Source organism: Equus asinus, chromosome 6 (genome assembly GCF_041296235.1).
Source record: "Equus asinus isolate D_3611 breed Donkey chromosome 6, EquAss-T2T_v2, whole genome shotgun sequence".
NCBI lineage: Eukaryota > Metazoa > Chordata > Mammalia > Perissodactyla > Equidae > Equus > Equus asinus.
In genome coordinates, this window is record NC_091795.1 from 94,529,590 (window position 1) to 94,599,870 (window position 70,281).

The window sequence follows — 70,281 nt, forward strand, 5'->3', positions numbered from 1 at the left end:
GGTTTCAAGTCAGCTGTGGGGTTTTGTAGGTGCTCTTTATCAGACTGTGGAAGCTCCCGTCTCTCCCTAATTTGTATTTATCACGAATTATTGAATTCAATATCATGAGTATTGAATTCTGCCAAATATTTCTTATGGATCTATTGAAAAATCATATGGTTTTCTTCTTTAGTCTGCTGACATGATAAATTACATTAATCTATTTTCAGAATGATATTGAGAAAACACAAATATAATCACGTCATGGCCCTCTTCAAGAGTTCAAACCATTTAATAGTTTCCCATTGCTCCTAGGATAAAATCAAAGTCCTTAAAGTGATGGATCAATTAGGAAAGTGTTTACCTATGAGAAGCACCATATCTAACTAATTGCTTAAATGATAAAGCCATTTAATAATAGCACATAACAGGTCTGCAGTTCCAGGGCTGGTTCAGTCACTCAACAGCATCAGGTCACTAGGTTGACAACTCTTCCTTGCCCTCATGCTTGCAAGATGGCTGCAGCAGCTCCAGGCATCATTTTCTAGAACAACTGTGTCCAAAACTGGAAGGGAGGGTGGGAACAAAGAGATTATCCTCATATGATTCTCTGTTTTGATCAAGGAAGAAAATCCTTTCCCAGAACGTCCTTAGCAGATTTTTCCTCACATCTCACAAATGAGACCAGGTCACCTACTTATCTCTAAACCAATCACCTGGCACAGGACTGCCATGACAGCCTTAGACCAATCACAGTTCACCCCTGGACCTAAGCACATTGCTGCTGGACCAAATCAGGGAAAAAGGTGTACGGCTGTTGGGGAGTGGCCAATGTGTCCACTGTACTGGTCCACCCAAGCTCCTACACGCCCCGGCTTCTCCCTCACTTCCCATCCTCCATCTCGGGGGTAAATACAATTCCTTTCTCTTGGAATTCTCCTCCCTTCCTTCTGCCCCCCATTCACCCAGCTGACCATGCTCCTACTCCGGGTCTTACCTAAGGTGTCTCTGCTGCCCTTGACTCTCCCCTGGGTCAAGTTCTCTCCCCAACTTGCCTCTACTGTACCTCCTGGGCTTCTGGTACCATCATAGCCGGGCCCCAGCATTCCCCCTCGGAGCACTGCTCGCTCTCTTCCTCCCCCTACACTCAGCCTCCTGCCTCCAAACCCCACCCATCATTCTGGGGCCACCTGCACCACTCCCTGCAGACCTCCTTGACCCTCACCTCCACCTCCTCTCTTCCTCCCTCTTGTATATTGCAGCTACACACCTGTCACACCTGGTAAGCTCCCTAGGAGCCCAAACCATGTCTCATTCTTCTCTGCAGCCCCCGCCATAGCCACCGGTGCCTTTCCCATCTCAGGCCTCGGTGAGCCTTCACAGGTTGAAGGATTAGAAATAGATTGCAGATTGAAACCATGACCACGACTGCCGTTGCCCTGCGAGGGTTTCTGGCGGGCTGCATGCCTTAGACATCAGCTCTAACCCTCCCCACGGACAATAGTGTGAGGAACAATATCACCCCCATTCCACCACTGAAAACTGAGACGCTGAGAGTTAAATAAGTAACTCGCCCAAAGCCACACACAGGGTAGAACCAGAACTTGAACTCGGGATTTTTTCTGACTCCAAATCCAGGGTTTCTCCCACCACACCAGGGAGGCAGGGAGGAAAGCGAGGCTGATGAATGAGAACACAGGGCTGGACGAGGACCAGAGTCTGGACACCAGCCCCAGCCCCGGAGCAGCAGCCCCTGCTGACCCTGCTCCAGGTGGAGGCGATGGGAAGAGAGAAAGCACCCGGGCCACAAGTCTTACGCTGGGCGCGGGATAAAGCCGAGGTCCTCACCCACAGGGCCGTGGCTGGTCAGGGAAATGGACGTGTCCATCAAAACCTATAAAACGATGAAGCAGGACGAAGAAGTGGTGCTTGCTCCAGGAGCTGCAGGTGGATGTGGCCATCTGGGATGTCACTAACCCTGACCGCTCCATGTGTGCCAGTGTCCACCATCATCCACACATCGTGCCACTCCAGCCTCACAGCAACCAGGGAGCAGGAGTCGTTTCTGTTCCGCAGATGAGCAAGCAGAGGCCCAGGTGGGACAAGGACTTTGCCCCAAGACCACAGGGGTTGGACTCAGCTCTACCATTCCCTGGGAGACCCCTGAGCACCCTACCTGGGCAGACTTCCTCTGGGACTGATTCTAAAACTGGTCCTGGGCCCTGTCCATCCAGGGAGCTGGCAGCCTCCTCTTCCCACACAGCTTTTCCAGCCTCTTGGTTACAATCCCGTTATTTGCCACCACATGTCCCTCTTCTCCTTTCGAAGATGACTCATAAGATGAAACGAGGTGTTTGGAGTAAACGACGATGGGGCTGAATTATCCAAATTCCTCCAGATTCTGAAATGACTTTAATGTGTTTATGTTCTGCATTAAGCATTGAAATGGGCTGAGGGTTCACAGGATTTACCTTAATTTGTGAAATGCCTTTTGGTTTCACGCTCCAGCCCAGGACCAGCAGTGATACGAATGTCTGGGGACATCAGTCTTGGCCCACTTCCCTGCCAAGTCCCTGCGTGTCCTTCTTCCTGATCTACCTGACGACGCCGGTCTTGTTGTCGCCATCTCCTGCTTGCTCTTGGGGAACCCAGCCCTGTCCCTGGAGGGTGGGCAGGGGTTGCGTTGTGACTCTTGCCAGATCCGCTGAGACATCCCGAGTCCCCAGTCTGCTGTTCCCAAGGGCAGAAGTGCCCAGGTGGGGCCTGTGACTTGTGTCACCTGAACGTGGGCTGTGAAGAGACATCAGAAGCCCCACTGTGCCCGGACTCCACGCGTCCTCGAGGTCCCCTGGCACGCAGTATGCCCTCAGCAACGTTTGCGGGAGGGTAGTCTCTGTGCTGTGCCCACGCACGCTCCTCTCGGAGTCCACTCAGCCGGCGTCTTGAGCACGCAATGAGGGGAGTGGCAGAATGGAAGGAACAAGGTGGGATTTTGAAGCACCTGGTGTCCAGCCCCGTGGGAAGCTGGCACCACCCCGAGGCCAACGGGAGGGAGAAGCCCCTGCCAGACGGCAGCTCTGAGGGCAGCCAGGAGGAGCATGAGGAACATTCCAGCCTTCCTCTCCTGCTCTTGCGTCTCCAGCTGGGGCGCCCCACCAGCCAAACCCAATGGGCGTTGGGGGACAGGTGCATGATTGTCCAGCCCCTGGGACCCAGATAGGGCAGAGAGGAGCGGAGAACGGACAGGGGAGGGCTGGCTGAAGAAGAATGCAGCCTTGGCCAGTCCACCACATGAGACCTCTGGCTGGTCCCCTAAGCTCTTCCTGGAGAAGGGCCTCTGCTGGAGGGAGCCCCTGTGAGCAGAGAGGGGGGCCTGGGGCACATCTGTGTGAGAGGGACAGCACAGCAGGAGGGGCACGGGGGCAGAGGCCAAGAGGCCCATTCGGCCTCACACTGGAGGATGCAGGCTGTCGGTGGGAGGTGATGTTGAGTTGGAACTCAAGCCACGGAGAGAAAGGGCCCGGAACCATGAAGTGGGGGCTTTAGGGTCCGAATACACCACCTCTGGATGCTTCCTGCCAGGGTGGAGGCAGTTCCCGCTCAACTGACCCCAGACAGGCATCATCACCCTCTCAGGCTTCCCCAGCTGAGTGGGTGGAACGGGGTTCCTCCCAGATCCTTTATCATCTTGGAGCCTTTAACTTACAGGGTCTGGCCCCGCTTGGCTTTGCTACGAGGTTTGTGAGGAGGAGCTGAGCCTCTGGTCTGTGTGCAGGCTAACGGGATGCCGAGGCCAGGCTGCAGGCCCGAGGGGAGGCCCAGCCTCCAGGAGAACGATTACGGCTGAGACGAGAACCAGCCGCCCCTCCCGCGTGGGCAGTCTCCCTCCTCAGACACCCAGGGGTCGGGGGTTACTGTTATTGCAGAAGGCAGCTGTCATCCTGGAGGGTGATGTGGGGGTCCTGCTGGAGGGAGTGTAGCTCTGGATTCTTCTACGGTCCTGTTCCCCCCACCATTTTCATCAAGGAGTCCACCCGGACTGGCCCAGCGTCCTGGGCCTGGGTAGGGCCATGGGGGAAGGGACAAGGGCTAGGAGAGGCCACAGCTGCCCCCGTGTGTCCAGGCCCTGTCTGCATCTAGCATGGCCCTTAAGCACTTATCCTCACCCAAATCCTAGAAGTGGAGTCAACACTGGAGGAACGTGACCGGAGCCTGGTGCCACCCTGAGCGACCAACCTGGTCACGGAGGTTGATGGCACCTCTGAGACACGGGGTGTAGGGGTGCGGTGGGGGACCGAGGAGGGGTGGGGCGGGGGAGCAACCCCCTGAGCAGCCCAGTCGAGTCCCTCAGAGACAGGGACCCTGAAGCCCCCTCGAGAAGGTTCTGCCTCTTAGCCCCCTGGACAGCAGGCCGGGGTAGGATGAGGAGCAGCCTCTGACCTCTCGTCCTGGGAAGCCGCAGTGACTTGGGGCCTGGGGCAGAAGCCAAATTTGCAGAGGGAGATTGCAGAGGGAGGCGGTGCTGTCCCCCTGCCTGGAACACCTGGCCTGGGACCCCTGGCCTGGAACCCCTGCCTGGAACCCCTGGCCTGGAACCCCTGGCCTGGAACCCCTGGCTGGAACCCCTGGCCTGGAACCCCTGCCTGGAACCCCTGGCCTGGAACCCCTGGCCTGGAACCCTGGCCTGGAACCCCAGCCTGGAACCCCTGGCCTGGAACCCCCGGCCTGGAACCCCTGCCTGGAACCCCTGGCCTGGAACCCCTGGCCTGGGACCCCTGCCTGGAACCCCTGCCTGGAACCCCTGCCTGGGACCCCTGCCTGGAACCCCTGCCTGGAACCCCTGCCTGGGACCCCTGCCTGGAACCCCTGCCTGGGACCCCTGGCCTGGAACCCCTGCCTGGGACCCCTGCCTGGGGCCCCTGCCTGGAACCCCTGGCCTGGGACCCCTGGCCTGGGACCCCTGCCTGGAACCCCTCGCCTGGGACCCCTGGCCTGGGACCCCTGCCTGGAACCCACCCCTGGCCTGGGACCCCTGCCTGGAACCCCTGCCTGGAACCTGCCTGGGACCCCTGCCTGGAACCCCTGCCTGGGGCCCCTGCCTAGAACCCCTGCCTGGGACCCCTGGCCTGGGACCCCTGCCTGGAACCCCTGCCTGGAACCCCTGCCTGGAACCCCTGGCCTGGAACCCCTGCCTGGGACCCCTGCCTGGAACCCCTGCCTGGAACCCCTGCCTGGAACCCCTGGCCTGGAACCCCTGCCTGGGACCCCTGCCTGGAACCCCTGCCTGGAACCCCTGCCTGGGTCCCCTGCCTGGAACCCCTGGCCTGGGACCCCTGCCTGGAACCCCTGCCTGGGACCCCTGCCTGGAACCCCTGCCTGGAACCCCTGCCTGGGTCCCCTGCCTGGAACCCCTGCCTGGGACCCCTGCCTGGGAGGCCCGGCTGAGGGGCAGTAAAAATGCCCCTAGTTCGTGTTCTCCCTCCTTCCTCACCACGACCTCCGCTACAGACGACATGCTGGGCTCCAGCTCCAGGACACACAGCTCTAGAGGCGGGGCTTCCTCCACGGCACCCCTCGCATGGCCAAGGCTCCTTCAGTGCCCCCCCCAATCCGCTCTGTGCCTGGGGCATTCACAGGACGGGAGAAAATGAGGGACCCTCAGCTCACGGCTTCACTGCAGTCTCCTACCCTCCCCTCCTCGAGCGACTGTGGAGAGCTGTGACCAGACAGTGGCACACAGAGGCCCACCCGCCTCCGTCCTCACAGGTCCACCTCCAGGTGTGTCCACTCTGGCCTCAATGAGACCCTCCAAGGACGTGGTTTGCAGGCCTGACACCAGATAGCAAGAGAGCCGAAAGTGGCAGGCAGATTCCTCCGGCGTCGTGGAGTCATGAAAGATCATTTCCGCCATCCTCCTGCCTCTGTGATGCAGGGCCTCCGTGCTAAGGGTGTGCTGCCTGTGCCCCTGGCAGACGGCACCCCTTCCCGCTCTGCCCAGCCCCTCACGGGCCCTGCCTCTCTGGGTCTAGCTCACTGTCCACTCATTGCCACTGTGTGCCACAGGCCACAGGCTAGACCCCCCAACTGTGATGCTGATTGCTATGGCACTATGACCTCTCACAGACATAATCTCATTAATCTTTCATAGCAGCATAGGAGGTTCAGAGAGGCTAAGGAACACATCTGAGGTCACACAGCTCATAAATGGCAGAGCCCTGGGCTTGGCTTTGATCAAGGCCACTCTGCCCCTGGAGAGTCTCAGTGCTCTATTGAGAGCCTGCCCCACAGGGGCTGCCAGGCACAGGCAGCATCTGAGCTGGCTGAAAGCAAGCCAGGTTACCGCCTTCTTTGCCCTGAAGCATAGCTGGGAAGGAGCTCAGTGGTCAATGCCAGAGTCCTGTGGGGCAAAGGGCTCTTCTCCCCATGCCTTTGTGTACCAGGGACAGTGGTATGTCTTGTGTAAGGAAATGTCAGAATTGCTTTCCCTCCACGGTTAGAAACAGCCCTCATGGTCACGAGTGGGTGATCAGTGTTGCTTTGACAAGAGCAGGAGAGAGACTGACAGAGAACAGGAAGCGTGCGTGGAGATTTGTATCATCGTCATCATCACCAACATCATCATCGTCATAACCACCATTATCACCATCACCATCATCATCACCACCATCACCACCAACATCACCATCATTGCCATCACCACCCTTATCACCATCACCATCATCACCAACATCATCACTATTGCCATCACCATCCTCACCATCACCGTCCTCACCAGCTCCATCAGCATCAGCATCAGCATCAGCATCACCATCGTTAGGCTGCAAAACCAAGTCAAGGCAGAGCAAGAGCAGAATGCAGGCCCCTGGTCTGAGCCCAGGCTCTTTCTACAGCCCCACATTTCCTCAGAAACACAGTTCCCTCTGCCACTGGCCTTCAGCTCTCGCTGTGAATCCACTGAATCCCTCTGGCACCATCATTCACGAAAGACCAGAGCCGGGAGGACGTATGGAGCTTAGGTCCAGACGTCGAGGTAGAGTTCCAGAAGAACAAGGGCTTTTTGTCCTTCTGACCCCACAGCCTTCCACGGCCACAGGCTTCCTGTGAGCTCAATAAATAGAACTCCACAAGTCCTGCAAGGGGGGAGAGAAAAGCCAGCCTCTGCCCCGCCTGCCTGGTCCTTCTCCCCGATGTCCCCGACAACTGGCTCTACTTCTGTGAGCTAACTACCTACAAGGCCAGTGCAGGGCCCCTCTCCTGGGCATGAGTTCAGCCCTGCAGAGCATCAGCCCTGTTTTACATAGGGACATGGGCTCAGAGATTCTGGGTGAAGCATCCGGGCCACTCCTCCAGTGAGTGGTGCAGTCACAGCCCTGTCACGGTACCCCCCCCCGCCCCGCCCCACAACTGTTCCTGCCGTCACCGTTGTGGCTCAGCCGGGCCCTCCTCGCTCCCGCTTCACCAGCTGTCCCTGCTGAGGCTCTGTCTGAGGCTGTAGGGGGGCTGCTCTCCCTGAAGCCTCTCTCGGGGGAGGGCAACAGATGCTTCCTGAGGGCCCACGATGGACCAGGCTCTGGGCAGGGGCTGGGGGTGTGCAGACGAATCAGACCTGCCCTGCCTTCAGGAAGCCCGTCTGGGGTTACCAAGCCTCAAGCCAGACGTTTCAAACACATCATCTCATTTAATCCCCACCTTGTGAAGTCAGTACTTGTGTTCCCTTGACACAAATGGGAAAACAGAACCTGAGAGGTTAAGTGCCCTGCCCAGGATCACACAGCCTGGAGCTGCTCTTCATACACTGCTGCCTCCCAGGGCTGTGTGGAGACTCACCAGCTCCCTACACCCCACCCTCTCTCACCCCACACCAGCCTGAGCCCCCCAGGCTGGTTGTCACCAGCCACTGAGGGATCTGCCTGCAGGCTCCTGCGCCAGTCAGGGTCATCGGCCAGCAGCCAAGGCAGAGCTGACACCCAAGACCTGGAATACCATAAATTCAAAGTGTGCTCGGTCACCCCTTCCGGCCCCGCACGGCACTGTCGCCTTCGGCTTCCGGTCTGCGATCTGCTCTGGTTGATGGTGATGAGTCACCTGTCCCTGCTCCAGGCAGCTCCTCAAACTCCTCTTCCCTCGCAGACTGCTTCCGCGTGAACTTTTCAGCCTGTGGAATCGGTCAGTCTGGCCGCCCGGAGTGGGCGCTGCCGCAGAGGGAGGGGCCACCCATTTGCACCCGCCCCGAGGCACCCCTGACAGCAGCTCCTCTCCTTCCAGCTGTGGACGGGCGGCTGTGGCGCGAGGAGCTGTCGGTGCCCGGGGTTGGGTCACAGCCCCCGACTCGGGCGCTGCCTGGTCCTTGTCTGCCGCCGTCCCCATCTGAGGGATGGGAGTGTTGCCTGTGGATCCCCGGAGCGCTGAGGTGTGAAGGCGCTCAGCACAGCCCCAGGACAGGAAATGCCCAACAGGTGTTCGGTATCCAAGGGACCAGAGTGTCCGTGTCAGGACAGAGCCTCCTGACGAGGCCGGGACTGGGATCTTTCGACTCCTGACTCCTCACACAGAAGGTTCCAGAAGGATTCACCTCTAGGGAGACCTTCCTGCTGGGGCAGATGCCACGCTCCCAGCAGCCTGCCTGCCATCTTCCGGCCCCAGCCCTGCCTCACTCCTCAGGGATTTGGCGTGTTGGGATGGTGCTAGAGGATCCACAACAGCCTCCCCACACCCACCGCCTGGCCGGAGGTCCGGGCTGAGACCAGCTGCCCCTTGGCATCCCAGCAGGGAGGTGCCATGAGCTCACAGGGCCTGGGGAGGCCAGGGCTGTGCACTGAACGTTTGTGTCCCTGTAAAATTCACGTGTTGAAGGCCCAAGCCTCAGTGTGATCGTATTTGGAGATGGGCCCTTTAAGGAGGTGGTCAAGGTTAACTGAGGTCATAAGGGTGGGGCCCTGATCCAGTAGGACTGGCATCCTTATGAGAAGAGGGAGAGAGAAAACCATGTGAGGACACAGTGGGAAGGCCGCTGTCTGCAAGCCAGGCGGGGAGCTCTCCCCGGAAACGGAACCTGCTGGCACTGTGATCTTGGCCTCCAGCCTCCAGCACCCCGAGAGATGAGTGCTGTGGTGTGTTCTGTGTGGCGGCCTGAGCTGAGACGCTGAGGGAGCATCAGACCCCAGGCAGGACCCCTGGGTGGCCCTGGCCCAGCCCATCATGCCCCCGACAACCTGGACCCAGCTCAGACGGGCCCAAAGTGGAGGGGAAGAGCTGGGGGTTGCCGATCCGGAGGAAGGCAGACTAGCGGAGGCCGTTCCTCGGGGAAAGGGCACAGAGGGTATCACCCATGAACGTCACAGCAGGGGTTCTCACACGTGAGGGGCATCAGGGTCCCAGCGGACACCTCAAAACAGACTACTGGGCCCCACTCTGGAGTCTCTGACTCGGTGGGTCTGGGGTGGGGCCTGCAAATTTTCATTTCTAACAAGCTCCCAGGTGCTGAAATGCTGCTGCTCCAGGGACCACTTTTGAGAATCACTGCACCCAAGAGTGTGAGTCCAAAGTTCAAAGGTAGAGCAGGGAGCCGAGGGCCCCCCTCCACCTCCTCTGTCCCAGAATGCCATTGTGGGGCCAGGATAGCAATGACGTAGGAAGAGGGCTGACATTTGACAGACCCAGTGATGTGGCTGGCCCGTGCATCAACCCATTTTACCTTCCGGACAAAGTGAGGAGGTGGGCTTTACCATCCCCATTTTACAGACAGGAACCCCAGCTCAGAGAGGTGAAGTGACTTGCCTCAGGTCACACAGATATGCACAGGGCCAAAGCCCCTGCTTCTCTCGTTCTCTTGGTGACCTGCCATCGCTGGACCTGGGGCCCACAGGGACGGCCAGGCCTCAGAGCACTCATGTCTCCCCAGAAACTGCTGCCGGGAACAAGAGAGCAGACTCATATGCAGACGCAGAGGAAGCCTTTCTCGCTGGTCACCTGGGCTTGGGGTTTCCTGCTAGTTTCAAACGGCTGGGAGTAGCGAAATCTATGGTTGCGTTTTACCATCTCCTCCCAAACTCTCCCTGAGGATTGTTGAAATGCAGCCCAGGTAGGAAGGAGGCGTGTGTCCCCGGCTGTGGCTGCCAGGTCGCGAAGCTGCAGTCCCACAGACAGAGCCATGAGCCGGGGTTTCTATGACAACCCAGGCTGCAGTTGTCTGTAATTATAATTAACTTCAGAGCTGATCATTCTCCGGGACCCTTCTGGTGGGGAAAGAGGAGGCAGCGCACGACAGCAGTGAAAAGCCAGGGGGATGGACGACCCGAGCCTCTGGGTCACCCCTGTCTGGGAGCCTTCAGGGAACGGGAGTCGAGAGGGACATGCCATACAAGGTTGGGGGCACCACCAGGCTGGGCAAACACCCCCCAGAGGCTGGCTGCATGGGGACCTTGTCAAGAGCCCTGCCACCCAGTACATTTACCTCCTCCGAGCTCCCTCTTGGGGGGTATGGGAGCCAGGGGCAGAGTTGTGGGCACCAGAGAGCCTGGGTCCTTGTCCTGGCCCTGCCTGACTTGGGTGGTTCAGAGCACAGCTCACTGGGACCTGAGAACACGGAGCACAGAACACTGGTGTCCCCGAGCCCAGTGGAGGGTGAGGGCTGGCCCAAGATGAGGAGAGGGGCAGTGTCCAAGGCCCAGCCAGTCCCCAGACCCCATCCGACCCCAGACAGGGTGCAAGAAATGCTAAGGATGGCAGGGATTCCCGAGCATTGACTGTGTACCAGGCCCCGGGCTGAGCCCCTCAGATGTATCTGATCCGAGGAAAACTCAGACCCATTTGGCAGATGAGCAACCGAGGCATGGGGGTGGGGGTGGGGTTGGTCCAGGCAGCCTGCTCTCAGCACCTGCTCCCGTGGGCCCTGGCCTCACTTTTAACTGTCATACACAGCAAGGTTCACTGACGCTTTGTTTGGGGGAAAAAAGGACTCTGCTTCCAAAGTGGTTTGAAAACCACTGTTATGGTCCAACCTCCTTTACAGAGACGGAGACTGAGGCTCTGGGAGGTGAGGCGACCTGTGCAAGATCACACAGCTCGTCAACACATCAAAAGGCCACTTCAGTCAACACAGTCAGGATTCTGACGACCTCCTGCTTTACGTGATTCATATGGATGGGATTTTTTTTTAATATGTCGAAGATTTCTACCAAGTTTGGGCTAATTCTTCTCCACTTCACTTCGTAACAACATTCAAGCTACGCTGCACTTGTCTCTGTCCAGCTCCCTACTGCTTCAGCCAGAGGAAACTGAGTCCGAGAGAGACGATGGGGAGAGCCAGCGCAGCACAGGCTGGGCTGCCCACCCCCTAGAAGGTGAAACTGAGGGTCAGAGTGGAGCTCTGGAGGTTAGGGAAGACTAGGGAGGGCAGAGATGGGAGGTTGAGGGATCAGGGAGAGGGGACAGAGGGACAGAGAGAGGAAGTTGAAAGGCACGGAAGGGGACACTCACGGACATAAGCATGTACATTTGTAAGAATTCCTCACCCTCAAGAATACATTCAGGGGTATTTTCAAGAAGATATTCGGTATACTCGAGAATATAGTCAATCATATTTACAGATGAAATGCTATGGCTGGAATTACTTCAAAATAATCCAGATTTGGGAGAGGAGAGAATGGATGGGGACAAAGATCAGACACGACTGGTCACACACTGATCCCTGTTGACATTGCACACGGTGCTCCTTACATTATTCTGTTTGCATATGTTTGAAACTTCCCATCATAAAAAAGCTTTTTTAAAGTATATAGTATAATATGTTTCAGAATTTCTTAATGAATAGTTTTTTAATATACAGTCGTGCATCGCTTAACGACGGGGCTGTGTTCTGAGAAATGCATCATTAGGCAGTTTCACCATGTGAATACGGTAGAGTGCACTTACACAAACCTAGATGGGCTAGCCTGCTACACACCCGCGCTGTACCATACGAACCCTGTGGGACCACCGTCATACGTGTGATCCGTTGCCAACTGAGACATCTGTTATGCGACGCATGGCTGTAGTTGTCTTTATAAGAAGAGATTAATGAATTAATGCCCTCAGCCTCTCCCTTCTCTGCCCCCGACTCTCTCCCTGTCTCTCCTTTTCCTCTCTCTCCCTCACTACCTCAGCCCATCTCTCTGTGTCTCTCTCTCTCCTCCCACCATCTCAGTCTCTGTCTCTCTGTCTCTCTCTCTCTCACCCGGGAGTCAGCAGCCAAGCTTAGCAGCTGCATACTGATTCTCCTCTGTCTTTCCTCCAGAACGTTTGTTAAAATACTGGTACAAGAGAAAAATAAATATTAGTCAAACAAAACATCACAGAAATCTTCCAAATCCATCCCATCCTGCACGATTTGCTGTAAATGTTAGAAGCCAGACGACTTGGCGCTTTGTCCCTGGGCTTTGGGTGAGCCCACTCTGGGCACACTGGCTGCTGCCATGTGGCTGGTTCTCAGGGCGGAGACGGAGCTCACACCTGAGCTCCTGTGCAGACCTGTGCTATCCTATCACCCACAATGCAAAGTCGAGTTGCCACTATTATTACTTGGGAATGTCTCCTCCCTTTCCGGGATCAGTTTCCCCATCTATAAAAGAAGTGGAGGACAAGATGGTTACTAAGCCCCTCCCAGGCCCGGGATGTGACACGGCTCAGCGCTACACTTCCTGCAAGGACAGTTGGCATTACTGGGCTGGGGATCCATTCTGGGAGGCAGAGAGAGCTCAGGTCTCCCACTCCTCCCCTCCCAGCTCATGGCACGGAGACATGGAGAGAAAGAGGAGGTCAAGGGGCAGGCAGGGGCTGCATGGAGTCCCAGCCCTGAACCAGGCTGGTGCCCCAAGACCAAACCTTTCAATTCAGCCCTTCTGCCCGGGTTCTCTCACTCCATCTGCCAAGAACCACAGGAGAAGCCGAACATTCCCGAGTGTGAGCCCCCCAGGTGGGATGACCAGCTGTCCCACTTTGCCTAGTCTGAGGGGCTCCCACAAAGCTGGACTTACAGCGCTACAACCAGGATGGTCCCCATCAACCTGGGTGACCTGGTCGCCCTACTCCCAGGCAAGTTGGCTGCATAAATTATTAGCAAAGAGGAATATGGGAGGGGAAGGAAGTTTAAGTTTAGCTGTGATTACCCAGCTTTGGGAGATGAGGGAAGCAGAGGCTGTTTATGAACTGCAAGTCCTGTGATTAAAATAGCAAAACACCAGGCCAGCGCTGGTCAGGGAGACCCAGCCGCAAGAGCGTTTGCATTCCTGATGTTACGAGACTTTGTCGCCCTCATCCAGAAAAGGCAGTGAGCCAATATGAAGCATCCTGCTTCTTTGAGCCAATCAGCCAATGAGACCCAGAGCCCTGCTCAGCAGGAGGAACAAGAAAAGTGACTTACTGAGGGAGGGGTGGGGCTAGGAGATGCTGGCCCAGAGGTGCTGCCACCTGATGCTGCCTCCGAGCCTCCAGCTGCCAGAGGCTGCATCAGCCCCATACGTCCCGAGGGCGCCTGCCAGGACCTGATCCTTGGGCGCAGACGTGGAATGAGAAGGTGATGGGTTGCTGGTACCACCTCCTTCTCTGCCCACCACACTCAAAACACAGACCTACCCCTTCTGAAAGAGGCTGAGTCTGAGTGGGATATGTCAAAGCGGATCTTATCATAAAGTCAAGATCAGTTAATTCATTCAGCTCCCCTCTACTTTGTTAGCACCACTGCCTTTTCCCCTTGGAATGCATAGGCAGTGGGCTGCTTGATCTTCTCAAATTAAGTGGCCCATGGTCAAAATGTATGACCAATAATGGCTAAAGCACCCAAGTTATAAATTGCTTATTTTTGTGGTAAATTAGAACAGAGCCTGTGGTATCCCTGTAGTGACACTGCCCTCACCCAGTAGTGGTTGTGACGTCTGGGTGGGAAAGCAGTTACAGGTGGTACAGAGACATGTAACCTGAGCCCACCTAACAGGACTGGCCTCAAACTTGGCTGAACCTACAGGGGAAAGGCCAGGCAATGGGGAGTCACCCTGCTTTGGGACTGGGGGAAAATCTGCATGATTGATCCCAGGAAGAGACGGATGGGAAGATGAGTTGCTCAGTGCCAAGTACATACACAATGAAAAGCAAGCCACGGAGTTAGTCAAATGTGAGTGCCATCCAAGCTTGAGATCACAATGAAAATTCAAAAATATTTTGTATGGAATAATAAACTCCTACAGAGCAAAATGTGTGGGATGCAACCACAGCTGTGGTTAGAGGGAAATTCCTAGCCTTAAATGCAGAAAGGAAGAAGGATAGAAAAGTAATGAACTCGGATCCATCTGCAGAAGTTACAAAGGGGCAGCAAAATAAATCCAAAGAAAGTAGAAGGAAAGAATAAAAGTAAGAACACAAATTAATGCACTAAGAGACAGAATCAACAAAACCTAAAGTTGGTTTCTTGAAAAGACTAAACAAACTTCTGTTTCAAATGATCAAGAAGAAAAGAGATGACAGCTACTAAATTCTGGCAGGTAAACAGCACCTCCGCCTATTACTAGCTCTGTGTCTTTGAATTAATCAACCTCTCTAAGCCTGCTCCTTCATCTTAAAGTTAAGAACTATATTACCCGCCTCATGAGCTGTCACGAGGTTCAATGTGAGAATGTGTGCTAAGTGTCTGGCAGATAATAGAAATTAAATAAGTCATAACAGTTAAGTCATGGCGGTGGCAGTGCTTGAGAACATTCTACCAGAGCCCAAAGTGCTGCAGGGGGACGGGCGAGGGGGGACCCCTTCCTCTCCTGGGAGGAGTCAGGGAGGAGCCATTTCCAGGCTAAGCCTTGGAGGATGAGTAGAATTTAGTAGAAGAGGGAGCACAACCCAGGCTGGGAGCAGAGTGAGCAGGACGCAGGAGGCCTGGGGCCAGAGGTCCGTCCCTTCCCCATAAAACACAGCTTAAGGGGAGGAAGGGCCAACCGAGGGGTCGAGGCCTCTGCGGGCAGCTGCACAAAGCAGTGGGCTGACAGTTGAGGCCAACGCTGAAAATACAAATGGGCCTGGCTCACGGCCTTGTGCATTATGCGGCAAGGGTAAATAATGGATGACTTGGAATTTTTTTTTTAACCATTTGGTTACCAGTTTCTGTCTAGGATGCTGAAAACACAGTGGTCTTACCCAGTCTGTCTCTATAGTTAAGAGAATGATTTAATTCTCATTATCTCCAGGCTAATCGAGATGGTATTTTCTGCTGGAAGCAAGTAAGCAAGTTTCCCGCAAACCAAGCCAGATTCTGCCAGAAGACAGGCGTTCTCGCCGGCTCTGTGCGCTGTCTCAAAGATCTCGGTCTGCACAGTGGGCGACACTGAGGTGAAGAGACCTATGCCTCTGAAGCTGGGGGCGTTGGCTTGTAAACCTCCTGGATCCTGCCTCTGGGGAGAAAAGAGAATAAACCCAGGATATCCTCTGCCCACCTGTGGGGCTCTGCCACCCCACAGGAGGGTCGTGAGTGGGGACCCTCTCAGAGGGAGCCTGATCGGGGTGAGGTGCTGCCCTCCCCAGAGGAAATGTGTCTAGACCCGGGTTAGAGAGAGGGAAGTTCTAATCCTCCCAACCGCGGGATGGAGGGGTCCCCCAAGGGGTCATAATAAGGACTTCGGGGTCACAGAATGTATTATCAGCAGAGTGACCCATGACCTTGGGCTCCTCTAGAAACAGCGATCGCTATCTGATCCAGCAATTGCACTCTTTTGTGAACTTATGTTCACACAAAGATCTGTACACGAGTGTTCACAGCAGCTTTATCTGTAACAGGCAAAAACTGGAAACAGCCAGAAGTCCTTCAAAGAGTGAGCGGTAAACACGCTGGCCCGGGCCTGCCGTGGAACACGTGCCGCAACAAAGAACAAACTCTTGACCCGAGAGACAACCCGGGCTGCTTCAGAGAACGACGCTGAGTGCAAAAAGCCAATCCCAAAAGCTGCCACACTGTTTGAGCTCACTTACAGGACTCTCCCGTGATGACAGAAGTATGGAGATGGACAACAGACCAGTGGTTGCCAGAGGGTGGCGGGCACAGTGGGAGGGAGGTGGGTGTGGCCACAGGAGAACAGCTGGAGGGATCCCTGACACGTGGGGACTGTCCAGGGTCTTGACTGTGGCGGTGGATCCGCAAACCGACATGGGTGATAAAGTGCAGAGAACACCAGGGAATGAGTACAAATGACACCAGGGACATCTGAGGGAGATGGGTGGGTCTCCCTCCCAGGATCTCTCTGGCTTATTTCTTAGAACTGCAGGTGAATCTACAACTATCTCAAAATAAAAGATTTCACTTAAAAAGTAGTTATCATATGACGCTGAGTGAAAAGAGCTGACCACAAAATTTAACGTGTGTTATGATCAGTTCTCTTTTAAGACCCCCAAATTTACACGCCTCTACTAAAACTGGGCAGTGGCTTATCCCCTGACCCTGCACTCCTACAGCTAAATATATTCCCCAGAGAAATGGGGGCATGTGACCACAGACACGTGTGCAAGGTGAATAGCAGCTTTATTCACAATAGCCAATAGTCAGGGACAATCCCGATGTCCCTCAACGGCAGAACTAACAGACAGTGTTGTGTTCGTCCAACGGAATCGTTAACGCGGCGATTAGAAACACAGTCCAGCGCTCTGCGCACGCTGACGAGTCTCCCTGACGTGATAATGAGCAAAAGAAGCCAGACGCAAAGGCCACAGACTGGCTTCATTCACAGGAAGTTCAGGCACAGGCAAGACCATCCCAGGTGGTGGTCAGATCGTGGTTCCCAGAGCAAGAGGTGGGATGGCCAGGAGGGGCCTGCGGGAGCCCGGGGGAGCTGTGACCTTCTCTGTCCTGATCCCGGTGGGGGTGCACGGGCGTGTATATGTGTGAAACTTAATCTAACCACACACCTAAGATTTGTGCATCCTGCTTTGTGTGTTGTATCTCGATAAACATTTTTAAATGAGAGAAAAAGCACTTACGTCTCAATTAAAGAGCAGAAGCCGGCCCAACAGCGTGTTAGCAGGGCTCTCTGTTTATATGTGGGTTATGGGCGTATTTTCCTCTTGCTTCTCTCTCTATTTTCAAATTTTCTCTAAAGTGAAGATGCATCACATAGGAGAAAGTTTACAGAAGCAGCAAGTGTTTTTGTTTCAGGAGAGTATTCAGCAGTCTCTGTCATTGAGGTCTTCTGGAAAGGGTGACCCTTTGGGAAGGGTTTCTTCCTCGCTTCGCCCCCAGGCTATTGTGGGACATGCTTTCGTTGGGGACACAGAGCTGGATGAGCCTTGGTCCCCACCTGCCAAGGAGCTCATAGAGGGCTGGGTCTGCAAGGAGGCAGCTCGCAGACAGGCGATGCCCTCTGCAGACGTCAGCGCTGCAGCAGGGCCACCGTGAGGGCATCTGGAACACAGCTTTCCCCAAGTGCCACGGTCTTAGCCGGCCCCAGCAGCCATCATAAAACGCCACAGATGGGGGTTTAAACAGCAGACATTTATTTCTCACAGTTCCGGAGGCTGGAAGTCCAACATTGCGGTTCTGATAGGGTTTGGTTTCCGGTGAGAGCTGTCTTCCCGGCTTGCAGACAGCTGGCCACCTTCTCTCTGTGTCCTCACAAACCTCCCTCCTCCCACAGGGGGGCACTTGGGGGGCCTCCCTCATTTCCCTCCTACCTAAGGGGGGCCTCCATCACCTCCCTCCTACCTAAGGGGGGCCTCCATCACCTCCCTCCTCCCACAGAGGGGCCTCCATCACCTCCCTCCTCCCACAGCAGGGCACTCAGAGGTCCTCCGTTGTCTCCCTCCTGGCTCTCTTTCTCTGCCTGAGGCATGAGAGCCAACTCTGGGTGAGGCTCCAAGGTGCCCCAGAGGCCTGAGCCTAGGGGTGGTGAGCAGGGCTGCTCCTATCCACTGAGGGGCCTGCCCTGGGGGAGGAGGCGTAGGTGGGGGCTTCAGAGTGGAGAGCTGGAGCTGGGCCTCCCCTTGCACCTGCCCACGCTGCTCCCCGGCGACTTGCTGAGCCCGGGCATTAGATTTTCAGTAGCAAGAGCAGGTCAGCATTAGCCACTATCGTGCATGTTGGGGGTGGGGGCTGTGGTGGGGGAGGAAGGGGACCGAGAAAAGGGGAACAAAATCAAGGAAGGAGATGAAAGGAGAGAGAGAAGAGAGAGGAGAAAGAACACGAACCATAGGCAGCACCTCTAGATGCTTCTGTGACCCAGGCCGTCCAGGGAGCCCCCGCTGCCCCAAAGGGGAGGGGCTGCTGCTGTCGCTGTCCGGTTCTGCAGACGAGGAAACTGAGCATAGACAGTCTCAGTCACTTGACTCAGGACTTAACAGCAGCAAGTAGCACAGCAGGGCTTGAAGCAGCCAGCGGCCATGCCAGCGAGTGCCATGAGGAGGAGGGAGACAGCAGGATGGGGGGACCAGAGGGGCAGGCAAGGGAGAGGGGCAAGGAGACTCAGTCCTTCATTCACCAGGCGTTTCCCGAATGAAACCTGCCAGGCACTACGGGAGGCCCGTCGCCAGGGCCCAGGCTTGGTTTCACGCTGTGCTGTCGCCATGTTGAAATTCTTGATAACAGTTTCGAGCAAGGGTCCCCACATTTTATTTCACAAACTATGTCTCCAGCGCTGAGTGCAATAATGAAGTGCACACCCCAAGCCCCTCTCTTTCAGGGGATCATAGTCTAGAGGCCTTGTCAGAAGGAAGAGGGGAAGGGGCCTGAGCAAGCACAGGAAGTGAGCGTCTGCTGGAGACACAGGGCGGACTGGGGAAGGGCCTGGACTGTCCTTTAGAGCCAGAGAGGCATAACTCAATTCTTTTTACAATTTCATTACTGGGAAAAATCTATCAGCCCCAGGAGCATTCTGCTCACAAAATTGAGCTAAAAACAAAAGGGCATTCACTGTGCCTTCCCCGAGCTCTGAGCTGAGCCGGATTCCCATAAATCTTTGATAAGTAGAGAATGGTGAGCCTCGCTCAGCCTTGTCGTCGCAGCCTGCCCCGGGTCCTCCAGCTGGAGATGGTGAAAGGGAGAGGGAAGCAGCACGGAGGAGGGCCGCATGGCGCCAGCACAGTGCTGCCCTCACCTCCATCACCCCCTTAGCCCTCCCCAGAATGGCGTGAGGGAGGGATAAGCACTCCCTGTTTAGAGAAACTGTGAGTAACTTGTCTGGTGTCATGTGGCCAGTGAGGGGTTGGGTCAAGACCCAACCTAGGTTTGTCTGACTCCCAAACCCATGCCCTGTGAACTCGCCACGTCCCCCCCACTCGGTATATTCATGTGAAAACACATTTAGCTAAATTCACGCTAAAATCCCTCAAAGGAGCCGTGGTACCTCTCATCTTTGGGCCTTGGCCAATGGGGGTGCCTCAGCCTGGAGAAGCATCCCCCTGCACTCCCCACCAGGTTTTCTTCCCAAGTCTTTAGACATCCCTGAAGCGGACCTTTCTCCTGAGCCCTCCCAGACCCCGGCCCCCGGGGCGCAGGTGCCCCCACAGCCGGCTCCCTGTGCTCTCCTTTCCTCCTAACGCCACAAGACCGGGTTTCTGTCCAGACAGCGTCTGACACACAGCTGACACTCAATATTTCTTATTGAAAAACTATTTGAGGGATGTTGGCCCTGGGGAAGTGTCCGTGACTGTTCCTTTCTCTGCCCAGCTGACAGGCTGACCTGCTCTGTCCCTCATGAAAGGAGAATGTCATCCAGGGACGTCTCCAGTCCCTGGTCCTGACCCAACGCCCAGGACAGCTCCTCTGCGACTCCCCGAATCATAACTTCACTAAAGCCCTTTCAGCTTTGCAGGTCACCTTGAGAGCCTTGGCGCCCACTGGACGGCACACCCCGCCAGCGCCTGCCTCTTTCACGCTCAGGCCTCTGTTTATGAGCAAGTGCAGGAAGGCCAGGAGAGGCCTTGGCTAGACTGGAGGCGAGACTCTGGAGGCCCGACGGCTGTCAGGAGACGGGACGGAGCAGACGGACCACGGCTTCTCGGTGCAGAGTTGCCCGCACGGCTGGCCCCTCTCCCGCTTCGGTGCCTCTTCCCCGTGACTGCGTGAAGGTCGTTACTGGGGGGCTGTTTTTCCCTTTCCCGAACTCTATTCCATATTGTCTCATTTAGTCCCTTCAACAGCCCCGGGGAGGGATAGGACAAAGGTCACCTGGGAGGACGCTGGGTCAGGCTGCACAGAAGCAGCAGAGCGGGTATGGGTTGATGCCAGGCGGCCCCGCAGCAGACTCGCTGCCTGGGGTCTGCGCGGGCCCTGCCACCCATCAAAAGAGTCTCCACCTGTGTCTGCTCAGGGTGGTGGGGCCTCTAGATGACCTCTTTTCGCCTGATGAGGCCTGGCCCCGGATCTCCGAGCTGCCTGCAGCCCCGAGGTGCTGGCCCCTGCCTAGGGGACTCTTTAGCAGAGGCTACCTTTCCTGGCCCCTCCTTTGCACTGGTTTTTTAGAACAACCCTCCTTCTGGCGTCTGACTTCTAATCAGGCGTTCATCTCCTGTGCTGTTAAGGGGCTGTGGCTGGGAGGGAGCAGTCTCTGCTCTCTCTGCTGCTCGGAGGCAGGTGGGAGCCTCAGGATTTCTTCCAGGAGGAAGGCTGTTGGAGCGAAGGAGCAGGGAGGGGACAGAGAGAAACCCAGGCCTCACATGACCCACCTGGCAGCCGGGGCCTGTGTCTGTCCCCATTACAGGCCCAAAATGACTGCAGCCACCAAGGGCAGCCGAGCCAATGAGCGAGGCAGGCATCTCCTTGGCATCAACCTCTCTCTCTCCCTCACTCCCTCTCTCTCTCACACACACACTCACACTAGACAGGAAAACAAGACTGACTACACAGCCAATCCAGCTCCCCCTTCCAGCATCAGTGACTCATCCTGAAACCCCCTGGTTCCAGCGCCCACAGTCTGGGCTGGGGGCCGCCTAGTTCCCCCACCTGTGGAGATCCAAGCCAGCGAAGGGATTATTCAGCAATCTGGCCCAGAGACCCCTTCTCAGGAGAGAGGATATTTGTTTCCATGATAAGCAAGCCAATTCCCACATCATGATATATTTATGTTCTGTGTCTCCAGCCACCTGCTCAGACTCAAAAACAAATTCCAGGTTCCAGCCAAGGAGGAAATGTGACAGTTAATTGGGGAAATTGCAAATAGGTCATTCTAGAAGGTGGAAAGAGTGACAAGGGTTCCTGGCAGGCACAGGAGCTCACAGCTGGGGAGTCTGGGGGTTTCCTTAGAGCCGGGGAGCCTGCAGAGAAAGGCAGCTGGCATCCCTTCCCTCCGGAAAGTTCGGCTAAGCCCGGGTCTCAGGGCGCTCCCCTGAGCTGGCCTTCGTGGCAGGAGCCAGGGTGGAGCTCCCTGTCAGAGTAGGGAAGAGCTGGACAGAGCCTCAGGGCAGGGCTGGGGCCGCTCCTCTGGTCTGGCTCGCTTGGGTACCAGAATTTGAATTACAGTTAGCAGGTGGGACCCCCTCAGTCTCTGTAAACTGGATGTCAGCCAAGGCCTCCTGGGACTCAGGAGCTGGGACAAACTGCCTCCCGTCTCCCTACCTCCTCGTTCACAGCCTCTCCAGGACTCCTTCAGATCCCCGGGGCTGCATCCTCCCGGGCCTCAGCTTTTGGGCTCCTGCTTCCACCCTCAGAAATCCAGGTGTGAAACTCAGCTGTCCTTCGAGCTCAGAAAGCTTGAACTTCAAGTTCATTCACACAGAGCGTTCAGGAGCTGGTGGACGTCCAGGGGACTATGAAAGGGAAGCTGGCACTGGGGCCGTGCCAGCCCACTTAAAAGCAGCAGCAGGCCCCGCCAGTGTCAGAATGCCCTCTCCTGGGAGCACCCTGGCCTCCACCCACAGCCCAGAGCCCACAGCCGGGCCCACCCCCATCACACTGGCCTTTTCATCTTTTACTGTCTGTGCTGCAAAAACCAGAACTCGTCTCCTGCAGAGCGTTTCTCAGTCTTCTCTGCTGAGGCCTCCGCGTCATGTATGAGGGCACTTCCTGGAACAAAGACAGTCACCTTCTTAGGAACAGTTCTGGACCCAGTAGCTAATCTAATACATCTTCCCTCTTTTTGGACATCTATAATTATACTCAAAAAGGGTGCTTCGGGGGCTGGCCCAGCGGTGCAGAGGTTAAGTTCGCACGTTCTGCTTTAGCGGCCTAGGGTCTGCTGGTTCGGATCCTGGGTGTGGATCTATCCACTGCTTCTCAAGCCGTGCTGTGGCAGGCGTCCCACATATAAACTGGAGGAAGATGGGAGTGGACGTGAGCTCAGGGCCAGTCTTCCTCAGCGAAAAGAGGAGGATTGGCAGCAGATGTTAGCTCAGGGCTAATCTTCCTCAGAAAAAAAAAAAGTGTGCTTCAACTCGAGAATTTATAAAGAGAAGTGAGGCACTGGGGCCTGGAAGGCTGAGTGCTGACTAATGAATGAAGTTGCGGCCTGTGTGGAGCGCCTGCTTTGCGCCTGCGCTGGGCCTGGTGCTGGGAGCTCTTGCCTAAGGAGCCCAGGTGCAGTTGCACACGTCAGCTACTGGGGAAAGGTGGGATTGAAGGATGGAAGAGGTGGGCGAGTGGGTAGAAGGAAGGGGACAAGAGGAGAGAAGGGAGCAGGGAATGGATAAACAGGAAACGGGCTGGAAGGTGAACCCCCGGGCCAGCTCAGAGGTCACCGACCTTTATAGTTGTTTGAAGGGGGGTGGGGTATAGTTGTTGAGAGTGGTGTGGGGACCCACTCTGACGCCCAGAGTTGGTGCGAAGATTATTTTAAACCAAAGACATTTGAGATTCAACAGGTACCCAAGGAAGCCTTTCGGGAGCTTCCCTTATCTGATTCAAGGCAGACACTTCTGGCAATGAAACTGCCATAAACGCCTCCCCAGGAGGTTCCACCGGGAAGGAAAGGAGAAGACCATCTGCATAAACACCACCACCACGGTCTGAGCTCCCGGTTGTCCCCTGAAAGCCCATAGTCCTTCCTAAAGAAACCCAGTGTTCTTCCTGCCCTTCCCTTTTCCCTATGAATCTAGGTGTGTAAACCCCTACGTCTACTTGTTGAGCCATTTCTTTCGTGCACTTCATATGCATATAAACTGTATCTTTTTCTCCTTTATCCTTTCTCCTGTTAATCTGTCCATGGTCAGTTAAATTTGCAGGCCCCAAATGCTGAACCCAAATGCATAGAGGAAGAGTTTTCCTTCTGACAGTTTGCTGTGTTGCTTTGAGACATGTCTCTGAGAAAGCCCTGGGGACAGTTCCTCCGGGCAAGCAGGCACGTTGACTAACGGGTTTATTAACCACGCAGAGGCAGCAGGCCGCCACGGCCTGGCGTGGGAAGAGAGCTGGAAACAGCCATGATCATCTTCGATTTAGAAAACGGGAATGGGCAGGCCATAAACACTTGCCATGAGGAACTCCAGCTGGGAAACTGTGATCCAAGTACACGGCTTCCAGGGCTGGGGGCGCTGCTCCTGATCCCACATCTCGCACCTCCGTCCAGGCTCACCTGACAGCCAGACAACCCGCCTCCTCTCACCCTGGCCAGCACGGCCAATCCCCACCCCCCATAACCCACAACCCACGCCCTGGTCTGGGGACCCTGTCCCTGGGCTGTTACCAAAGCAAGAGCAGGTCCACTTCCTGGCGAGTTAAAATCAGACTCTGGACCAGAAGCAGTTGTCACACAAAGTAAACTGACTTGAGCAAATAGAAGCCCACACGGAATCATTTGCAAAGTCATGGTGTCCGTCCGCAAACACGGGAAAGCAGGGGTCTTTTATTTCGGATGGGGAACGAGTATCACAAAGGGAGAGGTGGGCATTCGCTTGTGCAGGCTCAACTGCACCACAGGCTTCCACGTCCACTGCAGGTTCTGGTCACAAGGCGTGAGCTCCTCCTGGAGAGATCTTAGCACTAAAACGAGGCCAAGGCCACAGGCGTTGCCCTTATGGTGGGGCTTGTCTGTTCAGGGTGGTTGGTGACTGCTTCCCAAACAGTTAAATGCTTCCGAACCCACCCTCGGGTCCCTCCGGGCGGTTAGTGACAGGGTCACAGGTCTCAGCTCCATCGGGAGAACTTTGGCTGCAGCCACTTCCCCCATGAGAACTGGCCTACCCTATCACGCTCCCCAAGCCTTCCACCCAGGCTCTTGGCTTCCGTGCTGCCTCCACTTCCTGCTGGCCCGGGGAGGAGAGCGGAGAGGGGCAGAGCTAGGAGGCAGGAAAGCCGAGGGAAGAGGACCTTCACGTTGGTGTGTTTTGTGTCGGCACCCAGCAGGGCTATGCACTGCCCGTGGGTGTAGAAGACCAGCAAGGCAGGACCTCGGCCTTCGCGCCCCTGATGCACCCGTGCACCGCCCCCCAAACACAGACCCACCCAGACCCACACCCACGGCCCCCAGGCCAGGAGGGTGCTCCGCCTTCAGGGGAATTCCAGACCCTGCCCTTCCCCATCTTGCCACCAGCTGTGTCAGGCCTGCTCAAGGGCACTGCTGGCATTTACCACCTGGGTCTGGGTAGGGAGGAGGGTGTGTCAGCCCCCTGCGGCCTCAGGGCCAGAAGGTGTCTCGGGCTGAGCAGAGAAGTCCAGGAGCAGGGACCTGCCCGGAGAAGACTCTTCCCAAGTCCATCTAGGGGGTCCATTCCAAGTCCAGTCACTCATTTCTCCTACGTCCATTCTTTTATCTGACAATCATTTCCTGAGCACTTACTGTGGGGCAGTGCTGTGCTAGACCCAGGGAGGCCCAGTGGAGATGGGCACAGGGGAGGGACCTCCCCATAATCAAGTCCACGGCAGGGGAGATGCTCCAGGGGAGGCCAAACACAAGGCCGGAGAGCTGGGGACTTCCCAGAGGAGGTGGCGTCTGAGCCCCATCTTGAAACAGGCTGGGACAGGCCCCTTTGGCAGGTGTCAAAGTGTGCACCACAGAGAATTTTACAGAATCCAGCCAAAGGAGGCATAGGCTCACGTTCCTGTTCTTAAGGAATTTGACATCATGCCGACATCAGCCCCACACAGTGCGGGGCAGTCCCTGCGCAGGCACACCCATTCCCTACAGGCTGAGTCGCCCTCTCCCACGCCCCCAGCCCTCACAGGACATAAAGCTTCCCCGGGGGGAGAGTATGCACAAACTGGCACCCTCTTAACCAGGTTCACATGGGGGGGGCGCTTGGAGCATTGCAGGGTGCGGGGCACACACCCCATCAGGGTTCAGTGGGAAGCACACATGGGCAAGGCACTGTCCCAGCCCTGGGGCCTCTGCATGGCTGGAGGGGGCAGTGGACAGGCTGGGGCTCCAGAGTCCACCGAGTGAGCCTTGGTCCCCAGCACCATCTAGCAGGCCTTGGCTTCTTCAGCTGTAAAATGGGATCATAATTATCTACCTCCTGGGGGAGTTTGGAAGATTAAAGGAGACCCTGGACGCCAAATACCTTGCCTGCCGCCTCACTGTGCGCGGTGAGCAGCTGTCGTGTCCCTGACCCACCCCGACCCGGAAAGGGAGGCACCGTTTAGTTACACTGGCATCTGGGGAGGTTACAGAGCCTGTTAGGAGCCAGTTGGCTGACAGGTTGCAGGTTATCAGGAGGCTGGGGTGGGGGCAGTTGGGCTGAGGAGAAGGGGCTCTGACAGGCCCCTGCTGCCCAGCTCCCACAGCATCTCTCCTGGACAGGCTGCCCCGGCTCCAGGCCTTGCTGCCCTTGGGGCTCTGCAAGGCCTGGTTAATTTAGAGGAGTAATTTTAATCAATTAGATGAAGTGTAAAATAACTGTTCTGCTCAGCTCGGAAATGGGGCTTGTCGTCTTTAAGGCTTTATTGAAAAGGTATTAAGATGGAATTGTGTGCTCCCGGCAGGTGGGCAGTGGGGAGGGGCTGTGGGGGGAGGCTGGGCCTGGAGACAGCACCACTGAGCAGGGCTCCATCTGCTCCACGCGGCCCCCACCACACTCAGCTGAACCCGGGGTGGACAGACCTCCAGACACCCCATGATGCCCAGCAAACTGCCACCAGCTGCTGTATTCCCGCTGACTGCTGGAAGGGCTTCTTCACGCGGAGCCCAAATCCGCCCCCACCCCCCGCCCCACCCAGCAGCACAGGAATGAGACACGACGTGGAGTCCGAACACGTGCACACGGCACATGGCTCCAACTAAACCCTTACTGGAGAAGGTCAAATGCATCTTTCCAGGTCTCTTTGGGGAAGAAGTCCCCCTGATTTCTTCACCGTTCCTCACGGGTCGTGTTTTCTGCTCCTTCTCCACCCCGTCGCCCCAGAGAGGATTCTAGTCATGATAACATGAGCACCTGGCAGCTTGGTGCCGTTTACAGAGTTTGTTTAATGCCATTATTTCATTTAGCATTCCAATATTTACCTCCCTCGTGCCCAGAATGAGGAGCTGGTCCCCTGCATCGTGTTGGCACCCCCAGTTAGCTTCACACGCCTTTCTTCCTGCACGGAGCAGAGTCCTGGGGCAGTCACTTCGGGGGCCCACTAATTGGGAGGTCCCACGTTTGGTCTCTGCCCTGCTCCCAGCCGGAAATTTCATCCCACGGGATTCGGCGAAGGTGCCCACTGAGAAACTTAGATGCCGGATCTCCAACACGTCCTGCAGAGTGTGGAGATGAGGAAAACTAACGAGTGCAGTGGGTTGCCCTCTGAGTGGACGGGATGCAAAGCCTCTCATTCTAGGAGCAGCCAAAGGATAAAGGAATAAATGGAGGAAGCTTACTCTCTCCGCCGTGGCAGCCCGAGGCAGCCTGTCCCCATGTGACTGACTGAAAAATCTGAGGCTGGCTTAGCAGCTTCACACCCAGGTGCACCGCCAGGGACCAGAGGACTGGCTGTGGGGCCAGCTTCAAAGAGGAGCGGCCTCGCAGCGCCCTGGGCTCCCACAGCAGAACTGGGCACCTCCAGGGCCAGCACCTCTGGCCAAACCCACGTCTGTCTCCCAATGCCCTGCATTTGGAAGCAGCCCTGAGAGTTCTCTCTCCTCCATCCAGGGATGGTGTCCAAAATATTTAACGACTGTCATGGTCCAAGAACTGACCAGTACGGGTGGATGCCAGCCTGCCAGCCTTGCCAGTGAACGCTGGCTGAACTTGAGCCCCCATTCTCTCGTTTCAGCCACACGCGAATGGATTTATCCCCACCTCACCTGCTGGCACATGTGGACTTTACAGTGTGACTCTGAGCTATCAAATAATAATGATGTTGCTAAAAGTAACTGAGACTTACGAAGTGCCAGTCCTGGTTCTGAGCCTATTAACGAGTTTAATCCCCATAACACACCTATGAAGTGGGTGTGGTCATGATCTCTACTGAGAAACCAGGAAACCAGAGATGGAAGCGATTGTCACACACACCTGCTGAGGGGGGGGAGCCCAGATGCAGACTCAGCTCAGACTCTAACACCCTCTACCCCTCTTTGAAAGAAAAAGATGGAATGTGCTCGCTGGGCTCCAGTCAAAAAACATAGAAAAAGCACATACTCCGTTTAGAAACACTTCTGTCCAAATAGCCACACAGACACGCACACGCATGAGCACACACATACACACTTTGGTCATGGGGGAAAGGAACTTACATGGACCCTACTTTCGTGATGCTGAAGCAACGCCAACGAGCATTTCTCACCCACTGGGTGTCACCACTCGGCACTATCACCCATTTAGTTAGGAAATGGTGACTCAGAGAGGTTGAGGAACGTCCCCAACATCACCGAGCTAAGAGGCCAAGCTGGGATTTGAACTGCCCCCTCTCTGGAAGCCCACAAGGTGCTTGCATTAGAACGAGAAACTTTCCTCTGATCCAGGCTGGAAACGGAGCGGGAGCACGGCGCAGAGGGGCGGCCAGGGAGCAGGGTTTGCACTGGCCACAGGAGCGCTCTCTGCAGGCCCTTCCGCACCATCTGCTCAGACCCACAGCTCCCACCTGTCATTCCGTGAAGAATGGGCTCCATCTGCTTGCTCTGCACAGCCTCAGCGTGCAGCCTCAGGGAATGGAGCCCCCAGGGGTGGGTGGCTTGCCCAAGGTCATGGAGCCCAAGGAGAGCCCTCCGGAGCCCTCCCTGTCCCGGCTGGGCCTCTGCTCCTGCCTGCCGATGCGGCTCCTTTCTCCCGTTTCTTCTCCCAACTCTGTGCCCCCCTGGCTCCCCGGGGAACAGGCTGACATTCACCACGATTAGCTCGCTTCCCCCTCTCCCCGCAGCCAAGAGCTAATTGTCCTGATTTCCTTCCAAGAACGGTCTCTCTGAATAGCCTTCGCAGGCACAATTAGGCAGGTTCAGCCTGGCTTTCACACTCCAGCTCTGAAGAAATCAAATCAGCGAGGGAGGAAGCGGAGCCTCTGGGAGGTTCTCTGAGAGCTCCTTTGTGCGGGAACAAAGCACACGCATAATTACCTGCTGAGCTGATGAGCACTGGACTCTGGGGCCCTGCCTGCGGGGGGGTGTGTGGGGGGGCCATGGGGCACCCCCCCACCAAGACCTCATCTCTCGCCCACTGAAGGCTGAGCCGGCTGCACCTGTCTCCTGGCACATGCTGTGGGGTGGAGATATCCTGCAGTCCCCTCCCTTGTCAGGCCTGGCCAGCTGCAACCACAAGACATTAGCCACTACCTAGAGAACCCCAGTCATGAGACGCTGGTGGAGCCCTGAGAGCAGCAAGTCCAATCGCCTCATTGTGAAGATAGAGTGGAGTGCCTGAGGCCAGAGAGGGGAGATACCCTGCCCAAGGTCACACAGCAAGTTCAGGCAGAGCCCCAACCAGAATCCAAGTCTTCCTGCAGGTACTCTGGCCTCATGCTGACCATACAGTTAGTTTAAGATACATGGGCATCTTGGCCAGAAAAAAGCAGGGGCTTCCAGGCAAATAAAGAAAACGGTTTTTCCCGACTATACTGGTGCATGCATCAAGTTGTCTACAGGCTGAGGAATCGGTTGCCAGTAGCTTTCCTGGGGATGGAGAGGTTTCCTTTATCTCCAAGTGGAGAAACCGAGGCCCAGAAGGAACCGGTCCAACTCACACAGCCAATAAATGGCAGAGCTGGACTCATTACACAGCCCCTGATTCCTGGGCCAGAGCTCACGACTGACGTCAATTACCCCCAGCCCCCAAAATGCTCTATATGCAACCCTACTGAGGCAGCATCCCCATCGACTCAGGGCGCCCAGGCCACGACACGGCAGCTCTGGACCATTCCATGAACCAACAACTTTGTAGGGCCTCACAGCCCGAGAGGGGCCCGTCCAAGTGAGGGATCCGTCTGTAATCGAGCTCCTCCCCTCTGAGCTCTGTGCACCCCGGCAAGTCCCTCACCTCTTGGCAGCTCTGTCCCTCTTCTGTAAAATGGAGATGCTGCCCACCTCCTAGGGCTGGGGAAGGGTCTGGTCCAGGCTGCCGTGTGGCTCACATGCAGTGAAGGTGATGCATGTGTATGTTTGAGAAGTGCCCCCTTCTACACCGCCCAGCAGCCATAAAGGCTCTGAGCAGTCCTGCGGGAAGGCAGCCTGCTGAACTGCTTCAGTCCACCCACCCCCAGGCCTCCTCTTCCTTCTGGAGCTGTTTTTTTGTGGTCGCACTGTTACAATCCAGCTTTGGAAAACATCCCTCTAAGACCTGCCTCTCTGCGAGGTCCTCACGGAAAGACCCTGAGTCTGATCTCAGTGTCACCAGTGCAGAGGCTGGCCCAGGGCTGTTGGTGGAACTGAATGGAAGGAGAAACCCGAGCAGGGTTGGCCTCAGTCTCCTGAGAATTAGATACAGGAGTAGACCCGAGGTGAACACTGTTAGCCAAGGGGAGCAGTCTCTGGAAGAAACAAGGAATTCAGTGAGGAAATCAATGAGGAGTGAACGTGGACGCAACCTCCTGGGATCCTCCGGGAGTCTGAGATGCCCAGGGAGCTTTGCTCATTGTCTCAGCCCCCAGAGCACATGGTAACTACTGTTCACAGCTCTTCAACCACTCAAGCTTGAACTAAGGATGGCTCCACTCACTAGGGATGTGGTTCTTGTCCTGCTTGGGGCCATGACTCTTTTGAAAATGTCACCCACCCCCACCTCACCTCTCAGGACCAGATGTAAATAAAAAGTAAGGCCAGACTTGGTCCCCATTCAAAACTGACATCCATCTCTTGGCCCAAGAGTGTGATATAAATGACTAATTCATGGAAGAAGCCCAGAGACTGTCCCATCCAAAAGGCTAAGCCCCCACCAGGCCTCCAGGCATGGCTCTTCATGGGTCACTGTTCTAATTACTACTTGGTTCTCTGAAGGTGAAGGCACTGAGAGGGGCTCTCCTGGGCCTGCCCCGGTTGAGTCAGTGTGGCCTCAGCTTGGTCACAGCTGACCGATCGGCTGATTGACCCCGTGCTCCTGGGGAAGGAGGCTGCTCCTTGGAACCACGGAGCCATTCTCTCTGCTGGGAGCAGCCAGGCCTCGCTCAGGGCAGAGCCCCAGCCTGAGCTCCAGAGGCACTCGCTAAGCTGGTTATTATTTGAATTTAAATTCGCATAATGAGTTCAAGAGGCCCTATTACTCCAGACACAGAAAATGAAATTAGTGAGCAGAGACCATGCAATTGTACACTAATCTCCTCCTCTGGACAAGGAAGGTTAGCGAGGGAGGGCGCCAGATCCCAGGGCTGCGTCCAAACCCATCTGTGTCATCACTGCCCCGACTCCAGGCAGGAGAGGACAGAGGCAACTCGGGGACCAGCCCTTCACGCCCTGCTGCTCAGAGAGACGAAGATGTGCTGGGGTTGGAAAGATTCAGCCACGACCCCTTCAGTCTCCCAAAGCCCCCAAAGGCAGGCGGTGTGGAGTGGGGGAAATGGTGCAGTGGGATGACCCAAGGTTCCTGGGTTCAAATCCTGGCTCTGCCACTTACAAGCCATGTGACCTCGAACCATGAAGATGACTCAGTCTCTCACTCATTTTCTCAGCAACAGGCGGAGACCTACTGTTGCCAATTTACAGATGGGGAAACTGAGCCCAGAGAAGTTAAATGACCTGGATCCCTGAGCCTTGAGGGTTTTTTCATCCATAAAATCAAGGTAATCAATCCCATCTCAAAGGACTGTGACAAGGATTAGATACGGTAGCGTTTATGAAAATGACCAGCACGGTATTGGACACAAAGCGGCATGCAATGGCATTCTTCTCAGAATGCATTCATTCATTCACTTACCACTCCTTTCATTCATTCATTTATTTATTTATCCCTTCATTAATTCATGCACTCTTTTATTTAAAATATGAAGGCCAGCTCTGGTGCCTGAGAGCCCAACAGTAGGCACTCTATTGTGGCCCAGGCCTGGCAGGTCCCCGTTCAAACACAGGTGCCACCTTCACCCTCCCCCGCCACGTCAAGCTCAGCCCTGCAGGACAGGACGTTTGCAGATAAGAAGTAAAACTGAGCCCTTAGCCCCTCCACCAGGATTACTCATTATCCTAAAAATGGAAACCACACAAATGCCCATCAGGAGTGGAAGGAATAAACCGAGGTATATTCGTACAACGGAATACCCCCAGAGCAACGGAAAGGATGGACTGCAGCTACACGGCAACGCAGACGAGTCCCACCAGCATGGCGTGGAGCCAAAGAAGCCAGACGCTGGAGCAGATGTCCTATGATTCCACTTACATGTGGTACCAGACCCGGCAAGACCCTCCCAGGTGACAGTCGGGTCATGGCCACACCGAGCAGTGAGGCACAGAGGGGCCAGGAGGGGCATCCTCGTGCTGTACTTATGCTGCAGCCTTCTCTTTCCTGATCTAGGGGCCGATGCCCCAAGTGCATTCACTTTATGAAGCATCCAGCTCTGCTCTTACGATGTGTGCATTTTTCTGTATTGTGAAATCTGGTTTTAAAAAATATTAGACATCCAGGGAGGCAGCATGTAGGCAGTGAGACACCTGGGTGTGGCTGCTGGGAGGGCCAGGCCTGGACTGAGTGTGCGGGTCATCAGTGGGAGTCAGCGAGTCGGGAGAGAGGAGGGGAGGGCTGGGCCCTGGAGCCCACAGGTTCACAAGTTGCGGGGGTGGGGGGCGAGGTCCAGCAGAGGAGACGAGAAGGGGAGCTGGTGAAGCCCATGGGAGCCCCAGAGGCCATGGAAGCTTCCAGGAGTACGGGCTGCCAGGAGTCAGGGAGGATGAGGACCGAGGACCCACCAGCGGATCTGGCAACAGGAAGGTCACTTGATAAGAGCATTTCAGAAGTGGAAAGGGGACAAGAGCCAGACTGTAGCTGGCTGCAGAGAAAAGCAAGGCGAGCAGGGCAGACGAGACCCCATGAATCCTACTCATCTCTCCAGGCTCAGCTCAGTGCCCCCGCCTCCAGGAAGCCTTCCCTATGGCACTCTTCCTCTCAAGGCCACTTCACCTTAGTCACTGAAGGCTGTCCCCACCAGGTGAACTGGCATGCCCTGGGAGGAGGGACTGTCTCTTTGTCGCCCCCTGCATCCTCCCACACAGTAGGCACTTCAGAAATCTTAGCTCCTCTGCCTTCTCAGATCACAGCAGCAAATTCTGAGACTTTCCCCAAACTCTGATTCCCCATGAAATGAATCATTCCTCCCCAAACAACTGTTGTTTCTATTTTGCTGTGCGAAGATTATTAGTATAATGATGAGACCTAATATTGCATTAATTTGGTTGTGAATTATCTGTATTGTCACAGTCATTAACTCAGCGATTGCAATTTTGTTTTAATTTAATCTAGCTCTTTGTGTGCATTCGGTCAAAACTTCCAAAAACAATGTAAGCCAGAACTGCTTTTCAGAACAGACTGATTATCACATTTATGGAATTTATGGAAATCCAGCCTGCGGGGACCGCCCTCGGAGTGAGAAAAGCCAGAAGCAGCAGGTGCAGCCAGGTGAGTCCAGGGCAGGGCCAACGCTCCCTCACCACTGTCCCCACCCCCAACAGGGCCGGTTCTCCTGCCCCCTCAGCCCCTCTAGACAAACCGCCCCCAGGGCCTCAAGGTCAAGAACTGGATGGGATCCATCTCTCTGTCCCTTGCAGGGCTCTGGGCAAGTCCCGCACACAGCATGGCTGTGCTGAAAATGTGGCCGGTAGGAAGGAGGAATGAGCAGGCCCCTAGCAGCACTTCCCCCACACACAGGAGGGACGGCCTGGATAAGGTGGGTCTCTCCGAGCTCGCATCACAACCCCAGTCCCAGCCGTGGCTGCAAAGGCTGGCGAAAAGCCTGGGTCGACTGGAATTCATCTGCCTTTTCATCATGGGGCTTCACAATCTTTGTGCTTGAACTAAACATGACCAGCTATGTGGCTGGTGTCTGAAACTGGCTGGTTGTCCTCCAAGAGACTCCCGAGGCAGCGTTTACCCCTCAGCTGACCCCACCCAGAAACCTCACTGCTGTGCAGGAACCAGAGCACAGATTAGCTTGCTGGGAAAACTCACATTAGCCAAGCTCGCATGGCTGATGTATAAACTAGAAGCCAGGTTTTTCACTGACAATGAACAACTGAGCTGTGACAAGGATGGGACTACTTTCTCCCAGAGATGCAGTCTTACCTTCACCTGCCACCCCAGACCCTTCTCTGTCACAGGGCCTGGGGGTCCTGAGGCATCAGGCACAGTGCTCTCACCTGGCCTCTCTGTGGCTCTCCTCTCCTGCTCCTGGTGTGGGCGGTCCTGGCCCTCCAGGATGCTGAAGCTCAGCCTCCCCCTCCTCCAAGTCCACTGTCCATACTCTTTGTCCTTCTATTGCAGCCCCTCGCCCTGGGGCTTTGGGGGAAATCCCAGTACAGTCAAAGGGCTGAGCTCAGGACCAGCCCCTCCCCACTGTTTATCATTGCATTCCAGAATCCAACACAGGGCCTCCTCTTGCACCTCCATTCTCTCTTCCTTGCACCTCTCCGTGAGCACTCCTCTAGGAGGCACACTGCCCTGGGGGCTGTCCCCAGCTCTCCACATGGCTCAGAGGGGCCTAATCCCAGAGGAACCATGGCGGGGACCCCCACCAAGGACCCTGCCTCTCTCTTTGCTCACAGCATTTATTCAGCTCCCTTTAGATCTTATAGGCTTGGGAGCTGTTCTCCCTCTAAGAAGATTGTGCATATCCCTCTTCAATTACAAACTGGCTTATATTTCCAAAGTGTAGACCGGCTCCTTGGGGTACCTTCCCATAGACCCAAGCAGACCCCGGCCAGAGGAACCAAGTCCACGGAGAGCAGCGTGGGGTGGGGGCTTGGAGTCAGACGACCTGGTTTGGAAGACTGCCTGTGTGACTTTGGACAAGTTGAACAACCTCTCTGGGCTTCTTCTACTTAAAGCAGAGCCAATGTTGTTGGGAGAAACTCACAACATAATTACACCTCCCTGGAGGTACCATGGGAGTCATGTAACCCTGGCTCAGTGTCACTTCCTCAGTTGGGGGATTCCGGCTCTGGGAGAACTCTGCTGTGTCCTGGAGGAAACCCATGTGCTGGAGAAGACTGGAAAGAGGGGGGCTGGCATCACTCAGGCTAGGCCCAGTGGTTCATGGCTCAGCGGCTGCGGCCAGCCAAACGAGGATCAGAAGTACTGAGGCGGAAAGGAAACACTTTCCCTGAAATAGAAGAGGGGAAGGAATTAGAAAAGGTGGAGGAAAACCCGAGAACCCGGCCATAGTGTGGGGTGGGAGATCAGCTATTGCGTCCACCAGCGCTTCTAGAAGAAAGGGTGGCCTAGCACTGAGGGCCTGAATGGGGACACACCCAGCTCCCTCTGCTCCCAGCCTGCGCTCCACTGCTCTGAGCCATCCGGGCTGCCTCCTCTGCGAGCGGCCAGAGGGATGGAGGAACTGAGTTCCTTCCTTCGTCTGCAGAACAAGCACGCAGAGAGAAGAAACCAAGCGCAGAGTCTCACGCAGCCAGGCTGCAACTTAACACATGACACTCAGATATGCAAAATATGTAGCTTATTTATTTCTTGGTAATTTATCTTCCCATTTTCACAAGACTCCACCCCACTGGAGAATGTAAACTTGCCTATTAAAGAAACCCCAGGGCAACGGGGCCTTGTAGCTTGAACACAGCAGAGAAGCTGGCACATCCTCCTTCTTTCGAAACCACCTCAAAGATAGCCATCTGCAAAGATAAACCACAACGCTTACCTTACACCACACACAAAAGTGAACCAGAAAGTGGATCAGAAGCCTAAACGCAGGAGCTAAAACTACAAAGCTTCTAGAAGAAAACATAGGAGAAAATCCTCATGATCTTAAAGTTGGGAAAGATTTTTTAAACAGGACGCACAAAAACTATAAAAGAAAACTATAAACAGGAGACACACAAACTATAAAAGAAAAAAACCCAGTAAATTGGACTTCATCAAAATTAAAAATCTCTGATTTTCAAGACACTGTGAAGAAAACGAAAAGGGAAGGCCCAGACTGGAGCAAATATTTACAAACCATGTATCTAACACAGCACTTGTATCCAGACTATACAAAGAACCCTTACAACCTAATAAGACGACGGATTCGAATAGACAATTAACCAAAGAAGATCCATGTCTGGAAAATAAGCACATAAAAAGATGCTGTGTCATCAGTCATTAGCAAAATGCAAATTAAAGCCACAGAGGGAGCACCTGACACCCACTGGGATGGCTGAAATTAAAAAGACTGGCCACACGAGGCTGTGAAGCAACTAGAACTCTCTCACGCACCTGGGGACGGGGTGGAGCCATGGGCACACACCTGGGGGTTGGGGGGGGCGGGATGTGATCACAGCTGGGAGCAGGGGGGTGTTAAGAACACAACTAGGGGCGGGGGGGGGGTGAGCACCCTGGGAGCAAGGGTACACACCTGGGGGCAGGGATGGGGGGGTGAGCATACCCCCAGGGGCAGGGGTTGGGGGGATGAGTACACACCTGGGAGCAGGGGTTGGGGGATGAGCTCAGGGCTGGGGGCAGGAGTTGGGGGTAAGAACTCACAGGGCTGCAGGGTCTGGGTTACCAGGCTGCAGAAGAGGTACTGCTCAGGCACTGGCTGAACGGCCGGACCACCCCGCGGAGGCTGGGGCAGATGGCAGACTCAAAGCCCACTCGCATCCCTTCCCAACCTTGTAGAGCAGTGGTTCCCAGCCCCCGCTGCACATTAGGATTGCCTGGGAGCTTTAAACATGCCCAGAGGTCCATCCCCTCCCCTAGACAGTGGGATTTAACTGGTACATGCCTCTTGACTTCGGCCATCTAGTTGCAAAACCCAGGAGCAATGGAGGAGAGGGAGCTCAGAGGCAGAAAGGAAGACGGGTGTGGAAGCGGCCTGGAATTCAAACCCCATTTATTTATTTATTTTTAAACATTTTTATTTTTCCTTTTTCTCCCCAAAGCCCCCCCGGTACACAGTTGTGTATTTTTAGTTCTGGGTCATTCTAGTTGTGGCACGTGGGACGCCACTTCAGCATGGCTTCATGAGCGGTGCCATGTCCGTGCCCAGGATTCGAACCAGCGAAACCCTGGGCCGCCAAAGCGGAGTGCGCGAACTTAGCCACTTGGCCACGGGGCCGGCCCCTCAAATCCCATCTCTGCCTCTCACCAGCTGTGTGATCTCAGGCCAATATGGTGACCTCTCAGCCTCAGCGTCCTCACCTAGACATCCCTCCCAGAAGGTGGATGAGGGTCAGCAACAATATATGTAACTATTCGGTTTGGTGCAGGTACCTTGAAGTGTAACAAAGCGGGGCTCTTGTCACCGTTCCCCCCTCAGCTGCCTCTGATTCCTGCAAGTGGACTGGGCTCCCGGACCACCTGCACTGCTGGGAATTCAGATGTGAGCCAGGGGAGAGGCTGGCCGCATAGACAGGGCTGCCTTGGATCCACAGTTCCAGCTTCCATGAGACTATTCTGGTTCCAATTCAGAATGCCTGGCTCCTGGCTGAATGGCTTTGTCCCAAAGATGTAATTTCTATTTTGATTCCACGCGATATTTAATGAAACGACTTTCAGACACCATGCAGCGTGTCTGAGTTATGAAACCACAGCTTCTGACTCCCCAACACGACACAATCACAGGCCCCCTCTTGTTGCTACGGGAGCTCCCCCATGTCAGATTGGAGGCACCGAGCACAGCCCCGGGGGCCGACGCCCACCATAATGGCACCTTCATGCTGTCTGCCCCGGGGGCCCGGCGCCCCATGCCCCTGCTGCTTCTGGCTGGACAGTGACAGCACCCTCCGCCCAGGCTGCCTCCTGTCTCCCTCTCTCCAATCCAGCGCTGTTCAAACTGCCATTAAAAACATTCAGGAGACAGGAAATCAATGGAGAGGGTTGCAAACAGCATTTTTAGAAAAACAAATGAAACAGGATTAGAATAGAAAACACTGGAATGCACTGCACATAGTAAGAGTGATTGCAGCTTCGTGGCACTGGCTGTGAGGGTGTAGCCCGGGTCTCTGCAAAACGAAAGACTGAAAGCACACAGCCGTAATCCACCACGCTCTGACCTCTCTGAAATGCACAAATGACCATGTCACTTTTAGCTAGAACTCAGTGAGGGTTTGGGACAGAGCTCAGATCCCTCGGTGCTCAGCGTACCGTGAGTACACCTGCGTGCGCAGTGCATGATGTCACTGCAGCTGTCTCCTAGGCGATCCCACTCCACCTGCTGACCTCCTCTGGGCTAAGATGACTTCCTGGATCTATAGAAGCAAAGATATAAATATTTCTAGAAGTCTTCCATTCAAAAGGAAGTAGATGCCCTACAATTTCTCAAGAGCTTGGCTATTAACAACAGGCATTGCACCCACAGGCAGGAACAGTTTGTTGGTGGTCACTGAAGGGCCGGAGTCATGAGGTCACTCCCACGTTTAGGGTCGAGGATGCTGCCGGGCTCAAAAGCTAAACGCTGGGAGAAGGCAGGCAGCTGACTGCAGCTGGAGCCCAGCCCCAGGGCCCCAGAAATCTCTAGAACCACAGGGATGCCAAATGGTACTCTGCCAGCAGCTTCATAAAACTCATTTCCCACCACGTCATGTGAACATCTGGACAAGCACAGGTTCCAAAGAAAACTGAAAAAGAAATAAACTGTGCACTGGCCAGTAGATGTGAGACTTCTCTGACCTTGCAGGAACCCAAGGAGACGCCTCGGGCACCGGCTGCCGTCTGTGTCCTCTCTCAGTCCTGGGCAGGGAGCACAGCCTGGCCCAGAGCTTGGGGACACTTGTGCAAGGAAGAGCCGGCATGCCCTGAGGACTCCGACTTCGGCTCGGGTTCCAGGCCCCAAAGGCCTGACGCTCCTGGCTACAGGACAGTCTCCAGAAGGGCCTGTGCATGAGCAGGGCGGCGGGACGGACCTAACAGTCAACTCAGCAGCTACAGCCATCCACCAGTTAGCCAGGACGTCAGGAGAGAGCAGAGGGAAGAAAGTGGGCAGAGGCAGTGAGCCCTATTTACCGACCAGCCCCTCAGGGGCCTGGGCTCCACAACCATCATCTCTTAATCCCCACCAGCAAGACCCTCTTGCTACTGTGTCAGAGACCCACTACCCCCAGGTCAACCATTCATTCATTCATTCACTCATTCATTCATTTAACAAACGTTTACTGAGAGAATCCAGAGTGCCTGCCCCTTGCCAGATACTGGCTGAAGATACCCAGGGAGCAGTAGACCCTGTCCCCGCCCTGAGGAGACTTACAACCCAGGGGAGGGGTCAGAAAAGTGACAGGTACGATTCTGCTTGATAAACGCTCAGAAGAGGGGACCCCTGATCCAGCTTCGCGGGGTCTGGGGAGGCTCCGGGGGAAAGTGACCTCGAGGCTGAGACGCGACAGAGCAGAGCTGGACAGGGGGTGAGGGGCAGGCAAGGTGGGGAGCAGAGGCAGCGCGTGCGAGCCCTGGAGCCCAGGGAGGGGCAGGCAGCGCGGGCGCGGGGAAGCCGGGAGGCCCTGGGGCTCCTGCAGGACGAGCAGTGGCAACACAGGGGCAGCACCCGATGTGCTTTCTACAGGATCATCCCGGATGCTCTGTGGATAGAACAGTGGAGGAGGGCAAGGCGGGGACGCGCGGCCTGACCACGAGCGCGGCCATAATCCGAGGGAGACTGCCGTGCCCCGCGCCGGGACGGGGCAAGGGTGGGCTGGGAGCGCGCGCGGTAGGGGACGGACGGCTGCAGGACGCGCGGAAGGTGCGGTGCATAGACAGGAGGGCGGGACTCCCCCGCCTGGCCGCGCGCGGAATAACAGAGGCCCAGCCTGGACGTCTGACCGGCGCCCGGACCGAGGACAGCGCACCAGGAGCCTGGCTGGCGTGCAGTTGGGGCAGTGCCGGGGAACAGCCAGGGGGAGGTGTCCAGCTGAACGTGAGGTCTGGAACTCAACACCTGCATTGCGGAGAGGGATGCGATTCCACAGCCAGTCTTGAAGAGGCTCCAGGAAAAACGGTGCGGGAGCAGAGAGGAGGAGGTGCGGGGGGACGGCCAAGGAGACCGAGCGGGGCCCGCCGGGCTCAGGGAGCCAAGCGGACGCAGTGAGAACCGAAGCGGGCCACTGGCCACAGGGGGGCGGCACAACCGACATCCAGGTTCAGAGCGACTCGGGAACCAGGTTGACCCCAACTCAGGAACCAGGCTGCCCCAGTTCCTCCCCTTACTGGCTTTGTGACCTTGGGAAAATCACTTAACCTCTCTGTGCCTCTGGTCCTTCACCTGTAAAGGGATATTGTGAGCAGTGAATGAGTCAGTATATGAAAAGTGCTTAGAATAGTGCATGGTGAGCACTATATAAATTTTGGGGAAAAGGAAAGCAAAGGTCCCGGAGGAGGAAGCCAGACAGCAGGAACTGAGGCATGAGGGACATGAAGGTGGCAGTAACTGCAGAGACCTCTTTCAAGAGGGCTGGGTGGGCGGTGCAGCAGAGAGGTGGGCTGACTCAATGGAAAGGATGTCGCTTTCCAAGGACGCGACCCAGGAGGGATAAAGAAGCCTAGAGCTAGGCTCAGGAAACCTTGAGGGGCCACCCCCCACCCCCACCCCCGCCTGGCATTCCCGCAGTGCTGGCTGCCACACCGAATCCTGACCCCACCCCGCCCTCCCCTCCTGTCTGGACTCACCCCGTGGGCTCACCCGCCCCAGACTCCAAACGCCCCGTGTGGATCAGACTCCACACCGCCGCCCCGGCCCAGCCCCTGCCCTGAGCTCCGGCCCCACGTGCGCACCGCCCGTCCAGCTTGAGCCTGCGGACCAGGACTGGCCTCTGCGGCTCCGGCCGCGTCTCCATCCCCACAGCGCTCCTGCCGGGTGCGCAGCCAGCCCCCGGAGCCTCCTGACTCCCCTCTCATGCGCATGAAACCACCTGCTAGTCCGGCCAGCTGCCTTTCCAATCGGGCATAAGGCCACCCTGCCCGCCGCCTCCCCCTCAGCCCCTTCCCACCCCGGCCAGTCGCCACCACCTCTTACCTGCACGGTGAGTCGCAACAGCCTCTGAGCAAGACTGCTTCCACCGCATCCCGACTGACACCTGACAGACAGAAACAAAAGTGCTGCTTTTCAAATGGGAGGCCCATCCAACACCCCCATATTTATCATCCCACTCCGAGCAAAAGCCAAACTCTTTACTTGAGCCTACAAGCCCCCACAAGACCCTACACACACACATACACATTGTGACCCAACTCTTGCCCCCACCCCTCACTGTGCTCTGACCACACAAAGGACAAAAACATTCCAGCCTCAGGGCCTTTGCACTGGCCCTGCTGCTGCCTGAAACACAATTTCCTCTGCTAACTACGCGTCTGTCCCCCACTTCCTCCTCCTCCAGTTCCCTCCTCTCCTCAGAGACCCCTTCCTTGGCCACCTCGTGAAAGAGCCCACGCCATCACCCGCCCTCCTCCTGCATCATTTTCTTCATTGCACTGTCACCCTGACTTACCGCACACTGGTTAGTTGGTTTGCCGTCTCCCTGTCAGTGCGCAGTCTCCACAGGCCCTGGCTTCATCGGCCCTGTGCTTCCCCGGCTCCAGCACCTGAGCGGATGGATGCACAGTAGGGCTCTCATACACACAGTGAGTCCTGGCCCCCCAGCCCCATGCCCCTGCTCCTCCCAGCTGGTACGCCTGCCTCAAGGGTACTACTGTTTCCGGCCCCGATCACCCCCACCCCTGCTCTGTCCTTCCCAACAAAAACAGGTGGGGGTCCTTCCCTGCCCCCCACCCCCTCCTGCGTGTGACCTGGGAATGTATGACCTTTAACTGCCTGCACCCTTGACTCCAAGACCCGGCGTCAGACGCCAGGCTCCCTCCGTTCTGTCAGTCACAGTATTTACCCTCTACCCACCGTGTGCCGAGGCCTCTGCTGGCAGCCACCTGGTATGCGAAAGGAGGGGGGGAGGGGTCCCGCCACAGGGGTCTGCAGCCTCCCCAGGGGAGTCTCCCACGTGAACACAGGGACACATCCCAGCACAGCGTGTTACTGGGCGTGGCCGGGTGGCACAACTCTCTGAAGCTCCGAGGGGGACCCATGGGGGTGGGAGGGACAGATGGCCCAACACCGCCAGACAAAGTGCCGGCTCTGCCACCTGCAGACTTAAGCCCCGAGCCCGGGGCACGGCAGGCTCCCAGTTGGGGGGACGCGGCTGGCGTCAGCTCTCGGAACTGAGAGGGGCGGCAGCACTGGCCTCCCGGCCACCCTCTTGGACAGAAGTGACTGGTCCCCGGTTCCCAGCAAGATCCCGAGGCAGCTGCAGGGGGTGGGTGCACGGGAGGGCCAGGCCGCCGCCCTGCAGCCGAGCCCAGGCTCCTGTGGCCAGCGGCCCCCAGACCCTGCCCGGTCCCTCTGCCTCCAGCTCCCCCAGCCGGCCGGGGACGGCCGTCTGCCCGCAGGGGTCCTGCCCAGAGTCGCAGCACCTGCTGTTTATTACAGGGAAATTAGAACAGAAAAACAGAACAGAAAGAAAAACTGCTCTCCCTCCTGCCAGTGAGACAATCGCCTGCACTTCTCACTGGGGATGCTGCCCGTCTCACCCACACACACGCGCTGTTACACCTTCGCAGCCACACTGCACGTATAATGCTATGTTGTACTACTTTCGTTCATCATGATTCTGTAAGCAGCAGTCCGTGCTGCTGTTGACCCTTCGTATTTACCATCTGTAATGACTGGTTAGCATCCTGGGTATAGATACCCCATAACTTATTTCACCATGCCCCCTCGGCTCCACATTCACACTATTTCCACTTCCAACGCTGACTGGAGAAGGGGGTAAGTCTCCCGTCAAAGATTTCAGCTTGAACGGGATGATTCAACCATTCCCCGAGCATGCACGGAGAACCTTCACCAGCAGGCGACACAGAGAAGCAAGTCACAGCGCCTGGCACACACACTCACACACAGGCATAACCACAAACCCACTGACAGCCAGGGCTCCCCTCCCCGCCCCGGCCCCTCCCTCTCTGGCTCCAAGACCCTCTGTGGCTCCCCATTACGGCCAGATCAAGTGGAACCTCCTTAGCTGGGCGCTCCAGGTCCTACCCGACCTCCCTTCGCAGCTCCCCACTTCTTCTCCCAGCAGGTGGCTCAGGCACCACCCCTGCCATCACCCACATCCCCAGGTGCAGGGTGCCCTCTCCTACCTCAGGGCTTTGCAAACCCATGTCACCCTTCTTCCCCCATGCCTGGACAACCCCGCTTACGCTCCGGGTTCACTTGGCATCCCCCAGTCTGTGAAGCCTTTCCGACTCCCCGAGGCCTGGCCTTCTCCTGGTGCCCATGGCGCCCAGGCTGACTTCTGTCTCGGCACTCAGGGCCCTGCATCCGTGGTGTGCTGGTAAATGTCGGACGCCCAGCTCCACCGGAGGGGACCCTGCATTGAGCATTAGCAATTTCCATGGTGCCTAGACTCCCACCAAAGCTGATTCTGAGCTACTGAACTGACGTTACTAATCACGGAACTGGAGAGAGATGCTCAGTAACACACCGTCATCCAGCTGTTTCCACTGCACAGAGACGACAGCCATAAATGGCCTCAGGAACGTGGATATTAGTAACGTGGTAAGATAGACTTTTTGAATATTTATTATGTTGCTCTTTAACATAATTTATCTAATTGCAAGTTTATGTAATTTAATTTTAATAATGGCTGTATCTAATAACTAGCTCAGTGCTACGGGTTGAACTGAGACCCCCCCCCAAAATCCATATGCTTAAGTCCCAACCCAATACCTAAGAATGTGACTATATTTGGAGACAGGATCTTTAAAGAGGTGATTAAGGGTAAATGAGGTCATATGGGTGGGCCTAACCCAATCTGACTGTGGCCTTATAAGAAGAGGAGAGTAGGGCCCGGCCCTGGGGCCAAGGGGTTAAGTTTGTGCGCTCTGCTTCGGTGGCCTAGGGTTTTGCAGGTTCGGATCCCAGGTGCGGACATGGCATCACTCATCAGGCCGTGCTGAGGGGGCGTCCCACATGCCACAACCAGAGGCGCTCACAACTAGAACATACAACTACGGACCAGGGGGCTTTGGGGAGAAGAAGAAGGCAAAAAGAAGAGGAAATTAGGATGCACATGTAGACACAGGGGAGAGCATGTGAGGACACAGGGAGAAGGCGGCCATTTGCAAGCCCAGGAGAGGCCTCAGGAGAAACCAGCCCTGCCCACACCTTGATCTTGGACTTCTGGCCTCCAGAACTGTGAGGAAATAACTGTCCGTTGTGTAAGTCGCCCAATCTGCAGCACTTTGTTATGGCAACTCCAGCAAACTAATGTACTCAGAAAATTCCTGACAATTTAGCAGTCGGCTCCTGACCAGAGATCAGGTACTTGCTGGCTCCAGCCCACCCTTACTGACCGTCTACCACTTTCCGGTTTCCTGACTCGACTTGTGGGCCCCTCCAGAGCAAGGTCATGCCTCACACAGAGGTCACCAAAAGCTAGAAAATATTTTAGATAGAAAATATTTTAGCTCTACATAAAATACAGCCTCTGTCGCAACGATTCGACTCTGCCGTGTAGCGTGAAAGCAGCCACAGACAGTATGCAAACACCTGAGCGAGGCTGTGGGCCGAGGAAGCCATTGATGGGCGCGGAATGTGGATTTCACGTAATCTTCATGGGTCATGAAATATCGTTCTTTTGATATATTTTTAAGCATTCTTAGCTTGAGTCTGCAGATTTGGCCCCACAGCCTAGTTTCCTGACCCCTGGCCTTTGCCACGCCCTTCCCCCCAGCACAGGGCTGGGCACAGAGGGAGGAGGGCTCAGCTCATGTTGGGCGACCCAGGGTGAGGGACTGAAGGTCTGCCAGCCGGCTCACAGGCTCCCTGATTCAGTCGACAAGGTCCCTTTCCAGGCAATGTCACCCATCTTTTTTTAATGTAAAATATTTTTCTGATATGCCAAGGGAAGAAAGAGCTTTCTGAAATGTAAATCAAATCTCTGTTCATGGCAGAACCATCGCCCTCCGCTGCCTCTGACGTGCTAAACGATCTCTTGGAAATAAAATCCAGTGCCTCTTCCATTAATAGCTTTTCCTCAGTGAGCAGCTCAGGAAGGTGCAAAATCGAATCTACAGACAGAACCACTGACCAGAGGCTGCCGGGGGCGGGGGCGACCGGGACGTGGAGGGACTGCTGGGTACAGAGTGACCACGTTCTAAAGCTGACTGTGGGTGATGGTTACGTGACTCTGAATACACTCAAACCCACTGAATCCTGCACTTTAAATGGCTGAAGTGGACAGTCTGTAAGTTATCTCTCAATAAAGCTGTTAGAAACTATGCCAGGCACTAGTCACCGAATTCTACGATGACCATTTCTTTTTTTTTTTTTTTGAGGAAGATTAGCCCTAAGCTAACATCTGCTGCCAATCCTTCTCTTTTTGCTGAGGAAGATTGGCCCTGAGCTAACATCCGTGCCCATCTTCCTCTACTTTGTATGTGGGACGCCTGCCACAGCATGGCTTGACAAGCGGTGCCGTGTCCGCGCTGGGGATCTGAATCAGCGAACTCTTGCCCACCAAAGCGGAACGTGCGAACTTAACCACCGCTGCGCCACCTGGCCGGCCACAACGATGACCATTTCTAAAGCCAGGCTTTTTGCCGCTGTCCCTGCACCGACGGAAACAAAGGGGCCCCCTGTGCGGTGGAAACACGGTTCAGCGCCTGCATCAGCCGAGGAGGCTGACTGGCCCCATGCGCCTGTTCACACCACGCACACCCTTCTTGGCTCAGTCCTGGCAGGGCCTGGCTGGGGGCCGCAGGAGAGGCTGCCGCACCAAGAGGAGGGGAGGCTCAGAGAGGCACCGTGCAAGACCTCACCCAGGCACCTGCTGCTCCAAGTGCTTTCTAGAAACAGCTGGAACCTTCCTGTTTCCCACCCCCCAGGTCAGTTACTGCTCCCCACTCTCCTGTTTCTAAGCCTGGGACTCCAATCAGTTGTGAGTGTCTGGCTCTCTCCCCAGCCTTCCAGTGTGGTGCACCACCCGTCACAGCCTGCCACCTTATTTGGGAGCTCGAGGCAGAAGCAAGTGGGCAGCAGGTCCCAGGTCAACCCCTGGGCCAGTGAGGATGTTCTCTGACTTACAGGCAACAGAGAGGCTCCTGCCCAGACAGGCCACATGGTCATGGTGGCGGGGACAAAGCAGAGCACAGCCTCCCCACCATGCCAGGCACAGGGAAAGCAGGACGAGGGGAGCGAGGCAGCAGCAGATCCAGAAGCAGTTTCCGCAGGACCAGCATGAAGGAAGGCTGGGGTACCCATCCCCTCATGAAGGGAGGTGTGTAGTAAAGGGACAGGAGTGTGGCCATGGGGCCAGTACACCCGTGTCCTACTCCTGGTCGGCCCCGGTTTCTCTATGTAGGGTCCTCAGCAAGGCACCGACATCCCTGAGCCTCTTGGCCACATCTGTAAAGTCACTGCCATGGTGACTGTGGCTCAGATGAATTCAGGGCTGTGGGTTCTGTTCACCTGTAACTCTTTGTTGCCTGCGGCAAGAACGCCAACCTGATTCTATTGGGAATTTATTGGCTTACTTAAGTGAAAAGTCTAGGGTGTGGGATTCAGGCATGGCTGGATCCAGAAAACAAACAGTCATGAGGACCCCATTTCTCTGTAGATCAGCTTTCCTTTCCCATGTGTGGGCCCCACTCTCAAGACAGGCCTGCCTTCATGGCTGCAAGGTGGCTGCAGCAGCCCAACCCTCTGTTCCCTGAACTCCAAGGTCAGGGGGGGAAACAGGGCCACTCCCATCCCCAAACCAGACGCTCAAGTCCTAGGCCTGGCTGGCTGGCAGGAACCTGGTCCTTGTTGCATGGAGTCTGGAACCCCAGTGGCTGTGGTCAGGGGACTTTTGAGAGTGGGCACAGTGGTCAGTTAGTGGCCTCTTGGAGAAGAGCGAGCCTTTCTAGGCCCTACCCACTCTTGAGGCAGATTCATTCTCCTGCCAAAGCCAGGAGGGACAGCAGCTGCCCCCACCATCTCTGCCAAATTCAGAGGGGTGCAGAGCGAGGCCTTCTCTGGTCACTGGTAACCTCCAGCCGGTCTTTAAACTCTCACATTGGGCCACACCCGGCGAGGCTCAGCCTGCCCCAGACGAGAGGGGCCCGACATCTCCACGTCAGCGTGTCTAGAACCAGCTCCCACAAGTCTTTTCACCTGCTATCATCCAGCCCCAAAGCCTTGCCTGTCTGCCCCCAGGTTAGCGTGGCCACACTGTGAACGGCCATTAGATCACAGCTGCCCAGTCCATGCTGGCCCCTGGACCTCGCCTGGTGGTCCTGCCTGGACACGAGAGGACTGGGTGGCCTCGAACATCTGGGGTCTTCGGACTTCCTGACCGTGAGGACGAGCCACTTCTGGAAAATCACCACTTTCTCAACATCGCCTACCCATCCTGTCCATTAAAGCTCCCTTTAGAAAGGAGGTGCCTCCCCTTCCATCCTTTGCATCTCTCCTGTCCTTTCCTATTTTCCATCTACTTCTGGATAATTCCTTCAGATAATATCCTTTCTGGTCACTCACTCCTCAGCTGTGTCTCATCTCACTGGAGCTTTAATTCCAGCATGGGCTGCATTCCCAGCAATCCTAACTGGTCCTTTTCACCGTCTGCCTAGTGCTTCTTCAGAGCACTGTTCTTTGGGTTTGATTCATTTTCCCCTTTGATCACAATAGTATCTATGGTCTTACAACGTCAAGTTCTTGGGATTTTTAAACCCACTATTCCTACGATCGTGTAGTTTGTTACCTCACGTTTTGTAGTTTCTGGCTGTGAGCTCCACCTGTGGGAAGCACGTGCAGCTGGGCTGGGGTTGCGCCCCTCCCGCGAGTTCCCAGAGTGCCAATCTGAGGTGCAGGCCTGGGGTTTTGATTTGGGGTCCAGCAAGACCAACACCGTGATCCTCTCCCCTGGGCCGGTAGGATTACTTCTTGACCCCCATTTCCCTGGGGGTCCTGGCTCGATGTGGAGGTCTCGGTTCCAGCTCCTCTCCTAGTGCAGGCGAATCCCCCTCTCCAAACCCAACGGGCTAAGAACCCCGCTCCCCCCAGGGCTGCTGCAAGCACAGGCTCCCATGGCCGGTGTCTTCGTTCCCAGTGCCTGGGAGTTTCCCCTTCTTGGGAATTCATCGCCCATTTGACTTTTGCTGTTGGTTATCACTGGCCGGTGTCAGAGCAGAATGGTTTTTAGGGTACCTTAGTCCGGCCAAGCTAAGGTGCTGTGATTACCGGACCTTACATACAGCAGTGGATCCAGCCATTCTCATCAACATCCCGATGTGGGGAAGCCCCTCTAGGGAAGGACAAGGAGACACCACTAATTACGTTCTTTCTCCCGTGCCCAGAGCACACCAGGAGGGTAGCCCCTCTGCAGAAAGGGGCAGGGGTCCTATGGAAGTCTTCTCTGGTTTGAATGGGTCAAGCCATGCAATCCTGTTGCCTCAAAGCTGCAGCCACTCACTGAGGGGCTGGGACTATCTCGCTATGTCAGGATCCCCAGATAACAATGACAGGGCCATAGATCCTCAGTAACATGAAAAAAACCAGTCAGCTCCCTGGCCGGAGGGCAACAAATGACCCATCTAGTGCCGGCTTTGTAAGGAGCCAGTGCTGACTGGACCACAGGCCACAGCAGCGCCCAGCAGGCAGAGGGAGGCCCTCACAGGTCTGCTGTCAGCAGCCAGGCTTGGCCCCGTGTCCACATGCAGTAAACGTGCCTCTTACCTAAGTGCGGGGCTCAGTGCATCTGGAGTGCAAATCAGAGCACAGCCAGTTAAAACTGAACAGGGCTCTTTCCAGGAGTGGTATTAAGAGCCCACGGGCAATTGTAATGGACACTCAGACTTGAAAACCACTGGCCTGAACTGTATATAAGGAGTTCATCCTATCCAGCTCTCAAATACCCGAGTCTCCCAAGGTGAACTTGTTACAATCGCAGGCTCCCTGGTGTCCCCCTAAGACTGATTCAGTAGGTTTGGGATGGGGCCCATTGAGTCTTTATCCATCAAATCCATTGGTAATTCTGACAGTGGTCTGACCACACGAACTGACGCAGGTCTTCCCAATGAGGCATGGGGGGCGGGGTGGGGCGGGGGTTCCAGGGAGAGCATGTGAGGCTGGCATAAGTGAACAGAGGAAACCCAACTGTGGGCTGCCCACAGGGAGGCTGTTCCAGTAGGTCATGGCTGCCTGATGGTGCCACCCAGCTGACATTATGAATCAAATGACATTCATGGAGTGCCTTTGGGGTGCAAAGGCAAAGCTCTGTGCTGGGTTCCTCCAGGACACAGAACACCTTTACTCAAGACCTTACCCACCCCAAAGTACTCAGCTCAAATTAATTTCCTCATTCATCAGCCACTCACTGAAGGCCTGATCCCCGAGGCCACGTGCTAAGATAGGGAGATGGATAAAACCTGCGTATTCTAAGTGAGCATCCTCCTTCATAGGAGAAACACAGTGAGAATTTTGATGCAAACAAAGCAGGAAGGCAAGAGCAGTACTGTCAGGAAGACTGGCCGCCAATCCCCGCCTCTGCCCCAGAAAACATCACTATCAGTAAGACTCGCCCCCAGTCCCTACCTCTGCCCCAGAGAAACAGTGTCACCGTCCCCACGCCTCCTAATGCTCCCACCCAGCTTGAATTCTCTGCTGCTCCTTCCCTGTTCTGGCCCCAAAGCCACATCCCCACCCGACACCCAAATTCACTATGCACCAGTTTCCTCCTCTGCTGCACTTCCAACGCCCAGAACAGTGCCTGACAAGGTAGCTGCTGTTGGTTAAACGAACAGCTGCAGACCAAAAGTGGTGACACACAATTTGGCATTTGGGAACGGACAGGTGTGATTTCTAAAAGGTTTTACTAAGGTGGGTGGGACTGAGTCAGGAAGGGCATTTATAGAGAGGGACTGATCTGAGCCCACGCGGAAGTCCACACAGGTCAATCTGATGGGAGAACAAAGCAAAACCCCACCGGGAAGCTTCAGCCCCATCTGTTCCCACCCCCACTGCTTTACAGATGGGAAAACCAAGGCCCAGATTAGCGGCTCCCCCAGGGTGGTTAGGAAGGCGGACTCACTGGCTCCTGGCCTCACACCGCCCACGTGCAGTGTGGCAGGTGATGCTTTTGGGCCCCACCTTTCAGGTGCACCTCTTCCTATATACCTTGTGCCAGAACAGGCATGAGGAAAACCCCACGCATGAGATACTTCCTGATTTTTTTCTTCCTGAATTGAAATGCAAGATTTATCAAGGAACTGACATAAGAGCAGTTCTATTTTAATCATTTAACACTTGTGCAGTATTCAATTTTAAGAGATTTTGAAACGCTTTAGACAAAATCTGTTTCCATTTAAACAGATGAAGAAATTGACTCCTACTTGGCAGAAGTTAATTCTTACATCACACAGCTAACGGGAAGGGAATCCGAAAATCTGCTCCCAACTTCCACCTGTACCTGACCACGCCAGGCCAAGTGTTGGTGTGTTTTTTGTGTTGCACAAGTGTAAGGACTATATAATCTGGATTAACTTTAGGTAACAATAATTTAAAAGATAGAAAATGATCACATATTACAGAAATTTTTAAATGGGCTATTTGACCATTTATACAATAAAAAAACTGACAATGAAACAGGCTAGTGGTCAGCCAACACACAACATGTGTTAACAAATGTGGCCAAAGGATTGATGTATGACGCTTGTCTCCCAAGTAACACCTTGGCCTTTTTTTGGCAGATTGGAACATAAAGGCATATTGATTCAAACTGTCCTATTAAGTATATCTATTAGTTTATACTTCTTTCTGAAATTACTATTTGAATGGAACATGTATTAATAGCTCACACAAACTAGTTTTCTAATGCACCAGGTGATGCTCAGATTTAGGCAAATGCTACAAGTAATTGCACTGAACGATATCTACTCAACTATGAACTGCAAGATAATACTGGGTAATTATTTCAAAGTATGAACTCCAGATATATCTAAAAGGACATATAGAAAAAAAAAGCATTTTCTAATTTAAGACGTGTAGTAAATATAAATGGATTATATCAACAGTACCTACTCACACACAAATTAAACCAAACTCAGAACGAATACAACTTGTTGGAGAGCCATTTTCAGTCCTACTTTTACCACTTAATAGGAGCAAGATCTTAGCTGGGTCATTTCGTTCAAGGATGATTTGAAAATCAATTTACAATACTATCTTAGATCCCAGCTATGAAGACATTTCAAGGATCTTTCATACTAAGAGGAAGTTAGGAAAAATACAATTTGAGAAATAAAATGATATTGTCCTTCACACCCCCAGGTTGCCAGCAGTCTGCCCAGGCCACACTTTAATTCCTAATGATTGAAATTAGAAGCTCCTTTTTCCTTTATCTCTTATCCCATAGTACTTGACCTGGGCTACAGAATACAAAACACAACTTGTCGTCGTGTATGTGGCACCAACTGGCTAATAGCTAGGTATGCACACGACTGACTTTAAAGTTGATTAAAAAGCCCTTCAATTCATTAAAGAAAATAAAGAACAAATAACATGCTTAGTTTACACAGGTTTAACTTATTTTTGTCACCGAGTAAATTTTGAATCGGCTCTCATTAGCGGCCAATAGGTCTGCGTTTGGTGAGAAACCAACAAAGTTAGGTTAAATCAGGCCTTTACCTCAACAGTACAAATTATGTTTATTTATGTGTAAAGTGCCAGTTTTATATACAAATCAGTAAGCAAACTTTAAAAATCTGCTTTGAAGCAGTGAGGCTGATGTCTTCCAACGGCCTGTGGCGCTAAGTGAAAGCTTAATAACCCCGCTGGAGCAGACTTGCTCGAGTCCCCACAGAGGCCAAGAGCTGTTCGGAGCCACGGTGAATCCACGTGCAGCTAGCCTGCTTGCAAAAGCCCAACAGGGATGGACGAGATCTTCCCTAACCTAAGCCTTGTCTATGCTTTTGCTCTAGGTAACACGGCTAGCCTTCTTAATAAACAGAACTAATTTTGAGGTAGCTACACAGTTTTAAAGATGCCGTTAATGAACATTATGGATAATTCATGGTGTAGCTCGTTGATACACTTGAAATAGCTGATTTTTTTTTCTTTGGATGAGAAGGAAAAAAAAAATCAGCAGAATGAGAGCACATCTTCAGTTCATTTAGAAGTCAGCATCCAGGGTAAAAGAATTCTCTGTTGGACTGGACATCACTCCCATCCTCTGATACTCGCCTACTCTCTTCTCAAAGAAGTTAGTCTTCCCTTCCAGTGAAATATTCTCCATAAAGTCAAATGGATTTTCTACTCTGAAAACCTGAAAAGGTTCACAGCAAAACATCAATACAGAACTCCAGTTTCAAAAAGAACCAGAAGGCTATCAACAATACCGTACCTTGTTAAAACCCAGCTCCAGCATAAGTCTGTCTGCCACGAATTCAATGTACTGCTTCATTAAAGTGCAGTTCATCCCAATGAGCTTCACTGGCAGGGCCTCCGTCAGGAACTCCTAGGGACCAAGCACAGCTTCTCAATAAAACAAAAGCGCAGAAGTGTCCTCTCGCAAGCACAAGGCCCGGACGCATCGCTCACCTGTTCTATCCTAACAGCATTGATAATTATCTCTTTTACTCTCTGCTCCGAAGGTTTGTGCACCAAGTGTTTGAACATCAGGCAGGCAAAGTCGCAGTGTAAACCCTAGAAGAAAAAGTTTCAGATCACTATAAAACTGGGAGACCTGTCACTCCTATGGGATAGGAAACTGCTTTAGCCTTTCCCACATGCTCCTCACACATCTTGCTTGGCCATCTTGAAGGCACTTAAACTGTCAAAGGGAAGATGACTTCAGCTACTGTCTGTTCTGCTGCCACCCTGAGGTAGGCTCAGCCCCACCCAAGGCTCTCAATGCTGCCACCTAGATGACGATGGCAGGCCAGGTGTGCTACTTGCTGCTCTGTGTGGTGGCAAAGGATGGGGCAGAACTTCCGTTCAGAGCATTCATTCTTTCTGCAGCAGAGAGCTCTAATTTTGCCACTACTCCCAGCAGGAAAGGCCAAACTCAGCGACTAGGCGAGTTAGTTTTTAGATTTACATCTTAATGCTCCGGAAATCAGCAATGCAATTTCAAGTGAATTGAGCCTGCCAAGTTTTAGTGCATTAAACCCCAAGTAATCCAGATGTGGCTTAACTTAAAATGTCTGGGTACCTTCACCTTCCTTTCCACAGTTTAATCCAAGTGGATTCAAAGACACACACTGGAGCAGAGTGGATTTTCATTTCATTGGGATGCTTTTGAACTAACTTTGAAGTACAGTAGGATCACATAGAATACCAGGCAAAAATAATAAAACATCCCTATAGGGCAGTACATATGTATGACTATATTATAACATATTGAGAATACAAGCAAAGTAATTCAAAGTATTTCATCCTCTGTCAAATATGTATATGGTTGAATGCATATGTTAAACGTGGACAGGACGCATCTGATCATCCTGGGGTCCCTTGAGGGAACAATGTCATAGCTGTGTGGGGTGCAGATCAGCTTGTTATTTGATTTAGACTCACCTCATCTCTGCTAATAAGTTCATTGGAAAATGTGAGGCCGGGCATCAGTCCTCGTTTCTTGAGCCAGAATATGGATGCAAAAGAGCCAGAAAAAAAGATTCCTTCCACTGCGGCAAAGGCTACAACCCGTTCTCCTATTAAGAGTCAACGCCAAGACACACAGTGAGGAATGAAGGACAAACAAACCACTAACATCACTTAGAAAGTGAAGCTCAGGTCTAAGGCCAAAGGCGTCCTTACCATAGGTAGCCTCTTTGTCCCCAATCCACCGCAAGGCCCAGTCTGCTTTCTTCTTCACACAAGGCATCGTCTCAATGGCATTGAAGAGAAATTCCCTAGCAGGCACACAGAGCATCAGCAATGTCAGCACAGACCTCCCACCACAGGCTTCTAGAGAAGAGCACTGGGATCGAGGCCAAATTGAGACTCAAACTGAAGTGTTTTCTCTTTACTGGTTCCTCCTCCACTGTTCTTGCTAAAATCTCAACATTGATTTGGTTTACATCAATACAAATTTAGGTATTCTTTAGTTCATACTGAGCCCTAAGAATGACTAACACTAAAACTCTTAGTGCATTACACCAAGAGCATTTATTGGCTTCATTATTTGAAGTCCAAGTTGTGACATGTTTCACAGGCCCTATCTTTCAATCTGAAGAACCATAAACCCTTAACTGCCAGGACTGCTTAAGCTGTGCTTACTGTTATCTCCCTCAGTAGACAGCCCCCCCACCAAGACTATCATCGGGCCAATTATTTGGGCCCAAATGCCATATGCATATAATAAAACAATTAAAGCCAACAGCCTAACACACCTCAGGTTGCTTCCTACTGTAATTCTGTGCCACTTTGATCCCAGGTCAGGAAGGCAATCCACTGGCCCAGCCTTTAACTGGGTCTTCCTCATTACCCTCCTCTGCCTCCAACCTGTCCCTGCTCACACCCTGGCAGCCTACTGACTTCCCAGATATTCCTTCCCAGGTGACCTGTTCTAAAGTGAAGGTCATCAGACCACCAGGCCCCTTTCCTTCTCTTTCCATGTCAATGTCGTCTAGTGGAGACCTGGGTGTGCCTCTCCCCCAGCTTTTTTTGGCTTGAGGAAGATTGTCCCAGAGCTAACATCTGTGCCGATCTTCCTCTACTTTGTATGTGGGATGCTGCCACAGCATGGCTTGATGAGCGGTGTGTAGGTCTGTGCCCAGGATCCAAACCCATGAACCCCGGGCCGCCGAAGCAGAGCACGCAAGCTTAACCATTACTCCACCAGGCTGGTCCCTCTCCCTAGCTTTTGCAGCGTAACCACCAGACCTTCCTGATCCTACCCTTTCTGGCAATTCACCTCAATCATGCCCACCTTTACCTTCTTTTCCCACTTCTGTCTACAAACATGTTCAAATCTTTTTGCCCTCAAAGGGTTCCCTCACCCCTGCTAGCCTTTCAGGTCACCACTTCTTTTTCCTCCTCACATTTCCCCAGGCGATATGCAATCATCTCCCTGAGCTCACCACTTGTATTCCACAGGCCCCGCTCCTGAAGTTGACCTTAGTATCTAGACCACTCCAATAGTCCACTTCTAATTTCCCCCTCCTCTCCAGTGCATCTTCAAAATGTAAATCAGGCCTTAGCTACCTTTATTTCTCCTCTACTATCCCCTAATATAAACCACCACTCCCGTCAAACTGCCCTGTCTGAATCAGTCTCACGGTTCCTGGCTGCCTCTGCATCACTCATTCCTCGCTTATACTTCTGGCCTCATTTCCTGTCCTCTCACCAGCTCTGCAAGAAGCGGTGACCTTCTACCTTGCATCCTCCAGTCCGCCCCGCCTCACATGTGGGTCAACAGATTTGCCACAGGAGAAAAACTGTCGACCTAGGTTTTAGTTCATCAGAGAAAGCCTCGAGGATGTTTTTTCAAAAGAACATTAGATCAACGGTACAGATTACGCGGAAGAACGTCATGACTGTTAAGTGATTGGCTAATAAAGTGAATTTCGGCCTCTTCCTCAGCAGACATGACCATGGGTGCCGGGAATTTCTTTGACTTAGCATTTGAGAGTCATTTTTCTATCCCTATATGAATTCAAAAACGAAATAAAGGAACAATGAGTGAGTCCTAGATATGCGGGCACACCACCCAAACACTCACCTTTCTTTGGAATCTTTAATGTAAGTGTCAATGAGGAGACTGTACATTTCAGAATGTATGTTTTCCATGGCGATTTGGAAGCCATAGAAACAGCGGGCTTCTGTAATCTGAACTTCTTGGCTAAACCGCTCCACCTAGTGGTAAAACACAGCCAGGTTCAGCCTCAGGCAAGACCACCGGCAGCAAGTCAGTCAATGGATGTTGGTCGCATCACACTCCCTTTTTTGTCCCATTTTAAGGTTTATTTCTTTATATCATTCTTCACTATTCTGCGGTAAAGCTGGGTATTTTACGTTATATGCTCAATTTACAGATCAGAACATAGATAACCGCTATTTTAAAGGAGAGCAATGTGGCAGGCACGGGAGTAAACCTTTTACTACCACTAACCCTTTGAGCTTCTCCAGTCAGGGGAAAAAGTACTGTAATAAAGAAAGAATTGCAAAGAGTATTATAAAACGGGAAATGCCATAGAAAAGAAGCCCACCTGCAAACATACGTGCCTTCGGTATGGTAAAAGGTCAACGATGAGGAACGAAAATTAGCTCTCCCTGAAATACTGGAAAAGCAGAATTTGGGGGGAAACTCACCAAGTTCTCATTGACTATGCCGTCACTGGCTGCGAAGAAGGCCAGAACGTGCGATATGAAGTATCTCTCCTCGGGCTTCAGGGCCTCCCAGTGCTGGATGTCCTTGGAGAGGTCCACCTGAAGTCCACAAGGATCCAGCATGAGGACCCACACGCGCGCACGGTGCTCAACCCTTCTTTCCAGTTTAGCACCGCTCGATGAATACGCCCCTCACATACAGCTCCCTTCGCCAATCAGAACGTCCCCAACCACCCCCGGGGCAAGGCTTAAACTCCCTTTTTTTAAGTCTCCAAGTTCCCTAATCCGCTTACCTCCTCAGCTGTCCAAAAGGAAGCCTCAGCTTTCTTATACATCTGCCAAATATCACGGTATTCGATGGGGAAGATGACAAAGCGGCGGGGGTTTTCTCTCAGCAGCGGCTCATCCTCCACGCTGGGGGCAGGCACCTTCGTCTTCTGTTGGGGGAGAAAGACATGAACATGTTAAGGCAGAGGGCGCACCAGATGAAACTGCCATTTTTTCAGGCCAAGCACGTTCAGTTATCGGCAACCTCATGCGGTTCGAGGTTTCAAGGGCCAGCTGCCATACATGTGTTCCATATGTAACACAACAGGAATGCAGCAGAGAAGCAATCGGACACACACAGACGTGCAAGTAGGAAACGATAAGGAAGGGGAACTTTGGCGGGAAAGGAGCGCGGGCCGGGGAGGGGCTAGGGTTTGAAACAGCCGAGGAAACAATGAGGCTTTGGCGCCAATCGTGGCGCCGCCTACATGCAGCGCTCCTCGCGCCCTCAGGCCCGCTCTGCCCCCTGCGCCCCCAGCCCGCTACTCACCGGCTCGCCGGGGTCCTGGAAGATCCTCCTCGCGGTCTTGCTGGCCAGCACGCGGGCCCCGCTGAGGGCCGGGGGCTGCAAGGAGACGCGCGGTGAGGGGCATGCCCACGCCCCACAGGCGCCCGCCGCCCTCCCTGGCCCTCGCGCGCTCACCGTGTTCTCCTTGTCCGCCAGGCTGAGCCCCTTCATGGGCGAGAGCTGCAGCTGCTGCTGCTGCGAGTCCGCGATGGTGGCGAGCGGGACGCGGACGGAGAGCATGGCGGCTGGCGGTTCAGACAGGTGAGGCGGCGCGCGGGTCCTGGGAGCCCCCGGCGCCCAGCGGCCGGGCTTTTAAAGCCCCGCGGAAGGGCGAGCGCGGTGGGCGTGGCCTGGCCAGAGACGCCCGGCGGGCGGGGCCCGGAGCCGCCTTCCCATTGGATGCGCCCCGTCGCTGGTTCAGGGGCGGGTCGTGGTGGAAATTCAAGGGCTGCGCGGGAGCGCCGTCCGCCCGCCTTCCGGGCAGCCTCAGGACCCTCTGGGGGGGCCCCCACCCGGACCTCCGGGGGCTACGGGCCGGGCCGAGCCGGGAGCGGCACTGCCCAGGCGCCTGCTGGCACCCCCCGGACCACAGCTGCAGCCCCCCGTGCGTGTTGGAGGCGATGGCGCGCGTTTGGCCGGGAACCGTTTGGGATTGAATGAGACAACGCGATTGGAGCCCGCCGGCGAGCGGGAGAGGATTCCCCCACCCCCCACAGCCCCACCTCCCCGAAAACGGCTCTCCTTTGAACCCGTTTCGCGGGTCCGGTAAATGGTTTGCAAATGAGGTTGGTGCAAATGCCTCTAAAACGCCCCTGGCTGCGAGGGAACCGCCTTTCTGCGACCATTTAGATACGTGTACTTGGGCGGGGGTGCAAGGGCCCTGAGATGAGGCATGGCTGTGGGGTGGTCGGCAACGACCGTGCTGTCCAACGGTTAGAGTCACTGGCTGCTGAGTCCTGCGGTGCAGTTGCTGTGTCACTTGGACACATCTCCTGACTTAAGATTCGGTGCCCTTGTTGGTAAAATAGGGCTTGTAGCCGTATCTAACCTGCAGGACTATTGTAAAATGAGGATTAAATGAGAATTCGCAGCCCTTTGTAAACCTTCAAGTTAACTCAATGACAGAGAGGGCCTTTGGTGCAATTTCCCACTGAAATTGTGTCTGCTGTAAGGCCAATGTCCCCTATGTCACTATTGTTTTAAGAATTGCAAACTGAGCAAGAATTCCTTAAAGTTCGGAGAATAGTTGGAGAAGTAGGAATTCACCCACTGCTTACTGGGCATCAAACAGCCTGAAGCGGAGGTTGAAAACCTCCACTGGGGCGAGCATGGAGACAGGAACTCAGGATCAGTCTTCATTTCACTTTGTATTTGGTTTTTCAGATTGCCATAGACGTTTGCCCTGCAATTGGCAAAATGCCATGAAATGAATGACGAGAAAGAAATGTTAAGATCCAGGAAAGATTCACCTGGGAAAGCTCCGACAGCTGCAAACACTCTTAGGATTGTCACCAAGAGAAACACTGGATTTTTTACAGTCTTTTCTAGATATAATAATCCAAAGAGCTTGGGGATAGGGAAGATACCCTCCCCACTTAGGCCTATTTCTTCCATTTCTTAAAGTGCTACACACCGTGTTTAAAGTATTCACAAGCCTCAGAGAAAGACCAATGACAATCACATCTCTTAGACAAAGCAACAACTAAAACTTCGGTCTAGCATTTGTTTCAAAGCAGCTCCCAGACATTGTCAATTTCACCTTGCTTCCGCCTCCAGCTCTAGAAAATGGGTAGTTTTATTGATAATTTTATGGCTGATAAAGCCATTATCACATCGAACAATTATCTGTGATTCCTTGGTATCCTCCAATACCCGGTTTACATTCCAGTTTCACATAATCACTATCCGAAGTGCTCCTTTCGGGTGCTGCCTCAGTGCACAGGAGCCATCAAGTACAACTCTGTGAGCTAGCCAGAAAGGATGGCTTCATTTTTAGTTTAACTTTTTCCTGACTACCAAAATAACACGTGCACTGTAGAAAGACTCGGAAAGACAAGCGGTACCACGAGGCAGAGGGACAAGTCGCCATTCTCTCCTTCATCTCCTAGTTATGAGTCACTGGGGCCTGTCTAGTCCTCCTCCTACGTGGGGTTTTACTGCTCTCACTTTATAATGAGGAAGCAGGTCTAAGAGCTACGTGGCTCTGCCCGGCGGTCACACCCGGAGGAGACCGCAGGGCCGGGCTTCTGGTCTGCAGCGTCCCCTCTCGTGCCCTGGGGACCAGAGAGGGAAGGGCCTGAGCAGACCTGGCGGCCCAGTCACCCGAAGAGAGGAGGCCCGCCGCAGCGCCCAAGCCACAAGCGCCGGAATCCTCCAGCATCTTCCACTTCTGTCCTCGGCGCCCGTCTTGACATCCGCTCCGTGATTGGCCCGCAGGGGGGAGGTTCCGCCCCCCACTTCCGATGAGGCGGCCCTCCCTGCAGGCCTGGGCTCCCACGCCCGCCCACCCGCAGGCCCCGCCCCCGATTCCGCAGCCCGCGCTCCCAGCAGTTCCACTATGACTCACCGCGCGCTGGTGGGTCGGGGTGGCCTCCAGGGCGCCCCTCCCCCCCGACCCAGGCTGAGAAACTGAGACCCGGGCGGCTCAAGTGGTTTTCCCAAAGCCACTCGTCACTCTATGTCCCAGGCACCGTGCTGGGCATTGTCATAATAATACTAAGGATAATAACCCCACAGCCCCTGGGCACCTGGACCAGGTGATTCACACTTGTAATCCAGACAGCAGTGAGGTAGGTACTTTGAAGCCTGTTGTTTAGCTGAGGAAGATAAGGCCTGAGAGAAGGCAAGGAGTCTGCCTAAGGTCACACGGCTCCTTAAACTGCAGCTAGAACTTTTCTTCCCCGACTTTTTCTGAAGAATGTTTTCACCATATAGAAAAATGGGAAGAATTCTAGTGTTCAGCCATCACCTAGGATTCAACAGGCATTTCCGGTTTGCCATATTTGCTTTATCTCCCTCTATAGGTGTGGATTTTTCCTGGATCGCTGGAAAGTGAGTTGCGCTTATCTTGAAACTTCATCCCTAGATAATTCAGCATATGTCAGCATGTAGCTCCTAAAATAAGGACATTCTCTAACATAACCACATACCGTATTCAGACCTAAGAAAACTGACATTAATTCTCTAATATCACCTAATATCTAGTCCTTAATCAGCTCTTGCTACTCGTTTCAAATGTGTCTTCTGAGTTTGTTTTTGACGCAGGATCCAATTAGGTGCATGCATTACATTTGGTTATTGTTTCGTTTTAGTCTCTTTTAATTAGAACAACTCCTCCAGTTTTTTTCCCTATGACATTCACGTTTTGAAGTTCAGTTTTCTGTAGGGTGTCCCGCGTTCTACATTTGTCTGACTGTGTCTTCATAGTGTCATTTAACTGGTTTTTCTAACTCCTGCATTTACTGCAAACTGGAAGTTAGGTCTAAAGGCTCTATTAGATTTGGCTTATGTTTTTTATCGTGGTAAAATATACATAAGCTAAAATTTACCATTTGAACCATTTTCAAGTGTGCAGTTCAGTGGCTTTAAGTACATTCACAATGTTATGCAGCCATCACCACTCTCCAGAACTTTTTCATCCCAAACAGAAACTCTGTCCCCATTAAACACCCGCTCCCCGGTACTCCCTCCCATCAACCTCTCATAACCACCATTCTACTTTTTGTCTGTATGAAGCTCTCTACTCTAAGTACCTCCTGTAAGTGGCATCCTACCATATCTGTCCTTTTGCGTCTGGCTTATTTCACTTAGCATAGTGTCTTCAAAGTTCATCCAGGTTGCAGCACCTATCAGGAATTTCATTCCTTTTTAAGGCTGAATAATACTCCACTGTATGAATAGATCACATTTTTTTTGTGAGGTTTCCTTTCTGCAACCCATCTGCCCCTTCCCTCTGTGGAGTCCTTTTGTTTCCCAACCACCAGGAAGCAAGGTCAACCCTCCTCAAAACCGTGAGCTACTCCCTGGGTCGCTCCGAGCATCTCCCTCCTCCTTCTGAGCTTGACATTCCCCTTTCAGACTTTCAGGATGCTCAGGGTCCTCTGCTGAGGAAAATGCATTCTCGGGGAGCGGGACAATGGAGCGCTTCACCCCGAGCGTGTATTGTTAGCTGTGTGGCGTTTCAAGAGAGAGGCAAGGGGGCTGAGGGTGGGGTTGGGTCAGCCTCCCTTTGCCTTCTGGTCTGCTGCCAACCCCAGAAAACCTGCCAAGGGCCCTCTCCCTCCACACGGTCTCCGGTGAACGCCCCCACCTCAGCTTACCACAGGGGCCCACCTGACCCGCCCTCGGCCCCACCTGACCACCAGGGCCTTTCCCAGCTTTCCTGGCAGCTCTGCCCTGGTCTTCCTGCTCCCAGGCCAAGCCCCTCCCCTGAAGGCTGCGTTTCTGCCCCCTCCAGGCTATGTCTGAAGGAGAAGAGTTCCCATAGATTGACTTGAAAAAGGAAGAAAAATAAGAGCATAAGGCCACGATTTTGCAGGCCCAGGGCTGGTTTATTTCCTCACTACCAAGCTCAGCTTCCTGTTGGCTTATTACCAAATAATTTCTTCTGTAATAGCCTCCTTTCCTGGAGAAGGAGGCCCCAGCACCGACGTCTTCCTAAGTGCGATGGGGGTGTGTGTGTGTGTGTGTGTTTGGGGGGTGGGGGACAGGCAGCTTTAGTGTTATTCTGAACTGGCAGACAAAGAGCAACCCATGCAAATAGGTTTGCAAATAGGACACACGTCCTGCCCTTCGTGAGTAGGGTGGGCTGGGCCAGGGGAAGGGCAAAGTCAGTGTTAGCACCGAGATGAAGCTCCCTAGGCCACTCTCCACCCTTGCATTCTAGCTAAATCATAACTTGGGGAGGAGGGGAAGCAAACCCACGTAGCCGGGAAGGTTCCCTTCCTGGAAGTTCAGCTGCTTTCAGACTAGATCAGTGGAGTGGGGTGAAGGGACCCACGTGGCATTCAGGGCTGAATTCCCATGTCACTTCTTGTTTATTAGATGACCTTGGACGTGTCATTTGATATTTCTGAGCCTGTTGCTTTACTGATAAGGCGTGGTAATTTCTGCCTCCCGGGGTTATTCCAAAGATTAAATGGGGTAGGATATTTGAAGGGCCTTAAAGGCATTCAGTCCTTTCCATTTAGCTGGCCTAGCTGACCTCTCAGTCTCGTGAAATAGAAAACTCAAGCTATTCCGGTGTGTTTTTCTCCGTTTCCTACTTCAGTTCGTTTCCAGTTAACAGCCCTGGAGTCATTATTCCAGCTCCTTCTGTCCACATCTTTTTCTGGGATCTTCTCCCCATCTTCTCCCCATCATCACCACAGTGTTCTTCAGAGCAGGTGAGCAAAGCAGAAGCACGGCAGACCCCCAAACCAGAGGGCCCTGCTGCTTCCTGCGCACCACGAGTCGGGCAAAGCTTCCTCCAAGGAAACGCAGGTGACTCATTAGGAAGAGGGGGCCAGGCCCAAGTATCTCAATGCAACAAAGCCCCCCATGCCTCCTGGCCTAACTCCAACTCTCGTTGAAGCGTCCCTTCCCCTGACAGTTTCGTGTGAGGCTGCTCTGAGGCCCACCCTAGGGAGCCAGGTTTGGTAACATGTGCTGAAGGGGCCTCTCCTCCCCAGTGGCCGGTCGCACTGGTGTGTCCCTGGCCTGGGCCTGCACCCTGACAGCTGTCTCCACGCCTGTGCTGCGAGTGTGCTGTGGGGCCGCCGCATTACTGCACCGTGGCGTCTGTGCGAGTAGCCTCCCCGGGCAGTCAGGCTGAGCGTGGCGGTGGAGGAAGGAGGCAGTGCCCGAGAGCATCTATGGTTGGATTAAATGAGGAAGAGGGCTCATGGCCCAGAGGTCGGAACCTGGCGGTGAATCCCAGCTGCACCAGGAAGCACTTCCAGAGGACTCTCAAAATCATCCTGCCAGCTTGCATTAAACATGGCCTTGCCTTGCACCAGATTCAAGCACAGCCTTGGCCCAGAGAGCACGGAGATGCCCGATGAGCCTGGGTCCACGCCCGGACTTTCTCCTATTTAATGACCAGGAGGACGGCTTTGAAGTTCTCCGTCTCACTGTTCCAAGGGTACTAGCATTTGCTGAAGAGTGTTTCTTCCTAGATTAAATGTTAGCTCTTTAAAACTTTGTTTTACTATTGACAGCAAATGAATTATTACTGGACTTAGACACAGATGGGGGCCGCCAGCATGGCAGCGTCACACCTGTAAGTCTAGGGAGCAGCTCCCTGCTTTGCTGCAGCCCACCTAAGTACACCTTTGTCAATAGTTTAAGTGTCGCTCACCCATAAGTGGACAGGAAATGGTTAAGCAGGAAGCCCTCCCCACCCAAACAGGTGGAGCTTTTGACATGGGTGTTAGCCACCAAGTGAGCCTTTTCCTGTTTCTCCCAGAGAGGGTGGATACATTTTAAGCTTGGATCCCAATCAAGAGGTGCAGTGGTTAAGTTTGCTCACTCTGCTTCAGCAGACTGGGGTTTTGTGGGTTCGGATCTTGGGCACAGACCTACTCTGCTCCTCAGGCCATGCTGTGGTGGTGTCCCACATACAAAATAGAAGAAGATTGGTAAGATGTTAGCTCAGGGCCAATCTTCCTCACCAAAGAAAAAAAAAAGAAATTGCTTTCTCGCCAGAAGACTTCAGACACTTCCTGCCTCACAGTTTGGCAGAGCCCTAAGTCCAGGACAGGCAGGTTCAGAGCTGTGGCCATTGAGAGGCCAGGATCAGACAGCCTGCGTGGTGCAAGGCTGGGATCTGTGGTTTCTTTTGGCTCAAGTAGCTCCTCAAATGATGTTGAAGAGTGGTGTGCCCCTTTGCACATGTTTAAATTGATGTTTACGCTTTTTCATCATAAGTTTAAGTAGTTGCAAGGAATGTAATTTCCACCACGTTGCAAATATTGGCATTTTTAAAGCACAACCCATGTGATTCTTAGAATCTCAAATCCATACGCTGTATGTTCTGTGTGTTTGTTATGCACATTTTAAAACCTTGGCCTGTCCCTCTGACCTTCAGTTCTGATGATATTTGTAATCCAGTCTGTCGTTTTTCCTTTGAAGTGGTTTACAGTGGCCAGGATCTCATGTTCCCCTGGGGGGTTATCAGCTCCTCAGGGAAGGGCCAGCCCTGGAGACTTCTGGGGAGGGTGGCCTGCCACCTACATGAGTCAACACCTACCTGCTTCACTCTCAGGGAGAAGGAGCCCCCAGCCAAGGGGAGACCCTCCATGACAACCGTCCCCTACCTGGGGGGCGGGGAACGAGTGTCCAAGACTGTGCAATTCCTACCTGGTGTTTGTTCTTTTCTTTCTTCTCTCTCTCTCTTTTCAATTTTTAGTCTTTTACCTTTAAAAATCCTTATTGTTGCTCCGGCCCGGTGGCACAGCATTTAAGTTTGCACGCTCTGCTTTGGCAGCCCGGGGTTTGCCAGTTAGGATCCCGGGTGCAGACCTACACACTGCTAATCAAGCCACGCTGTGGCAGGCGTCCCACATATAAAGTAGAAGAAGACGGGCACAGATGTTAGCTCAGGGCCAGTCTTCCTCAGCACAAAGAGGAGGATTGGCAGCAGATGTTAGCTCAGGTCTAATCTTCCTCAAAAAAAAAAGGAACACCTGGAAGCTGCTTCCTAGGATTGCTGTGAGGATCAAATGAGTTAATATGCATACAGCACTTAGGAGAGTTCCTGGAACGTGGAACGTGCCAATTAAATAGCAGTTGCCGTTGTTGTAGTTTGTGTAACCAATTCCCTGTAACAAACATTTAGGTCACCTCCAATTTTTCACTGTTATAAACTTTTATAAACTTTGTATTTCCTAGAATTAGAATTACTGGGTCAAACGGTGTAAATATTTAAAATCTGGAGATGTGCTGTCGAGCTGCCTGTTGGAATGTTGGCCAGTTTACACTCCCACCAGCAGTGTGGCCCTGCCCCTTCTCCACGTCATAAAGCCATCAGCCCTTTATGGATGGAAATGAATATTTCCTGCTGTCTTAAGCTGAACTTATTTGATTATTAATGAGATTGAGTATGGGATGTGGCTTTACATTTCTTCTCTGTTTCCTGGTATTTGTCCACTTATTGATTGGGTTATTTGCCATGTTCATATTGACTTATAGGAGTTCTATATGTTTTGAATGGTACCTCTTTTTCTATTATATATATGTTGCAGTTTCCTGGTTTTTCTTTTGTCCTTTTTTTTTTAAATTATAACTTTATATATTTTGAAATACTTTAAGACACACAAATTGCAAAACTAGTACGGAGAGTTCCCGTGCTCCCTCACCCAGGTTCCTTGAATATCTTACATAACCATAGCGCACTGTAAAAACGAGGAAGCTGACATTGGTGCAGTCCTGTGAAGTAAATTACGAACCTTGTTCGGGTTTCACCAGTTTCTACGTGCATTCGTGTGTGCGTGTGTCCGTGGTTCGTGGAGAGTTTACCACACGAGCAGATTTGAATAATCTCACAAGTCAGCATGCAGACCTGTCCCACCCCACAAAGACCATCCCTGTGCTATCCCTTAATAGTCACCCCCCAACCGTAACTCCTGGCACCCCCCATCTAGCCTCCATCACTACCATTGTCCCACAGAGAAGGTCATATAAATGGAACCAGGCAGTGTGCAGCCCTGTGAGACCGGCCCTTTTCACGCGGCATCACGCCCTTGAGGTGGAGGCAGGGTGCTGAGGGTATCGGCAGCATCTTCCTTTTTCTTGCTGAGTGGTGTTCCGTGGTGTGGACGGGCCACAGCGGTGTCTGACCATTCACCTGCTGCAGGGCATCTGGGTTTTCCGGGTTTCGGCTGTTACAAATAAAGACGTCATGAATCTCCTGTACAAGTTTTTGTGTGAACACACGTTTATATTTCTCCAGGATAATCATGCAGGGGTGGAATTGCTGGGTCACGTGGTGAGTGTTTGTTTAACTTTGCAAGAAACTGCTAAACTGTATTGCAGAGTTCGTACCATTGACGTTCCCGCCAGCAATGAATGAGAGTTCCAACCGCTCCACTTTCTCACAAGTAGTTGGTGTTACCACTATTTTTTATTTCAGCCGTTCCAATAGGTATGTAGTAATATTTTATCGGAGCTTTATTCTGCATTTCCCTCACAGCCAGTCCTATTGAACGTCTTCACACGAGCACTTATTTTCAATCCGTATCTTCTCGTTGAAGTGTCTGTTCACATCTTGCTCATCTCCGATTCAGTGGTTCTCCGCTGGGAGTGATTTGGGACGTCCAGAGCACTGTCCACATCTGGCGATATTTTTGGTAGTTTTCTCACTATTGAGATAAGAGAGTTCTATATTACATTTTGGATGCAAGTCCTTTGTCAATATATGGTTTGCAAATATTTTCTCCCAGTCTGTGGCTTGTTCATTGATCTTTTAATAGAATTTATGGTGTCTTTTACCATTCAGAAGTTTACAGATTTTACAAATTAACAGTGGTAAAACTGTTAAACTTTTCCTTTACTTATAGAACGTTGACGGCTTATTTTTTACACTTGAATCTCTGATCTGTGGAATAAGGTCGAGACCAAGCTCTACTTTTAAAAAAATTGATAGCTAATTGTTCCAATATCCTTGTTGAATAATCCATTTATCCTTTCTATGCTAATTTTAAATGTGTCTTTTTCCTATAGAGAACAATACTAAATTTCCATATGTTCATTGCCTATTTCTGGATTCTCAATCATGTTTCACTGATCTGTTACCAGACCTGCTCCATATTCTTTTTATTACTGTAGTTATATAATTTAATTTTTATGTCTGCTAGGCCACAACTCTTTCATTACTATTCTTTTAGTCAACATATCTGGGCTATTCTTACACAGTTATTTGTCCAGATGAATCTTACAATTCATTTGTCAAGTTCCAAGTCAAACAAACTAAAAACAACTAATAGAATTTTAAAATTATAATTGCATTGATTTGATAGGTTATTTGGGGGGAAATATTATCTTGAACAGTGTGTCTTCCCTTTCATGAACATGATATACTCCTTCGTTAAGGGTTTTTTCAATGACTCCAGTAAAGTATAATATTCTTCTGGTAAGTTTTGCACATTTCTGACTGGATCTAATTCTGCATATCTTTATTACTTACTGTTTGGTCCTCCTCTCTGTTCCGTGGCCGTTCCAAGCTGACTCCCACTTAGAGCTGTTGTAGTAGCTGTGCCCGGGGCCTGAGATGCCCTTTCTCCTGGCCTGCTTCATGGCTGGCTCATTCTTCTCATTCGGATCTCAGCAGAGTTACCTGCTCGGTCACTCTCCAGCACACCATCCTGTTTCAAAGTTTGGCATAGCACTTGTCAGTCTCTGAATTTTTTCCTTATTTAGAATGTAAGCTCCGGAGAGCCAGGCCCCAGTGGACTGTTCACTGCTGCATTCTCAGCACAGGAGCCGAGTGTGGTCTTGGTAAATATCCATCGAATGAAGGACAGGAAAGAGATTCTATCGTCGGGCTTCACTTCACCCTCTTTGCCTAGAAGTAGCTCTTGATTTTGATACACATTCCTTATTATATTAAATAAATTTCATTATATTGCTAGATCACAGAGAGTTTTATGATGAATGTTGAATTTAATCAAATACTCCTTTGGCATCTACCAATAAAATTATACAATTTTCCTGCTTAAATCTATTGATGTAATTTGCTACATTGCATCCTGGAATGATATTAATGATAATCAGCTCATAAACAGCATTTACTATGTACCAGGACTGTCCTAAGCACTTTTTCTATTGACTTATTTTAACTCGTAACAACTCCATGGGGCAGGGAGATACTCATCCGCATTTCACATGGGAAGAAAGTGAGATGGGGGGCTGAGCAACTTACCCAAAATCCAACAGGTGAAACCAGGTTTTGAACCTCCACAGTCTTGTTCCCGAATCTGTGCTTTTAACCCCAAAGTTAGTCTGTGTCTGTCACGGTCTTTTATTACTTAGAGTTTGTGTTATTCATAAGCAAAATTGTTCCTCTTTTATTGTGTCCTCTATTCTCACATAGTCTGGAATCCAAGTAGTTTCATTTGAGTAAAATTAAGAATTTTTACATATTTTTCTTTGCTCTGATATAGTTTAAATTATCCGTCTCTAATAAGTTTGGTGGAATTTGCCTGTACAAACTATCAAGGATGAGCCCCTTTTTTGTGCAGAGGGAGGTAAATATCTCACAACTTTTTCACTTCCTTCTGTAGGGTGAATGCATTCAGTGTTGCGTATCAGTTTGGGGTCGTTGGAGAATAACAGAAACCACTGTAGCCAATTTAAGCAGAGAAGGATTTACTAGGGGGAATCAGTGCTTATAAAATTATTGGATGGGCTACAGGGCTGGGCTCGGGGTTGAGCTTCCAGGAGCAATTCCCAGAGCACTGCAGAGCTGGCCCCCAAGGGGGCTGCTTCCAGCGCCACGATCAGCAGACTGGTGTCGGGAGGCCAGTAGCGCATTGCTGGGTTCAGGTCCACACTGCCTAGCCGGTATCCTCGCCACCGAGTGGATGCTCTCTGCCTTTCCTCTTGATGCCCACGTAGCTGTAACCTGGACACGAGGGCTTCTGCAGAAAAGCCGAACGCCTCCACAACCAGGCTTGGCTGCCCACAGGTTTTAATAGAAAGTGATCTCATTTTTTGCATTTCTTTCTAAATAGTCTGAATTTCTGATATGGAACCTGAAGTAGGTTTGCTCACCCGTTGCACAGCAAGCCAATCTCTGACACTGGGTGTAGTGGAAGAAAGTAGGAATTTTATTGCAAAGCTCCGAGCAAGGATAAAAGGCAGCTAACACTGTAATCCCAAACTCCCCGACAAGCTACAATCAAGGGTTTTTATTTGGGGATTTAGGTAGGGGAGGGAGTCACGTAGCCTTGCTTGTTTTCCCGCCAGCCTGCACTTGGCCTCGTGAGGCTGTTTGCAGGGAGCTGGCTGACCAGGTAAGGGATGTCCTTGGTTGTTTGTCTCCATGATGGATTCTGGTGCCAGGAAGCCAGGGAGGAAGCAGGCAAAGTGCTTTGGTTTTAACCCCATATATGCTGGCTTCATTGTAGGGGAACTGATGTCAGGGCCGGCGTCATTCCGGGTTTTGATTTCCACCTTGATCTGAGTTACTTAGAAGGTCAAACGTGTAGCTTATCCATGTGGTTTGACTTCACTTTTGGATATCTTTTAATTTCCTCTCTCTGTTTTTACTGCATTATGATCAGAAAATGTGGCATGTACTTTTTCTTTTCCTCCTCATTTTTAAAAAATTTTAAAAACGAATGGAGAATAATAAAATTTTTAATTTTTTGAGGAACTGCCACATTGTTTCCCATAGTGGCTGCACCATTTTACATTCCCACCAAGACTGCACAAGGTTTCTAATTTCTCTACAGGTTCACTAGCACTTGTTACTTTATGTTTTTTTAAAATAATAACCATTGTGGTTTTGATTTACATTTCCAGAATTAGTTTTGTTTTCATTTTGGTTTTTTCATGTGAGGAAGACCGGCCGTGAGCTAACATCTGTTGCCAATCTTCCTGTTTTTGCTTGAGGAAGATTGTCGCTGAGCTAACATCTGTGCCCATCTTCCTCTACTTTATGTGGGATGCCACCGCAGCTTGGCTTGCCAAGCGGTGCCGTGTCCGCACCGGGATCCAAATTTGCGAACCCCGGGCCACTGAAGCAGAGCACTCAAACTTAACCACTACGCCACCGGGCTGGCCCCCTAGTATTAGTTTTTATAGGAGTATTTTAATAGGTTGACAGCGTGGAGTTCAGAACAAAACTGATACTATTATCTGCTGCATATCACATAACCCTGCTTGGTGAAAAAGTTTGAAAATATTTGACAAGAAAGCAGAGGTTCGTTTGAGGTGGGACGTGGAGACGGAGGGGCTGTGACTTTAGTGATGGCCTCTGGAGTCAGACAGACCTGGGCTGATCCCCTCTGCACATCATGGCTGTGTAACTGGGCAAGCGACTGCTTCATTGGGCTTTACCTCCCTCACCTGTAAAATGGGGTAACAATGTTGTGAGGCTTAGAGAGAATTGATGGTGCATCTGGCATAGTGCCTGGCACATCGTGATCCCCCATAAACGGTGGCTGTGATGACGGTGAGCTCTGCTCCAGGGGTTTCCAAGGCCCCCTGTACCCACCATCCAAAAGCCCCACCCTGTTGCCGCTGAGCCCTGCGGGAGGTGTTGTGTCCCTTCTCTGCAGCGAGGTGGGCAGGCCCAGGGAGGCTCATGTCTCCCGGCCCCATGGCGGTGCAGGAGGTTAGAGGTTAGACCCCAGGCCTGGCAGAGGCACATTTTCAAAAACCTGCAGAATCACACTTAGGGTGGGCCGAAATAACCCAAAATGGCAAGAAAGTTTTCCAGGAAGTAGAGGGACAGGACAGTGGAGTGGAGAGGGTGTGGCTGGGGGCCAGGAGGCCTGAGTCCCACACCCGGCACTGGTCCTGACTCACTTTGACTTCACCAGTCTCATCTCATGCAGAGCAGAAGTCCAAGTCCTTGCAGGCCCACAAGGCCCATGAGATTTAAGTGGGTCAACTCCCCCACCTGTCCTTGCCCCCGAAGGTACAGGGAAGGGACATGACCCAGCGATTTCTAGTCCCTTGCCCCATTAGGAAAGGGCACCCAACTCAAGCCCAGTTTCAGGCCATTTGCTGGCCATGCGGAGAGAGG

The 70,281-nt window shown here is 53.2% G+C and overlaps 1 protein-coding gene and 1 long non-coding RNA gene across 5 annotated transcripts in view; both read right to left on the bottom strand.

Moving 5' to 3' along the window:
- Positions 1-21,960: 21,960 nt before the first annotated feature.
- Positions 21,961-57,266, bottom strand: RRM2 (ribonucleotide reductase regulatory subunit M2). Of its 4 annotated transcripts, XR_011504212.1 has the most exons (13): positions 56,688-56,882; positions 56,535-56,609; positions 56,011-56,154; positions 55,700-55,816; positions 55,110-55,243; positions 53,204-53,298; positions 52,964-53,097; positions 51,989-52,093; positions 51,792-51,905; positions 40,848-40,941; positions 40,376-40,436; positions 34,968-35,066; positions 31,201-34,546 (listed from the first exon to the last, which is right to left on the bottom strand). XR_011504212.1 is itself a non-coding variant. In XM_014866752.3 (10 exons), the coding sequence occupies exons 1-10, from the start codon at positions 56,790-56,792 to the stop codon at positions 51,561-51,563; spliced, it is 1,176 nt and encodes a 391-aa protein (XP_014722238.2). In that variant the 5' UTR covers positions 56,793-57,266; the 3' UTR covers positions 50,746-51,560. The 4 variants fall into 4 exon arrangements, 1 of the variants encoding a protein (XP_014722238.2); XR_006528800.2 differs by lacking the exons at positions 31,201-34,546; positions 34,968-35,066 and adding an exon at positions 21,961-21,979; XR_006528801.2 differs by lacking the exons at positions 31,201-34,546; positions 34,968-35,066 and adding an exon at positions 37,247-37,622.
- A 7,540-nt stretch (positions 57,267-64,806) lies between these two features.
- LOC106847475 (uncharacterized) overlaps positions 64,807-70,281 on the bottom strand; it is a 5,912-nt gene continuing 437 nt past the window's right edge. The window contains exons 2-3 of the long non-coding RNA XR_011504216.1: positions 66,715-66,892; positions 64,807-65,890 (exon numbers count right to left, since the gene is read on the bottom strand). This is a non-coding gene — a long non-coding RNA (uncharacterized lncRNA). The remainder of the gene's footprint in view (positions 65,891-66,714; positions 66,893-70,281) is intronic.

Coding starts and splice junctions, on each gene's coding strand:
- RRM2 (XM_014866752.3), bottom strand. CDS start 56,792: ATGCTCTCCGTCCGCGTCCCGCTCGCCACCATCGCGGACTCGCAGCAG. Junction 53,299..55,109: donor ATTAAAGATTCCAAAGAAAG/GTGAGTGTTTGG, acceptor TGTGCCTGCTAG/GGAATTTCTCTTCAATGCCA. Junction 52,094..52,963: donor AACTTATTAGCAGAGATGAG/GTGAGTCTAAAT, acceptor TTTTTCTTCTAG/GGTTTACACTGCGACTTTGC.